The 63,906-nt window shown below is 49.1% G+C and overlaps 3 protein-coding genes, 1 long non-coding RNA gene and 1 pseudogene across 8 annotated transcripts in view; 1 reads left to right on the top strand and 4 right to left on the bottom strand.

Moving 5' to 3' along the window:
• Smg9 (SMG9 nonsense mediated mRNA decay factor) overlaps positions 1-4,308 on the bottom strand; it is an 18,973-nt gene extending 14,665 nt beyond the window's left edge. The window contains exons 1-3 of one of the 4 annotated variants that reach the window (XM_020172128.2): positions 4,020-4,308; positions 2,927-3,019; positions 1,370-1,525 (exon numbers count right to left, since the gene is read on the bottom strand). In XM_020172128.2, coding sequence (XP_020027717.1) covers positions 1,370-1,519 — 150 coding nt within the window. In that variant the 5' untranslated portion in view covers positions 1,520-1,525; positions 2,927-3,019; positions 4,020-4,308. Of the gene's footprint in view, positions 1-1,369; positions 1,526-2,926; positions 3,020-3,806; positions 3,830-3,921 lie in introns of those variants that run through there. The other 3 variants (XM_020172126.2, XM_020172123.2, XM_074057487.1) reach the window with 3 other exon arrangements.
• A 10,932-nt stretch (positions 4,309-15,240) lies between these two features.
• Positions 15,241-27,677, bottom strand: Kcnn4 (potassium calcium-activated channel subfamily N member 4). Its single transcript, XM_020172085.2, has 9 exons — positions 27,329-27,677; positions 24,045-24,140; positions 22,517-22,935; positions 21,096-21,231; positions 19,236-19,346; positions 18,779-18,897; positions 18,448-18,517; positions 16,277-16,444; positions 15,241-15,953 (listed from the first exon to the last, which is right to left on the bottom strand). The coding sequence occupies exons 1-8, from the start codon at positions 27,485-27,487 to the stop codon at positions 16,280-16,282; spliced, it is 1,275 nt and encodes a 424-aa protein (XP_020027674.1). The 5' UTR covers positions 27,488-27,677; the 3' UTR covers positions 15,241-15,953; positions 16,277-16,279.
• A 1,676-nt stretch (positions 27,678-29,353) lies between these two features.
• Positions 29,354-60,270, top strand: LOC141417970 (uncharacterized). Its single transcript, XR_012442580.1, has 3 exons — positions 29,354-30,239; positions 30,334-30,498; positions 60,156-60,270. It is a non-coding gene; the product is annotated as an uncharacterized lncRNA (long non-coding RNA).
• On the bottom strand, positions 31,870-32,308 carry LOC109691853 (V-type proton ATPase subunit G 1 pseudogene; annotated as a pseudogene).
• Positions 35,645-41,097, bottom strand: Lypd5 (LY6/PLAUR domain containing 5). Of its 2 annotated transcripts, none has more exons than XM_074057545.1 (5): positions 41,019-41,097; positions 38,989-39,117; positions 38,683-38,859; positions 38,384-38,530; positions 35,645-38,121 (listed from the first exon to the last, which is right to left on the bottom strand). In XM_074057545.1, exons 2-5 carry the CDS (start codon positions 39,050-39,052, stop codon positions 37,862-37,864), a joined length of 648 nt encoding a protein of 215 aa, XP_073913646.1. In that variant the 5' UTR covers positions 39,053-39,117; positions 41,019-41,097; the 3' UTR covers positions 35,645-37,861. The 2 variants fall into 2 exon arrangements, with proteins under 2 accessions (XP_073913646.1, XP_020027657.2); XM_020172068.2 differs by lacking the exon at positions 41,019-41,097 and adding an exon at positions 40,821-41,006.
• Positions 60,271-63,906: the final 3,636 nt, after the last annotated feature.

Here is a 63,906-nt window from a genome sequence, read left to right on the forward strand (position 1 = left end):
AGGCAGGAAGCTACCAGTGTTCAGCAACAGAGTCAGAGACAAACAGAATACTCAGGAGTTGTGTGTTGAGGGGCTAATGCTGACAGAAGCTGCGGGAATAAGGTGACATTCCCTGATAGGATGTGGGAAGAAATGTTTTCATTCATGCTGTGACCCAAGAGGAGGAGCAAGCAAGAGTCCGGCTTCTTCACATCTGTGTTTTCACGGCTCAGAATCTGGTCCCAACCGTTACTTTCTACCACCCCATCAAATATCTGAGGAGCAGAGCTGGGCATGGTGGTACATGCCTGGAATCCCAGGCAGGAGGATGGAGAGCTCAAGGCTAGCCTGAGCTACACAGGGAGACCCTGGTTGAAAAACAAAATACAGCTGGGTGCTGGTGGCCTGTAATCTTAGCTACTCAGGAGGCAGAGATCAGGAGGATCATGGTTTGAAACCAGCCCGGGCAAATAATTCGAGAGACTCTATTTCAAAAAATCCATCACAAAAAAGGGCTGGTGGAGTGGCTCAAGATGTAGGCCCTGAGTTCAAATCCCAGCACTACACACACACAAATAAAGAAAATACAAAATAAAGGGAGGAGGGTGTGGCTCAAGTGATAAGAATGCTTGCCTAGAGGTTCTATTCCCATCACTGCAAAAAACCCTCATCAAACAAACCCAGTCCAAGGCCTGGCCCATATCAGACAGAACAATGCCAATGCTGGGCTGGTGACTGGGCTGGCAGTGGATCTGAATCCTGGCCCCTAGGCTATTGACCCTGTGAAGTCTGGCAAGTCCCTTCGCCACCAAGGTTCGTTTTCCTCTCTAGTGAAAATCAGATCTAGCAAAGGTTCTGCTTCAGGGGGTGGCTGCAAGGGTTCGAGAAAACCCGAAGGATGTAAAGCACTTTGCATGGGGCCAGCATACTCTGTGCTACTCAGTGAATAGAAAGTTACCATAAACAGAAAGTTACTGTTACACAGCTCTTTAAAATTTGAGCCCATGGCAGCTCTTGGCTCAAAACTCTCCAATGCTATTTTTCTCAGAGCAAAACCCAAAGTTCTTGTTAAGCAGGTCTTACAGGATCTGACCTCATCTCCTGTCCCTTTCCCGTGTCCTCATCTACCTCAGGACCTTGCACTTGCTGTTCCTTTGTCTGGAATGCTCTTCCACTCAGAAGCTGGCATGGCTTATTCCCTTACCTCCTTCAGGTCTCTGTTCCAGAATCCCCTCTTCAGAGAGGCCTTCTTTGACGATGTCACCACCTAAAACAGCCCCTTTCTCATTCTCTACCTTTTTTCTCCATGAGGGCATCAGTTTTGTTCACAGCTACATCCCTGACACCTGGCTTAGTGACAGTGAATGCTGCCTTGGATCCAGACACTCACCCGCCTCTCTCTTTCCCATGGTGCAATGTAGTCTCTCTCCCGACCGCCAGGCCCAGAGAGATTCTGGGGGCCTCCAGAGCCAGGCTCCTTCCACCGCCGCCGTCGCTCTACCCCGTAGAGCCCGGGCTGACTGTGCCCGGACTCAGACATGGCCACCTAGAGAGAATGAGGGGACCTCAGGACAAGCACCTCTTTCTACTCCATCTGCCTCTCCCTGGACCGGAAGAAGGCTCTTCATTCCAAAAGGAAGCTCTGTGGCTGTGGCATCAACAGCCCACCACCTCCCGTTATCCGCTCTTCACTTCTTCCACGAGAGGAAAACCCTCAGTTCTGAGTGAGATGCGAGGCGATCCAGAACACACTTCTCAGCTTTATTTGCATGCCACATTTATTTATTTATGCCACATATTTATTACCACATGACTAAGCACTTTCTGGCAAATGGTATACCAGATGTATGGTTTGGCACTTTTGGAATCTTCCCTTTAGAAAATTGGCACATGCCTTTTGTCTCTTCCTCCTCCTGGCTGGAAGGAATGCAGGTGTGGAGGCTGGAGCTCAGGAAGCTATCTAGAGCTTTGAGGCAACTTACAGGAAGGCATGGTAAAACAAGACACAAGGCTTGGTAGTCCCCAAAATACCTAAAACATCTCTGGATGCAGTGAGAAACACATTGCTATCTCTCACCTGTAACTAGAGCTATTCGCAGCCACTGAAATACTCTAACAGAAACGTAACTTATGGGGCAGTCACAAATGCCCTTTCCAAAATGCACGAAGCCGTCTCCTTACAAATGGGCTGCTGGATCCTGGGCGCGACAAGTACTCTTTGGTCGCCCACTCCTGCCATGTGGGGGTGGGGCTCTAGCATGGGTGTAGCTATTTTTACCCGGTCCCCACAACAACCGTGACCGTCTGCCAGCCCCATACTCTCACTGTACTCCACGGAGAGGTCTCAGCAGTGCTGAACAATTTAAGATGTGACCCATAGCGCATGGCTCTCTGTACGGCCCTCTCCACCACTCACGTACTTGTCTGCGGGTCCTGAGAGTGCACCCCCAGGGTTTACACATCAGCCTAGGCAGTCTTTGGGCACTTCATTGTCTGCAGGACCCTGTGGGGCTGTCTGTTCTAATGGCTCGGGGTGGCAACCTGTGGCCTATGGTGTATCTTGTTTTTCCAAATGCAAGGTTTTATCAGAACATGGTCACATCCAACCCCCAAACTATGTCCTCCCTGATTCAAGGGCCAGCTGAGTAGCCGAGAAAGAGCTGGTGTGGACTGCAGAGCCTGAAATTGTTGCTCTCTGGCCCTTTACAGAAAGTCTGCTGACAGTACGGCCCTCCCCGCCCTCCCCACCCTACTTCGGTACTCAATGACATAACCAGGCTCTTGGGAGCCATCCAGAGCTGGAGAATCTGTTTACAGCCTTCAGGACAATTCTGCTACCAGACAGGGACTTATCTAGCCCCTCTCCTGCCCTGTGTGACCTCTCCCCCAGCCACAAAATGGGTTGATGAATGCCTTCTGAGGCAGAGGAGGACGAGAGCCTGCTTACCAGTGCTTATGGAAAAATGATTCATTCAACACTTCAATGACTGTTTACAGTCGCTGATGGAAATCTCTCCACAACTCGGGACTCCTTCCTCACCTGCAATTAAGTGTGTTTACCAATTATTCTGAAAACCTTCCCAGTCTTAAGTGGCTGTTTTTGTCTCCCAGTGGGGATTCTGCCCCTGCACTAAAGTGTGTTTACTACCTAAGTGTGTTTGCCTTCCTAGGCAAACAAGTGTCAGTTTGCAAGTTATTCTGGGACCATCCCCAGTATCTGAGTCTACATAACAGCCCTTATGGGGAGCACCCCAGAACTTCAAAGCCCACTTATATACAATCTGGGAACCTCCAATGCTGTTTCCAGGCTCCTTTAGGGATCGCTGACACCCAAACTTATTAGTGTCTAGTCACAGGGATCCTCCCGGAAATTAAATATAATTTACACATTCTTTAGGGGCTTCCTCGGTAATCAAGCATCTTTTCACACACCTCCTCTGGGGATCCTCTGGAATCTAACTTGCTGTTTGCAAGTTATTTAGGGAGACTCCCGGTTCCTAACTGTGTATTAACGCCCATCCGCTAGTGAGAATTTAATAACCTAGCTACACATTTTTTCTGAGGACTTAAGAACATATTTACAGGGTCCTATATGATGCCGTAATTAGGCATCAGTTTACAAGGCCTGCCAGGAGAAGCCCCGCAACCCAAATTCCCATTTACACATTCCTAGTATTTAGAACGCTCGCAGGAACTCCACGAGGGCATTTTCAGAAATTAAGCTTCTCTATGTGAGTAGAGAGACTTCCTCAGAACTTTACGGGAAATTTACAGGACTCCGACTCCCGCCAACCCAGCATTTAACGCACAGCGCCCCGCTCCCTTACTCGGTTCCGCCACCCTGCTGCCCGGATCCCAGCCACCGCTCAACAGTCGGGGGCGTAGCCCGAAGTACGCTCTGACCCCAGCAGGTGCGCGTGCTTCGCCGGCACGCCCACTTACCTAAGAGCTGCCGATTGGTCCCTCGAGCACGCTACGCCCCGCCTCCAAGCCCCGCCTCCGGAGGTGCGCGTGCCTCGCGCAGGCTCTCAGGTCCTTACCTAAGGTGACTGCTGATTGGTCCTGGGCGCGGCGAGCGCTCTCCTCTGACAGGAGTGGGGTGGGGGCGGGGAGGCTCCACCACTAGCCACCTGCCTGTAAATGGTGTCCAGGGAATCAGGAGAGTGAAAAAAAGAAAAAGCGGGCTCCGGCCACTCCGGAACGGGTCTCAGAGTTCCGGAAGCAGCAACTAAGAAACGCCTGCCCGAAAGAGGAAGATAAGGTATCGCGCGGCCAACAGAAATCAGGTCCTGTGGGCCCTCGCTCTGCGCATGCGCCGCGAGCAGGGCGCGCGAGACCCTAACGTGAGCATGCGTCGTTGGAGGGCATTGGCTTCAGCACGCATGCGGACTACGAACGGGAGGCGGGAGCGCGCCGCGGTTGCCAATGCGCGTGCGCGTCCTCTCGCTAGGCTGGGGGAGGTGGATAAGCGGAAAAGGAGGAGGAAGGGCGAGAGGCCGCGGAGATTTCGAGTTTGAATCCCGCCTCTTCAGTAATTTTGGCAGCCTAGGATAGGGTGAAGCAGCACGGAGGAATTTCAGTGTCCTGTGCTGAGTGATTGCTGAGCATACTGGAATGATTTCGATCTGGAGTTTGCCTTGGAAGGGATTTCAACATATGGAGGGAAACTGCCTGGGGACCAAATCACTTACAAACGGGCTCAGTTCAGAAGGACGGGAAGGGAGGAGTTAAGCAAAGGCGGCCAGGACTCCTAAAGAAAGGTCCTGGATTAGACTGAGGGTACCCTCCCCTCACCGTACAGCCAAGATGGGACAGTCGCCGAGATGGGCGGGCCTGATCCTGACTGAAGTCATGGTGACACACTGCCTAATGCGAGCAAAACTGAGTTAAATCCTCGGGGGCTGCATGGAGGAGGCATCCAGTCCCAGGGCCGAAAACCCACAAATCCACGAGCACAGTCCTGCCAGTTGCCACGTGCAGTACGAAGGGCGCATGCGCAGTCGAGGGGTGCGGCGTCCTAACGGGTGGGAAGATAAGTGAATAGGAAATTCCCACTTTTCATTCGAAATCCCACTTATGTGTGCTTTCGTTTACCTCCTTTTTTTTTTTTTTTTCCTTTTTGTTCTTTTCCTTTTTGCGGTGCTGGCGATGGAACCACGACCTTCTGCATGCTAGGCAAGGGCTCTACCACTGGGCTACATCCCCAGCCCTACTCAAATTTTCTTTTTTTTGTTTTTTGTGGCACTGGGGTTTGAACTCAGGGCTCACGCTTAGTAAACAGGCCCTCTACTACTTGAGCCACTCTGCCTTGTGATTTTTTTTTTTTTTTCGAGATAGGGTCTCAAGAACTTATTTATCAGGGGCTGGCTTTGAATCGAGATCCTCCTGATCTCTGCCTCCTGAGTAGCTAGGATTACAGGTGTGAGCCACCAGCGCCGGACTCTCAAATGTTTTTTAAACGTATATTTGAGCGCTTGCCTAGCAAGCATTAGGCTTAGGCCCTGAGTTCAATCCCCAGTCTCCCCCACACACACCTGGAAATTACATTTGAACAGGTAATACATACTGGCGTAATTTAAGCAATAAATGTGAATCTCCTTTTCTGGGCTCCATTTTTTCCCATTTATGAAGCCTCAGTTCCCAGCTTCCTTGTGTTATAGCAAGGCCTAGGAGCATGTGATCGTTGGTATAAATAGCTGCAGGCTTTGACCAGGTTCCTTAATGCTCTCTGTCTTGATGTCCTCATTTGTGAAATGAGGCTGATAGCAGCTTACACTATTGTTATGGTTGAATGGGCTGAAAGAGCCTGGTGCATAGTAGCACCAAATGTTATTTTGTGATCGACGATGATTGGTGATAGTGGTTGATTCTGAGCTGCCCTCTCCCAGGCCTTATCCCCCCCTCTGCCTCCCTCACTACCAGTGCCAGGCAGAACCATTTCTCCAAGCTGCTGCAGGCTAGATGAAAACACCAGTCACGCAGACTGACTTGAATTCTGTTGTTTATGGGTTCTTCTGAGAGATGGTGTTAGAACTCTTGAGACCAAGGAATCTTGAAATAAAAGAGTTTATCTAGCTGTTACAAATGCAAGCCAAAGAGGAAAACAAAGAACTAGGTTCTAGGACAAGTTTCTGCAACTTCTAGCAGTGAGGCTAGATAGCAGTTGGAAAGATGGCTCCTGAATTAGAGCCAAGAGAACTTTTGTAATGAAAAATTGGAGGAGAGCCTAAGTTGTTTATACTGAATTTGTATTGGATGGAGTTCCATTGACATAAGAGGCGGAGTAATTCAGAGGGGGGATGTTCGGGGATGGGAGGACAGTCCGTGAAAATTACTCTTCGCTCTGGAATTGCTGGAGTTATAAGGACTATGCATGATACCTATGGGGTCAGGTTAGAACTTGAGGTTTTCACATACATTCAAGAACGTATGGGAAGCCGGGCGCCTGTGGCTCACACCTGTCATCCTAACTACTCAGGAGGCAGAGATCAGGAGGATTGTGGATTGAAACCAGCCCTGGGCAAGTAGTTCATGAGACACTATCTCGAAAGTACCTAACACAAAAAAGGGCTGGTGGAGTAGGCTCAAGGTGTAGACCCTGAGTTCAAGACCCAGTGCTGAAAAAAAAATGTATGTGAAGTGATTTTTTTTTTAGTTCCTTAGCTGTTATCTGATTCACCTTCCCCATCTCCCCTCCATCCTCTGGTAATTAAATACGGGATATCTCAAAATTTTTCTCTTATCAGTGGATGTTTAATGAAATACACAGGACAGACCCTCCCTGTATTCTATGTGCCAGTGTCCCCTTCTCCATCTTCAGTTCAGGCCAATAACTTTTTCTAATCTGAATTCCTCAACCTCAGATCACCCTTCATTGCCAGTTTCACACTCGGGCAACCCTCAGAGGGGAGAACAAATTAAAAAGAGAAGAGGCTTGGCATTGACCTTGGGCCCACTATGTGCCAGGTTCCATTTCCCCTGCTTTGTACACATCACTGTAATTCCCCGCTTCCTCACTGAACAGCTGCAGACCAATGCATCTGAAAGGGAGAAGGCCATGCTGAAGGCTCCACTGCTCGTGGCTTCAGGGCCTGGATCCCCCCTGTCTCACTCCAGGGCGAGCCACATTTTCCCCTGGTACTAGGCAGCTTGTCTGGTGGTGAGTCAGTAGTGCAGTCAGACACCCGGAGAGCCGCTTATGTTAGCAACATGGTATGCTGGTGTGTAGACAGACCAGCTTTATTGACAACTCCCCTGTGGATATGCTCTTGGATCCTGTCTGAACTTCGGCTGTTATAAACCTGTGTTTGCATTAATTTCCTTCTACACCCGTTGCATGTATATGACAAGTCATTAACAGAATATCTCGTTTGAAGTAAGATTGCTGAGTCAAAGGGTGTGTGCAGTGGGAATTTTCAGAGCCATTGCCAAGCGGTCCATTCATCTTTATTCATCTCTCTGCTCATTTCATTCATTCATACGTTAAATAAATTATCAGGCCGGAATCCTATGGTGAGTGGGACAGGAGCAGGCACTGGAGTAGGACAGACGACATCATGTCAAAAATTCTTGGAAGAAAAGAAAATCAGTGGAGATGGAAGGTGGGGTGGGAATTGTGGAGTTATTCAGAATCACAGCTAGAGAGGGTCAAGTTCAAGAGGTCCATTGCACAACGGCCATGGGCAGGAAGGAGGAAATGCCCCTGGCTACAGGATTCCAGCTCCAAACCCCAAAACCGCAGATGGCCACACCTTGGAGCACAATTAAGATAATGGCCCTGTGTCCTCCTTATGGGACTTGAGTCTCACAAAAACAAAGAGGAGAAAAAAAATTTAAAAAAAAAAAAGAAAAGAAAAGCTGAGGGGGTGGAGAATGACAGAGGTCACGGAGAATGACAGGTGGTGACTCTGAGGAGGCAACATTTGAGCAGAGGCCTGTAGGAAGGTAAGGAAGGAACCTGCAGAAAGGCCTGAGAACCGTAATCAAAAGCCCCAGAGGTGGAAGTGGGCCTGAGAGAGGAAAAAACAAACTCAGTTTCACTTTCTCCCACTGCCTGTCACAACTGCTGTGGCTTCCCCACCTGCCAAGCACTAGTCAAATCTGTAGCGCACCCAGCTAGGTGGCCTCTGATTCTACTCAGTTCTGATGCTGCCTGCCTGCAAAGGCGCCAGGTCCCACAGGTTGAGGCTTGGTCCCCAAGACTGCAGCAGAGTGGGTCTCCCTGTGCTGCCCTGTAAATCCGCTTCCCACAACCTCCTCCTCAGCTGCCACTCACGAACTCAGAGAAACGTGTCCTGGTTTATTGTGGACGGACAGGCACGAGATGCCCTGCAGGGCTGTGTGCCATTATCCCACTCAGCGTGCCCCCAACCATGTCCTTTGGGGGCTTGGGGGCGTCACTACGTATGCAGGATTGATGACATTCTTGGCCATTGGCATTAACTCAGCCTTCAGCCCCTCTCCCTTCCCTGGAGGCTGAGGGTTGAAATAAAGTCCAACCTTGTAATGCCTTGGTCTTTTGGGTAACCAGCCTCCAACCTGAAGCCACCTGTGACTGCTGACCCACAGTCAGCTCGTCAGCACAGAAAAAAAACCACTGTGAAAAATTTAGGAGCTGTGTGTCAAGAAGCGGGACAAAGATCACATGTATGTATGTGTATGTAATGTATTTTTATGCATGTACGTATTTTATGTGTATGCATGTGTGTATTTTGTGTGTGTAACACACATGTAGATGTGTAATATAATGCGTATGGAGTATGTGTAATTGTAATAAATATATTTGTGAGATATATATGCAGTTTTTTGAGACGGAGCTCACTATGTTACCCAGTCTGGCCTCAAACTTCTGGGCCCAAGTGATCCTTCTATCCCAGCCTCCCGTATAACCGGGACTACAGATGTGCAGCACTGGGTCCACGGCCAAGCACAGATCCCACAAGGTCAGAACCTGACTCGTGAGAGAATGTCAAGGTAGGCAGGATGGCTGGAGCAGAGCACTGTGGGGGTGGTGTGATTATTTAGGGACAGAGATAGAGATAGGGCCAGGATACACAAGGCCTCATAGGTCACAGTGAGGTGAGTGTAACGGGAAGCCACTGGAGGGCTGCATACAAGTACCAGCGTGTTCTGATAGATGTTTCTTTAAAATATTTCCCTAGTGAGCAACAAAAGTGTGCAGTGGCCGCCCGTAGGGGTGAAGGTTACAGATAGATGTGAGTCAGGGCCGAGAGGAAGTCTTCAAGGATATGTTAAGTTTTGGCTGGCAATGGTAGCTCATGACTGTTATCCTGGCTACTTGGGAGATGGAAATAGGAGGATCTCAGTTTGAAATCAGCCTGAGCAAAAAGTGAGACTCTATCTGAAAAATAACTAAAGCAAAAAGGGTTGGGGGCATGGCTCAAGTGGTAGAGTGCTGGCCTAGCAAGGCCAAAGCCCTGAGTTCAAAACCCCAATATCACCAAAAAAAAAAAAAAGTTAAGTTTTTTGGAACCACGGGACTAGTTCCTATGCACAAAAAATGAAATGAAAGCCTGTACTCCTAGCTGCTGTGGAGGCAGAGATCAGGAGGATCCCGGTTCGATGCCAGCCTGGGCAAATAGTTCCAAGAGACCCTATCTTGAAAAAAAACCATCACAAAAAAGGGCTGGTGGATTGGCTCAAGGTGTAGGCCCTGAGTTCAAGCCCCAGTACTGCCAAAAAAAAAAAAAAAAGTGAAATGAAAACAGTGCTGATTGCCATGGGAACAGTGGGAGGCCAGCAGGAATAGAAGCGGAGGAGGAAACTTCTACGTGCCTGGGCAAGATGGTTCGAGATGGCTCAGGCAGATGTGGTGCTGATAGACAGGTGAGAAGGGTCTAGAACTGGAATGTGCTTGGGAGGTAGAGCCAAGGGATAAGTGGGTGTGAGAGGAAGCTGACTCAGGGGTGACTTAGGAGTTTATCCTGGAGATCGGTTGTTGGGGAACACTTGAAGGTTGCTCACACATTAAGTCTTAGGTGTTCTCTCCAAAAGAAAATAAGTACCTTCAATAATGCATATGTTAATTAACTTGAGTTAGCCATCCCACAATGTATATAGATATCAAAACATCATGATGTAACTATTAATAAGTTAAAAGCTTCCAGAGGCTTTGAGCCTGACCCACTAGGTAGAGAGTAATGCTTTTTACTGGGATGAGGAAAGTAGGGAAACGGACAACCTTTGAACTTGACTTTGAGGTGCATGTTGGAGATCGTGTAAACAGTCAGGGTCAGGGGAGATGCTGGGGTTTGAAGGCAACAGATTTTTTTGTCCGTACATTACAGAGTTTTATTTTGTTCTATTTATTTTGGGTAGTACTGGGGTTTGAACTCAGAGCCTTGCTCTTGCTAGGCAGGTGCTCTACCATGTAAGCCATGATCTCAGCCCTTTTTGCTTTGGTTATTTTTCAAATAGGGTCTTAAGTTTATGCCTGTGCCAACCTGGATATCGATCCTCCTATTTACCCACCTAGCAAGTATGCTGGGATAGCAGGCGCACACCACCATGCTCACCTTTTATTGGTTGAGATAGGCTCTTGCTAACTTTTTGCCTCCACTGGCCTCAGACCAGGATCTTCCTGATTTCTCTCTCCTGAGTATCTAGGATTACAGGCAGGAGCTGCCGCCCCCAGCTATGTTTTAGTTATTTTGAGATGAGGTCTCATCATAATGAAGCCCAGGCTGGCCTCAAATCAGTGATCCTCCAGCCTCAGCCTGCAGAGTGGTTCGTTATAGAATTTAAAAACATACATGAAGGTATTATGGCATAAAGAACTCCCACAGACCCATCGTCCAGTCCCACAGTCATCCACCTTTTACTTGTCTCATTTCTTTTATTTTCCTGCCCCATACATAAGCACCTTTTCCCTTCCTGGAGTTTTGTTTATTTGTTTTAAGCAAATGACAGTTATTGTGCCCTTTTACCAGTAATGATAGGGGCTGCTTGTGTGTAGATGTTATTTAAAGTCCTGGGATTTACTGATGTCATTGAGTTCAAGGGCTGGAGAGAAGAGGCAGAGCTGGGCCCCCAGGGGTCAAGGGCAGGGGGAGCATCCTGGAGAGGGCTGAGAAGCAGGGGCATCAGGGGAAGCTATGACTTGGAGCCAAGGGACAAAGGTCCCCAGAGACGGGGTGATCAGCTGGAGGTAGGACTCAGGGTCCACATAACAAAGATGAGGCTCCTAAATCCGCCAGTGTAACCATGTTACAGACACTTCTGAGTGTCTGAATACAGACACTGTAGGAGGAATTGTAAGTGCTAAGCTGTCTGTCTTACCCGGGGCAAGGGGTAAAGTAATGTATGTGTTTAGGACAGCTCTCCTGCTGATTTCCCTCCAAATCCCTTGCTCCCAAGCCACCGAAGACCTGAGGCCCTCATTGTGGATTCCTTGTGCATGTTTTGAACATCCTTTAAGTAGCATCTGCCAGCATGTCTGTGTCTTTGGCTTTCTGTCTGAGTCTTCCAAGTCCTTGTCAGCAGGAGTTCCTTCTATAAGAACTTTTTGCTGGCACTGGTGGCTCATGCCTATAATCCTAGCTACTCTGGCTGCAGAGACCAGGAGAATCTCGGTTCGTAGCCAGCCCCGCAAAAATAGTTCATGAGACCCCCATCTCAAAAACACTCAGCACCAAAAAGGGATAGCAGAGTGGCTCAAGTAGTAGAGCACCTGCCTGGCAAGCATGAAGCCCTGAGTTCAAACCCCAGAAACACACACACACACACACAATACTCAGCATTAATCTCAGGACCTCTTGAGCCACACCCCATATTTTTTGCCTTTAGTTTGTTTTTCAGATAGAGTATCACGATTTTGGTGGGGCTGGCCTCTGATTGAGATCCTCCAACCTCCAACTTCCAAGCAGCTGGGACCACAGGCATGTGCCACCATACCCAGTTTGCTTTTTGACATAGGGTCTGGCTAACTTTGGCCCATGCTAACTTCAAACCTCCCTCCTTCTCTGCCTCCCGAGTAGCTGAGATTACAAGCATGAACCACCACACCTGGCCCAAGAACTCACTTTTAAAGGGCCTCCACTTATTAGTCATTTTATAGTATTTAGAATAAGTTAGAATAAAGACTGTGAACTTCAAGTGAAGATGAGCAAGTAACCAGTGAGATGTTGATGAGATGTAAGAAGTTACAGCACAGTCTACATGTGAATGGGAGTAAGAGTAGGAAAACTGAAGAGGAGGCAGGGCACAAGTGGAGAGGGAGTTGGCCTTGAACTGAAGGCTCACTCAGGTTTTGCTCTTTGCCACCCCCCATCCTGGGTGTTATGTGTTGGCAGCTATGCCACACAGCATAAACGCTCCAAGCAGGTCTTTGTACTTGCCGCTCAGGTGTGGATGGCAAACAGTTTCTTTTATGACCATAATAAAGATTGGGGCAAATACTGGGGCTGTTTGTTTTCAGTGGCTGGAATGGGCAAGCAGTGGGCAGTTAAGCAAAGACTGTTGGGGAAGAAAGAGGAACCAGGGACCCAGCAGCCAGGGTGGGGAGGGGAGCCAGCAAGGGGGACAGGGTCCCCAGGTAAAGCTTATGGATCTGCTGACCCCTTGGGGGCCCCACTGTGCCAAGAGCAGAGGCACATGTCAGACAGCATGCAGCTGAGTTCCCTCCAGGTTCAAATTGGGAAAAAGGGATGGATGGAGGTGAGGACGGTGGTTACTAGGGAGAGGAGGGCGTTGTCTGAGAGAGCTTTTGGGGCACTGGAAACTGCTAGCTTGATTGGAATGATGACTGTTCAGGCAAATACATATGCAAAAATCACTGCCATTGCACTTAAAATTTGTATAGTTTGTGTAAAATATTTTTCAAAGGAAAAAAAAGAGGAGGAAGAGGAGGAGGGAAGCAGGGCATGGTAATGCATGCCTGTAGTCCCAGCACTCTGAGGGCTGGGACAGAGGGATCTGGAGTTCAAGTCCAACCTGAGCTATATAGCAAGGCCCTAGATCAACAAACAAACAAACCAGAGAGTGTGTGTGTCGGGGGCAGTTAGACCTTGATAGGATGGTGGTGGGAAGTCACAGAGGGGTCTTAAGCAGGGAAGGGCCTGGCCAAATCTGGGGTTAGAAAGGTCCTCAGGCCATAAGGAGGGCACATGGAGGTGAGAGGCCAGGACTGGCCCCTGGGTAATCTGGGCAAGTCCCTGTCCCTCTCTGAGCTGTCTGCCCCATGCAGTCCTTTTGTGGGGGTGAAGGCCAGACAGAAATAGGAGAGGGAAGTAGCCAAAAATGCCGGAGACTGAGTCCTGTGACTCATGTCTGCAGCCAGCTCCTGGCTCGGGGCCATCAGGAAGCATTGATATGGTGAGGCGGTGCAGATCTGCTGGAATGGGGGCATCAAGACCTAAGCCCCACCAAGAAAGAATGGTGGTGGATAGCCTGGGGCAGACCCAGTTTATTCTGGAACACGGGGTCTCTTCTGTGTCCTCCTGGTTTCTTAGTCAAAAACCCCTTCTAACTGAATTTCTGGCCGCCCTAGTATTTGGTGTATTCCTTTGGTGACATTCACTGAGGCCTTATGTCTTCCAGACCGTTGGCATAGAAGAGAAGATACAATAGTATCTTCTCTGGGAAGACTGGGACTGGGAGTGGTAGTGCACACCTGTAATCCCAGCACTCAGGCAGAGGCAGAAGGATAGTGAGTTTGGGTTACATAGCAAGGCACTGTCTCAAAACAAAAAGCCCCAGTGACGAACAAAAATGAAAATACAGTATGATGACCTTTAAGTGTCTGAAAGGAGGCCAGTTGGCCAAGTGATGTGTCTCTGAATCCAGGCCTGCCCGTGTTTCCTCTCTCTCTAGCCCAGGCTGGCCTAGAACTGATTCTCCTGCCTCAGCCTCCCAAGTGCTGGGATTATAGGTGTGTGCAGCTGGGCCCAGCTTCCCCCACCTCTTTGCTATGGCTTTGGGCAGGTTCTTGAATCTTCCTGTGACTCAGTTTCCTCATCTGTAAAACCAGACCACTGTGCCCACTTTGCCTCCTTTTGTGAGAACGTTTGTATAAAGGGCTCAGCATGGTGCTTAAGCCTACTAAATAGTATTGTGACAGGGACAGGTTACCAGATAGGGCCTCCTGGAGGAGGAAACATCCAAGCTGAGGCCTTTTTTGTGGCAGTGAGGGTTGAACTTAGGGCCTCATGTATGCCAAGTAAGTGCTCTACCATTTGAGCCACACACAGCCTTTTATGTTTTTATTTATTTTTTTTGAGACAAGTCTTATTAACTTTTCCTAGGCTAGCCTCAACCCCTGATCCTCCTGCCTCCACCTCCCGAGTAACTGGGATTGCAAGAGGGCATCACCACACCTGGATGAGGCCTCTTCCTGTAGGTTAAGGAAAATAGTCCCAGCAGAAGGGGATTAGCAGATTTGGCTTCACCACTAGAAGGGTGTCTTACAGGGAATGGTATCAAGGTATCTTTGGAGGGCTCCCTAGTTCCTTCCTGCAGCCCTGCCTTGACTTCTTAGGTGGGCTAGTATCCAGAGGAAGGGCAGTGGGTGGTAGTGGCCTGATTTAGCTCTCAGGGCTAAGGGCTGAAGCTGGCTGAGGGCTTTTAGGGAAATCCAAAGATAGCTGTGCAAAGGAGGATGACTCCTAGCCTGGGCTTCCCCTTCAAGTGGGGAAGCGAGTGTGAATCAGCCCCTCCAGCTGGAATGAAGCCCTGTGGGAAGTCAGGCCTGGGTTCGAGGCCCAAGGCCAGCTGGCTGACTCACCTAGGGCAGGGCAGGGAGGGTGGAGGGCTCCACAGGCCGCCTGTGACTCTGGGCTCTGCGGCCCGGATGCTAGCTTCCTGGCTGAGGCCATGGGCCAGGTGGGACTGCTCTTGACCCTCAGTTTCTGTGTCTGTGCAGTGGGAAGGGAGAGGCAGGGAGCACACAGCTGGGCACATAGCCGGGACTCTGTGATTTGCTGACCCTTCCTTTCCTCTCTGAGGCCAAGCCTGGGTGTGGAGGGCAATTTGCACTAGCTTCTTGACGGGCGAGCTGTCACCCAGGGCCTGGTGAGGCATGCATAGATGGGGAACCAGTGAGGAAGGACGGCCACGCATTGTGTGTGACAGTCAGAAGCGGTACTAAAAATGATCCTCTCTCCTAACTAAGTTCCTGACCTTCTGTGCCGTTCTTTGTTGCAGTCTTTGCAGCCCTTCTGGTGGGGAGGCAGCCCCTTTTACAGGTGAAGAGGTACAAATACTGGCCTTAAGTCACACAGCAAGGAGATGGCAGATCAGGATTTGGATCCCCATTTGTTTGAATCCAAAGTGCTTGCGTTTATCCTCAGACCTAGCAAGAGGGTGGTTGGGGACCCCTCAGCCTATAGAACTGAGAAGGGCCCTTCAAGGAGGCCTCTTTTACAAACGGGGAAACTGAGGTTCAGACAGGTGAGGGCCTTCCACTGGCAGCTTGGAGTGTGTAGAAAGAAGCAGTAACTTCTGGCTTTGTTGAGCATTTATTACAAAGTACAAGAGCAGAGACTGGTGTGAGCCACCCCCATCCCCCACGCCCCTCGCCACCGTCTCCGCAGCTCTGGGAAAATGCCGTCCTCCCGGCTGCCCACCAGGGGCCGCTGCCTCCCGCTCAGCCCGGTTCCTTCAGCTCGGCCGTCCCGCGGCGACTGAAGCGTCCGGGGCCCCAGGCCCCGCCCCCACCTCCCCCGCACCCAGGGGCCCGGCCGGCACCTTCACTTCCACCCGAAGCCAGGGGTCCTCTATAGCAGCACAGTGGGAAGGCTTCGGAGGAGGGTATGCGGAGTGGTGACCGTGTTTCCGTTTGGGGCCTCTGGAGGTCTCAGGCATCCCCTGTTAGTCAGTGTCCCCTCTGGGCTGCCCAGGGGATGTCCCCTTTGGTCCTCACACCTGGAGGTGTTTTATCCACGGGGCTGGGGCAGGAGTTGCCAAGGGACGGTCTTGACTGCCATCCTGGGGCCGGTGGGCTGATTCCTCCATGGGTCCTGGGAGACAAAGATGGGGTGACAAGTGGGCCAGAAGCAGAGGGACAGGCAGAGCCACTGCAGGGTGGGAGGAAGAGGGCAGTGTGCCCGGGAACAAGAGTCCAGACTGCAGGTGGGCAGTGGGACAGGCACAGGATGCATGGAGCTGGGGACAGGCAGGAGTGGACAGAGGCCAAGCAAAGAGGAATCGGGCATGGAGGGTCAGGGAAGAGCACCCTGAACTCAGTCCTTTCCTCTTGGCAGAGCCCAAGCCCGAGAGAAAGGGTGGCCTTGTTTTCAGGCCTTCCTCCAGTGGCTCTTCCTGCCCTGTCCCACCCCCTCACCGGCTACGTGGCCTCCGAGCTGGGTTCTGGGAGCTGCTGTGGCCCCAGGGCGGTGCTCAGCAACTCGGTCAGGGTGTCCAGCTTCCCTGCCAGAGCGTCCATCCGCTTCTCCAGGGCCCGGTGGGAGCTGCTCAGCCCCAGCTGCAGGTCACACAGGGTCATGTGCATCTGGGGGAAAGGAGGGGGTCAACGGAGGGCAGGCAGCACCCCCCAGCAGGCAGAACCCGCCCTCACTGGCCTGGAGGATTGTGCTTAACCTTGACTGTTACCTTTCTTGTTCCATTGGTTGTTTTTTTTTTCTGGCAGTGGGGCTTGAACTTAAGACTTATACCTTGAGCCACTCCACCGGCCCATTTTTTTGATGGTTTTTTTTATAGGCGGACCTATAATGCTAGTTATTCAGGAGGCAGAGATCAGGAGGATTGCAGTTCGAAGCCAGCCCGGGCAAATAGTTCTTGAGACCCTATCTCAAAAAACCCTCTACAAAACTAGGGCTGGTGGAGTGGCTCAAGGTGAAGGCCTGAATTCAAGCCCCAGTACTGAGAAAAAAGAAAGAAAGAAAGAAAGAAAAAAAAGCTATGGGGAGGCCGGGTGTGGCAGCACATATCTGTAATCCCAGCATGTAGGATTACTGTTGAAGCAGTAGGATTGTGAGTTTCTAGGCCTGCCTGGGCAACATAGGGAGACCCTGTCTCAAAAAAAAAAAAAAGAAAAAAAGAAAGAAACAAAGAAATGAAAATAAACTAGACAAAAAAGTCATGTAGGGTGGGAATACGGTGCTGTACATTACAGCTGAGAAAAGTGAGGCGTTGAGCGTTAGTGTTGTGCTCAGAGCAGCACCTAGAATAGAGCTGGGAATTTAATCGGTGCTCATTAAATGTTTGTAGGCTTGATACTTGACTTCAAAACCAGAGAGCCTGTGCTACAATTGCAAGTGGATTCACAGCATGAGCCTTGAGGGTTTACCAGTGTTTGATGGCAATTTATCTATCTATCTGTCTGTCTACCTATCTGTTTGCAGTACTGGGGACTGAACCAGAGCCTTGAGCTTGCTGCGTAAGTGCTCTGCCACTAAAACCACGTTCTTGGTCCTTTGTAGTTTTTCACAGTCTTGAATTTTTGCCTAGAGCTAACTTCAGACCTTGGTCCTCCCAACTCTGCCTCCCATGTAGCTGACATTACAGATGTGCACTACCACACCCAGCTTATTTTTGAGATAGGGTCTTGCTAACTTTAGCCTGGGCTGGCCTCCCACCTCCTGTCTCCTCTTCCCCAGTTGCCCTGTCTATGGGAATTCTTGAATTCTGTGTTTGAACTTCAATAATCTTTAGAAATAAAGATTATTTATTTCTCACGCCAGGGTGCCAGTGACTCACGCCTATAATCCTAGCTACTTAGCAGGCAGAGATTAGGAGGATCCTGGTTCAAAGCCAGCCTTGGCAAGTAGTTCTTGAGATCCTATCTTGAAAATACCCATCACAAAAAAGGGCTGATGGAGTGGCTCAAGGTGTAGGCCCTGAGTTCAAGCCCCAGTACTGAAAAAATAATAATAATAATAATTTTAAAAAGCCGTCAATTCTGGTCAGTCTGAGCTACCACCTCCTCACTGAGACCTGCCATGGAGTTTGCAGACCCTAGCACTGGTGCCAAAGGCCACTGTTTGAGTTGTCATGGACTAAAGAGAAAAAGTAAAGGCCACCATGTAAAGAGGTGAGCCAGACCAAGAGGCGTGATGTCACTGTCACCAGTGGAATTGAGTGGTTGCAAAGGAAGAAGGGCGGGGCCCCCCACCTTTGGCCCTGGGCACCCCCTTTCCAACAGCAGCACAGATTGCGTTTTCCTGAAACAATGGCCCCTGTCTTCGAGTCAGCGTCATTAAGCTGAATTTTATGGGTTTGCCATCTATGTTTAAACTTGGTTTGTAAATTTGCTTTGGTTTTATTTGTCTAAGAGTCATAGTTGGAAGGAATTTTATATCCGTCCACATATAAGTAATAAAGATAATTTAAAGCCAAACATTGGCGTTCTTTGTCTGCTTTCTTTTTAAGTTTAGATCCACCTCATTCCTTCCCTCCTTCGTTCTACTGTCACCCCTTCCCACGCACACAGGACACCAGGACCTGCAGCCCCAGCCCACCCTCTCCCAGCCCTCCTCCCAGGGACTCTGGCACCTTGGAGATGTCCACCATGGAGTTCACTTGCTCCCGGAGTTTTCGGTGTTTTAGCCGCACCTGGCGGAACCTGTTGGGGGAAGAGCAAGGGTCAGTCCTACACCCAGGTCCCTAGTTGGGGACATGGCTCAGGGATGAGGGGAATAGAGACCAACATGGACACAGCACAGAGCCCGGGGGGCGGGGGATGAGGCCCCGGCCCCAGGAATCCAGGGTCACAGACATAGAGTCACGGTCAGATCCACGTGGCTTTGGTCTAGCGAGACAGGCACAAGTATGCACACACACAGCCATGCAGAGGGGTGATGCGGACACACAGAGCAGCCCTCACGCATGGATGGCGGCCAGCAGCTTGCGCTGATGCCTGCGGGCGGCTCGGGAGTCCTTCCTTCGAGTGTGCTTGTAGTACATCCAGGCCTCCTGCAGCAGCCGTGCAGCTGACTCCTTCATCTGGCAGCGGGTGGCACAGTGTCAGTGGAAATGATCCCAAGGGCTCTGGGACAGGGGACTGGGGAGGGACAGGGGGCCTTGCTTTTTTTTTTTTTTCTTTGCAGTACTGGGGTTTGAACCCAGGGCTTCCTGCTTGCTAGGCAGGTGCTCTACCACTTGAGCCATGCCTCCAGTCCTTTTTGCTTTAGTAATTTTTCTAATACGGTCTCACACTTTTTGCCCAGGGCTGGCCTTGGACTGAGATCCTCCTACCTCTGCCTCTCGACTAGTTGAGGTTACAGGCATGCACTACCTGGCTCTTGAAGTGGAGGTGTGCTCTGGTGCTTGGGGAAATGTACCTCTTTGGCGTAGTGGATGTCCATCATGAAGTTGTGCACATGCTTCTCTGCCTTGTTAAACTCCAGTTTCCGGGCCACCACAGCCACCAGCAGGGCTGTACAGCAAACCCCCTGTGGGCACAGCAGGCACTGTGGCATGAGGTATGGGAATCTGGCGGCCAGCCAGGTCCTACCCCGAGTTCACAGACAAGCAACTGTCAGAGTGGGTGGTGGGAGCCAGGATCAGAAGGCACAAACGCTTGGGCCTGAATCCTGTATGCGATTACCAGAACAGCCTCTCATTAAGGAAATGATTTTTTTGGGGGGAGGCTGGCTGGGGTGCAGGGGCAGACCTCTGGCTTCCACGGGGTCCCCCTTCTCTATCCTTCTCCACATCCTGCTCTAGCTCGGTCTTTCCTTTATCTTATTCTTTGGTGCTGGGGATTGAACCCAGCACATGGTAGACCAGGGCTCTACCACTTGAGTCACACTCCCAGCCCTTTTGTTTGTCTTTTTGTTATTTTTATTTATCTGTTTATTGTGGTACTGGGTTTGAACTCAGGGCCTACACCTTGAGTCACTCCACCAGCCCTTTTTTTTTGTGATGGTTTTTTTTAAGATAGAGTCTCACAAGCTTTTGCCCAGGCTGGCTTCCAACCGTGATCCTCCTGGTCTCTGCTTCCTGAGTAGCTAGGGTTACAGGTGTAAGCCAGCAGCTTTTTAAATCTTTTTCGGTAGTATGGGGGTTTGAACTCAAGGCCTTGTGCTTGCTAGGCAGGCACTCTACCACTTCAGCCACTTCGCAAGCTTATTTTGTTTTTGTAACAGTGTCTCACTAACTTTGCCCGATTGATTCGGAACTCATGCTTCTCCTGCCTCCACCTTTCAAATTACTGGGATTATGGGTGTGCACCACCACACCCTGGTAGGAATCCGATCTTGTGGGGAGGTGAAGGCCAAACCATTGGGAACTGGGCTGGGTGGGCAGAACCAGATGGCTGTGTCTGCAGCAGGGAGAAGGTGGGTGTCTGGATTCAAAAGGAGGCTGAATCTGGGGAGGGGCCTTGAGTTGGGCTGGGGAGCCTCTTCCTCGAGGCACAGACCCAGATGTGGGGGGCGGTTATGGTCACAGTGTCCCCAGCCCCACTTATTGAGCACTTCCTAGGCTTCTTGTTAGAAGCTTTTTTGTGGCTCCATTCATTTAGGTTTCTGCAAACCCACGAGGAGGATACTAGGGTTGGCACCCCATTTTACAGATGAGCAAATTGAGGCCCAGAGAGAATTTGCAGCTTGCCTAAGCCTCCCAGCTGGGAAGAGGCAGATGCAGGATTTGAAGCACGGAGTCTGGCCCCCAAGGCATGCTCCTGGACCCTCAGGGAAGACTGGATTCCTGGGCTCTCGAAGAAAAGAAATGGGTCTGCAAAATCAGGGGCCAGGGTCCCTGAGTACCCTAGGCTCTGGAGAGACCAAGGACTGAAAGGCAGATTCCTTGATCTGAAAAGAAAACAGGAGCTGGTGAGTCATGCCTGTAATCCTGGCTATTCAGGAGGCAGAAACAGGAGGATCATGAGTTCAAGACCAGTCTGGGCGAAGTTACCAAGATCCTATCTCAAAAACAAAATACAAATACAAACAAACAAGCAAAAGGACTGGGGGGGCGTGGTCCAAATGGTAAAGCACTTGCCTAGCAAGTAGGAGGCCCTGAGTTCAATCCCCAGTGTGGAAAAAAAGAGGAAGGAAGGGAGGGGCTCTGGATGTCTTGGTCCTGAAGAGGGAATGAGGCTGTGTGGGGTGCAGACACCCAAGTTTCTCAGGCAGTATCCCTGCCTGTGTGAGGACAACAGTTCAGGATGGGGCAGGGCCCCTGGCAGCTGCACTTACCATGACTCCTGTGCAGAGACACACGATCTTGCCCCAGATGGTGCCTGGCACCACGTCCCCATAGCCGATGGTCAGGAACGTAATGGGGATAAGCCACAGCGTGTCTGAAAGGTGCCCGGTGGCGTTCACAGCCTGCCTATGGGCAAGGGTAGGTTAGTTCTGAAACCCGCCCTGGAGGTGTCCAAGATGCTTGGGGCCCCCCTCCTCCCCTCTCCTCCCCTCCCTTCCTCAGCCACAATTTTACTGAACAGAAAGCCAGAGAGTTCTGGGCTTTGGAGAACCTGCCTGGCCTCTTGTCTGCTGTGTGGCCTGGCCAAGATGCTCAGCCACTCAGCTATGGGATTCAAATCCAGGTCAGGCCAGTTCCAAGGAGCCTTCAAAGTGAAGGAGCACAAAAGAACCGAATTGCCAGGGACACTGATTTTTGAGACGGGAGTCTCCTAACATAGCTCCGGCTGACCTGGAACTCACTGTGCTGGACTCTGACAACTCATAATCCTCCTGTCTCAGCCTCCCAAGTGTTGGGATTACAGAAGTGTACCACCATGCCTGGCAAGATGGTGGGATCTGACACTCATTTTACAGAGGAGGAAACTGAGGCTCAGGCAGGAACCATCTAAAGCCAGATCTTGTCAGTTCTCCACCTTCCTTCCAGAATCCTTTGCTTGCCAGATACACTAAACCAGAGGGTCTCAAAGTGGCCAGCGAGGGCTCCTGTAAACAGATGGCTGGACACCCGCCCTCTAGAGTTCTAGACTCGGTAGGTGTGGGCGGGGCCTCCTAAGAATCTGCTTTGCTGGCTTTGGTACTACACTTTGAGAACCACTGGCTAAAATGACTCCCAACATTTTCTCTGTAAAAGAGAAATTGAGGCTCAGGGTTCCCAGGCAATAGCCTGGGAGGGAGAAAAATTCCCTGCAAGGGGGTTTTCTCCTGAGTAGCACCAAGTCACCTCCTTTCCTGGGTCACATCACAGCAAGCACCTCTGTGCTAATTTGGTGGCACTGGGTTTTTGAACTCGAGGCCTACTTCTTGCTAGGCAGGAGTTCCACCACTCGAGTCACGCGCCCGGCCTCTGTCCCCTTCCTCCAAGGAAGATGCAGCCCTTAGCCAGGTCCCAGAGCCTGGGCAAGATGCACTGAAACCTGAGGCCGGAGCAGTCCGGAAGCCAGCCGGGTGGGGCTTCCTAGGGTCTGTGTGCGTCTGTGGAGACCCAAGGCAGTGAGCAGTGAGCGAGCGGAGGACTGGCTGGGGCCGGCCAGTTGGTTCCTCCAACCGCCGCTGCAGAAGGGTGTGGGCTAAATCCCAGCCAAAAAGAGATGGAAAGTGTGAGCCTTTTCCGTTGTTGCGCACAACTTGCGCCACGGTACAGGGCGACCTCGGCGGTCTGTGGCTCCCTCCCGGTTGCCCAGGCTCCTCACCTCTCGGCCACCGACAGCACCCAGGCTGTGGTGAGCCAGAGGCCAAGCGTGAGGCCAAGCAGCAGGCGACCCGGGTGCGTGTTCATGTACAGCTTGGCCACGAACCAGTGGCGGAAGCGGACCTGGTTGAGAGCCCCGATGCTGCGATAGGACGCGTTGAGCAGGACCCCGCTCCGCAGCAGCACCGCGCGGGGCACCAGGTAGAGACGCAGCAGCATGGCCAGCGACAGCAGGGCTTCCCCCTCGCCCAGGAAGCCCGGCCAGGTCTGCGCCGCGGTCCTCACGCCTGGCGCGCACCGCGGGCTCCGCACCGGGGCGGGGTGCAGCCCGCACACCGCCAGCTCCAGCAAGATCTGCGCCGCCTGCCGCCGGGTCAGCGCCACGCGCCAGTCCCGGAGCCCGTTGTCGGTCATGAACAGCTGCCGGGAAGGGGGTGGGGGTCAGGTGCAGGTCACGATCGGCGCGCCCCGCCTGCGCCCCGAGATAAGATGGGGTGCCCGCCCGGCCCTGGAGCGAGAGAGATAGCGCTGGGCGTGGGGCTGGGGAGTCCGGGGGAAGGAATGGGGCGGACCCCAGGAAGACATCACTCCACCTTCTCCTCCTCCTCTCCTAGTTTCTACCCACTGCCAGAACTGCAGTCCGTGAACACTAATGAGCACCTACTGTGTGCCCGCATCTACTGTGTGCTCAGCCACGTTCCATAGTGAACAAGGCAGACAGAAAACCTCTGCCTCCCTGGGGCTTATATTCCCATCCTGGCTGCCTCTCCTACTCCCGATTCTGGGGACACCTAAGTGTCATAGTGAGGTCATTAGCAGTAACATAGCCAACATTTGCAGGGAACTTTGGATGGGCCAGGACTTCTTTCTGCATGATCTGTTGTAACTAACCAATGCTTACAACACAGTGAGATGGGCGTTATGACCACCTCGTTTCACAGATATGGAAACTGAGGCCCAGGCTACTCACTGCTCTGCTATTGAGAGTGTCTCATGTGCCAGGCTCTGCCTGGGGTGCTACCATTCATAACCATTCCATATAGCAAGTTATGGAGGAGAGGGGAGGGGACAGGACTGGGGGAGACCAGGCAGATGATGTGTCTGGGTGAGAACACAGGTGGGGCTGGGTAAGGAGAGTTTCTGGGTCCGAGGGAAGTACTGGCAGAGACAGGGAGGTCAGAAGTGGACAGGGATGTGTGGACACAAGGTTGGAGAGCAAGGATCTGGGAGGCTGAGCTTGGAGAGAGGCTGCCTGAGGACATGTGGGCACAGAGCTGCAAGGGAGGGAGAAGGGCGGGAACGCTCAGCATCCCTGAGTGTACAAGAGGGAGACTGAGGGCTGCCCCCAGGAGTTGCTATGTGCTTGTCTATCTGCCTGCCTGTCTGTGGCTTGTTCCATCCCTGTGGGCAAGGGTGTGACTGCATCTCAGGATAGAGGACCCTTATATTCAGAGCCGGAGGAGAGGGAGGTGGAACTCTGGGCCGACAGGGCGCCTAGGGCTTGCGGATCAAGGTCATGGCTGCCTTACCTGGACCTCTTTGGCGTGGAAGGCCACAATGAGACACAGGAGCAGCATGGTGGAAAGGCTGATCAGGCACTTAACCAGGAGCAGGTAGAAGACCCACTGCGGGAGAAAGACAGTGAGGACTCAGCTTTCCAGCTTCCAGTCCCCTCTCCCTTCTTCCAGAACCCCCATCCCTTCTCTATCTGCACATCCAAGCCATCAGGTTCCCAACTGGACAGCCCTGTCCCCAAGCTCTGTGTCCACCCTTCTTCTCATCTCTTCCTCCTGGACCTCTCTGAAGAGAGGTCTTGAAACTCACATTCCTTCCTAGTCTCTTGTCCTCTCCCCATGAAAAATGGCTCCTCAGTTACGTGTTTGAGGAGTGCCTGGTGAAAGAGGCCTGGCCTCTAGAGTGCACCCCCTCCTCTTCTCTTCCCACCCACTGATTCTGCTCTAGAAACAACTGGCATTTTCCCCCACCCATTCCAGAAGAGCCTAGAAACTACCATTCAATTCCCTAAGAACTGAGCAATGCCCTTCCCTGTCCCCATCCTGGGGACTGTATCTCTAAGACCCCAGCCCCAGCTCTGAGAGGGCCCCCAAGGTCTGCCCCACTGCGACTCCTCCTACCTCCCCCTCCTCCCATCTCTCTTGGCTTTAAGCCTGGGGCAGATCTGGCCGGATGCACAGGGCCTCCAGAAACTGCTAGACTTTTTTTTTTTTTTTCCTCTCTTTGTGTAGCAATACCTTGGAGGAATAGATTTTGAGGGCACTGGGATTGCTGACTTCCCTAAAGTGGAGGGCTTTGGTCCCTGTCTGGGGGATATTGTCAAGGAGAGGGGCACCTGTGTTCCCACCTAGAGCCCTGCACCTGTTTCTTCTAACGGCTTCCAGCTCCCCTGGCTGGGCCCCAGCCAGGGCCCTGCCTGTGAACTGGGGAAAGAGGGCCAGTTTCCTGTCCCAGGGGGGCCTCCCCCCGCCCCTCCCTGAACAATACTGCTGTTGTCCCCAGCCCTCCCCACCCCCTTCATCCTCCTTGGCTCCTTGGTTCCTCTCTCCCTTCAGTTGGTCTCAACCCCCATCCCATTAGACATCAGCCTCTAACTATTCTTCTTCCACTGGGACTGTCTACAGTTGGACCAGTACTCTGAGGGTAGTTTCTCTCTCTCTCTCTCTCTCTCTCTCTCTCTCTCTCTCTCTCTCTGTATTTTACAGAGTCTTACTATGTACCCCACAGGCTGCCTGGGGTACACAGTGAGATCCTCCTTCTTCTGCCTCCACCTCTCCATATGCTAGGATTGGGATTACAAGCATGTGCTACCATACCCAGCTGAGTGACTCTGTTTCTATTGGCCTTTCTACCTCTCTGTGTGTCTCACTAAGAGATTTCTCAGTTGCTCTAGAGTCCTTTCATCTGTCTTTGTGGCTGCACCCCTCCGTCCCTTACTGCATCTTTGTCTCTGTCTCTCCATCTTCTCTCTGTGTATCTCTACCTCCCTGTGTCTCTGTCTCTCTGAACTCCTCCCTATCCACCCCCCTGCAATCATATCTCTATCTTGTTCACCTGTCTTCCCCAGGATTTGGCATCTGCTCCTCCTGTGACCCCTCCCCCTGGAGAGTAGGTGCCAGTCTGGGTCCTTGCAAAATGAGCCTGTTAGATTGAGATGGGGGAGTGACTCAAGCGGCTGAGAGCTTGCCTAGCATGCACGAAGCCCTGGGTTCAATCCCTAGCCCTGCAAAAATTTAAAAAAGGAGCTGAGCAGGCCCCTGATGGCCATGTATTTGCACAAACCCCACCCCCAGTTTACAGATGGGGAAACTGAGGCTTGGAGAGCTGCAGAAGCTTCCTCAATGATGGAGATAGTGGTCAGGCAGGTGGTGCAAGGAAGAACTCAGAGTAAGAAGGGGAGGAAGGGCCTCCTTGTCTCTTCTCATCTGCCAGAGCCACCACGTCCCCCCCTCTGCTGCCGGGCGAGGAGCTGGAGCGTGGGAGCGCAGGGCAGGCCCGGCCATGTTTCCTGTTGGCATGGCCTTCAGGGGCCCCACCCCCTTTGTGCCGCTGCCCTCTCCTTAGCTGCCCAGCCAGAGGAAGCTGGCCTGCCTTGACCCTCTGTGTGGCTGCTGGTAACTTCAGAGCTGCCACCTCGCCTGTTCCCAGTACCAGGACTAAGCTTCAGACCCCCAGAATCTTTCCTTCCAACCTTCAGCTGGGCCCCAGGCCCCCAGCCCGATACCACGACCCTTAACCCAGACAGGTTTCCAGCCCTCCTTTCCTGTTGATTAAGTCTGCCCCCACAAGTCACCAATCCACCCCTTGTCCTCCATCTGTCCCTCACACTGCCCTGACAGGACTGGAATGTGCCAGTAACCTGCCAAGATTTATCCTGGTCCTAACTTGGGGTCTGACGATCCCCAAATCAGACATTTTCCCCAAACACTTTTTTTTTTTTCTTGGCAGCACTGGGGCTTGAACTCAGGGCCTACACTTTAAGCCCCTCCACCAGCCCTTTTATATGATGAGTTTTTTCGAGATAGGGTCTCTTGGAACTATTTGCCTGGACTGGTTTTGAACCATGATCCTCCTAATCTCTGCCTCCTAAGTATCTAGGATTAGGATTACAGGCATGAGCCATGGGCACTCAGCCTAAAGAATTTTTAAGCCTCCTTCTCCTTCAGACCTGGGAGTCAGGACCCCCAACTGCCTCCCCTGGGACCCAGGAGTCCAGGCTAGTTCAAATTTGCCTGTCCACTGTCTGCCGGCCAAAACAGCGTGTATTTTCTGTGGGGATTGAGCTTCTAAATGATGGTAATGGGGGGTAGCCGGGTGTTTCCATCCCTCCTCCCCCAGCCAGTTACTTCTGGGCTTTGCGCCTTGCAGCCTAGGAGCTGGGTAGATAAGGAGCAAGGAGCCACCGCCTGCTGGAAGACCTGAGTCTTTCTGCCTCCTTCACAACCCTGGCTACCAAGGCCTCTGACCTCCATGGGACTGGGACCTCCTGTGCTCTGGCTTGAACCTCTTGAAAGACCAGGACACTGTGACCTCTGCTCCCTTCCTCTGGCAGGGATGGCCCGTAGGGTCTACCCTCTCAGACTCAGAAGTCAGACACAGCCATCCTCCCTCTCTCAGACCTAGGGGTTCTGACCCGAGTCCTCTTTCCTCAGCTCAGACTCAAGAATCAAACTCCAGCCCTCCTCCTTCAGAACCAGAGATCCAGACTCAGCCTCCTCCCTCAGACCCCCTGGTCCAGGCTGCAGCCATCCTCCAGGGTCCCGCCTCACCTCCACTCCCCCGGGAGGGCTGCACTCACCTCGCACCCTCCAAACCACAGCATCTCCGCGTGCACCACCATCAGTCCGATGCCAAGCCCCGCCAGCAGCAGTGCCCAGCCGGCCAGCCACTTCTCCTGCTCCAGCAGGCGCTTTCTTCTCCTCAGGGCCCCCAGGCCAGTCACCAGCTCCCCGCCCATGGCCCCTGCGGTCTTGGGGCTCAGCCAGTTTCCTGCCCAGGGTCCCCCACCTCTCAGTACGCAAATGGCAGCCAGTTTGGCTTCCAGGCCGGTGGCCTGCTCCTGCTTACACTGGGGCTTTTGCTGGGAGGCACAGCGAGCCCTGTGCCCTCTAGGGAGTGGCAACGGCAGCAGGGCAGGGCAGGGAGGGGCGGGGAGGTCCCTGGGTAGGGGGAGGCTCCCCAACCCCCCTTCCCAGATGGGGGAGGGGCTGGGGTGTGTCTTGGGGCAGAGCAAGGAAGAGGCTTCCATCCACGTGGGTAAGGACACACAGTGACACACAATGTCTGTGACTACAACAGTCTGCACCTACACACCCCACACCCAGCCACCACAGGACACCCCATGGCCAGAGATGGACACTCACACACTCAGAGCACACAACACAACCTACACAGAATGACTCACGACTCCCGGCAAGCTCTGAAACCCACAGCCACACCCAGACACCACACACACATGGTGTGACACACGCCGGCACTTAGCAAGTCAGGCTGCATCCCGGGACACACGCCGCCACACACAGGCACAAGCATTACTTTTCAAATTGCCAGCGTATGCTCTGACACAGAGCCACAGCCAGACATCACACATACGGTGACACTTATTCCTGGCCACACAAACACAACACACCGTAGTACTGATACGGTGACACCCACAATGCACATATGCAAACAGGGTGCTCAGGGTGCTCCAAGTATGACACATCCACGAGTGACACCCGATACAAGCAAACACACAATATTTAGGGGCACAGCTATGGCAGCCTGTGATCACACAGTGGGTAGAAAAGTGACACACAGTATAAATCCAGGTGTGCCATGCGGTTCAAATTTGTGGTCAGAGAACGGCAGGGATGGATGAATTCAGAGCCTTTGGTATGCAAACAGTGTGTGCCCCAAATTAGACATTCTGGTCCACTCTGGCTTCACAAGGCACAGCCCAGGATGATGTCTCTGGTGGGGAGGGGCTGGGATTGGACCGACATGGACCCCAGCGCCCAAGTGCAGGACACTTATCACTCCTCCAAAAAGCCACACCTGAATATCACACACAATACTCACACACTGCACTCCAACATGCATGGCCACACAAGCACAGCACACGCAGGGTCATATACAAAGGCACGTTGACACGCTTCCCAAGACACACAGCTTTCATAAAAAGCACCGGTCACCTAAAGCAGCCATGACACCCCTGACAGAGCTCACACTCAGACTGTGCTCTTGGCGAAGAAGAGAGACAGTCAGGCCCTCCACTATGACATGGACACGTACCCTGACCAGAGACGCAGCGTGACACCACTGAGTGCTGCACAACGTCGCACACACAGGCCCACAAAGGCATGCAACGCACACCAACACACTGCGGTATACCGCATGTGACTCCCAGAGGGACACACGGTGAGGAAAGTGGATGACACACGGAAGCACAAAAGTGACACGTGGATCTGTCTGTGCACCGGGTATCCAGATGCACATCAAAACCCTCCCCCAGCGACACACAAGGACACACCAGTGTGGTAACACAAAGTACGTCTCACGGTGGCATCTGCTGATCTTGTGACACAGAGGGTAACCTCCTGGACCCCTCTCAGAGGACAGGCAGACATACCCTCGCCTCCTCCATGTGTTCTGTGTCATGCAGGACCACGGACCCGCCAACCACAGGGAAATGAGACACTTGCGGACAGACATGTCTGGCAACACACCGAGGCAGCCCACATGGACACACCCAAACACACCAAACCACACACACAGACACGCCTGGTGACAAAAACACAGCCCCTGGGGTGCCCTGCCCCACGGCACACGCACCATGCCCACTTGGTTGACACACAGAAGGAGAGGGATGGAGACACACCCGGGCCGGCACACCCAGACCGCACCCGTGTGTCCCCTGGAGAAAGTGTGGCCTCAGGGCGCTTTGCAGGCTGCAGCCCTGGTGTCTCTGCCCACTCCTAAGGCCTGGCCCCATCTCTCTACCTCTCTCCGCCCTCCTGGAGTCTCGGACTCCTTTCTCAGTGTCCCCTGCTCTTGAGGCCTCTGGGTTTGTCTTTCTGTTTCTCTCCCCATGGCTCCGTCTGTCTCTCCATCTCTGTCCAAGTACCTGGGTGTCTCTCGCCATTCCGCTGTCTTTCTCTGGCTCTCTGGATCCCTGTCTCTGACTCTCTTAGCCTCTCATGTCTCTGGGTTTCTCTGTCTCTGTCTTCATCCTTTCTCCTTCTGTTTTTCTGTTTTGTTCTCTCTCTGGGTTTTGTCTCCTGGCTTCTTATGTCCCTCTTGACCCTCTGTGTTTTTGAGTCTGTGTCTCTGTCTCTCTGTCTACTGTCTTTACAGCCTCATTCTCGCTGTCTCTGGGTTGTGGTCTGTCTCTGACTCTTGCTAAATTGGCATCTCCATCTCTACCCATGTCTCTGCTTCTGTCTCTCCTTGCCTTCAACTCTCTCTCTCTCTCACTCTCTCTCTCTCTGTCTCTCTCTGCCTCTCTGTTTCTCTCTGACTCAGTTTCTCTCTGTTGTTCACTGGTACAGCTTTGGACACTCTTATTCCAGTTCTACCCTAGTTCCATGGAAGCGCTGAGGGACAGAGATGCAGAGACTGTGACTGTCAGTCAGAGCCACAAAACAGCTCTGTGCCTCAGTTCCAGGCACAATGGAACAGAGAAGAACACAGAGGACGAGACAGACGATCAGAGAGACTTTGGGGATAAGGTACAGAGAGAAACAGAGGGAAGCAGGGATGGATTTTAAAAAATCAATAAGGGCTGGGGATGTGGCTTAGTGGTGGAGTGATTTCTCAGCACAGGTGAAGTCCTGGGTTCTATCCCCAGCACCACAAAAGGAAAACAAAACAGCAAGATAAAAAAGATGGAGCGAGAAGAGAGTCAGAGATGAAGGGAAAGAAAAGACTGGAATTAAAACCACAGAGAACTGTGATCTGCAAGTAAATCACGGCAGAGGAGAAAAGCAGGTAAGGCTGGGCATGGGAGACCCGCGCGGGCACTGGTGAAGGCCCTGGGCCACCTGTCTCCAAAGGTGCTGTTGTCAGGCAGTTGGCAACCTCTCTATAGCCGGCTTTCTCCAGCCCAGGGGGGACTGAGCTGGGGAGAGGGGTGACTCAGGGCCCCAGTGCTTCCTGTGACTCAGCCTTGGTCTCAGCTCTGCAGTGGGGAGTGGAGGGAGAGAGGGGTCTCTGCACCAGAAGAGGATGGGCCCAGGAGATGAGCCAGCACCCCTGGGTTTGAGGGAGGAGACTGGGACCTGGATCCCTGGGTCTGAAGGAGGAGGACTGGGCCTGGATCCCTGGGTCTGAGGGAGGAGGGCTGGAGCCTGGATCCCTGGGTCTGAGGGAGGAGGACTGGGCCTGGATCCCTGGGTCTGAAGGATGAGGACCGGAGCCTGTACCCCTGGGTCTGAGGCTGGGGGATGGCCTCCTGGCTCTGAGTGAGGAAGGGCTGGATCTCATAATTCTGGTCCCGGAAGACTGGGAGAACTGACTCTGAAGTCCCCAGGCTTTTTCCTTGGCCTTGTCCCAGCTGCCCCACCTTCATCTCTACCCCATCTCCGGGCCTGGAAGGGACCCAGGTGCCTTGGGGGCCAGCCGGAAGGGGCCAAGGACAAAGAGTTGTTTAATTGGGCAGGGTGGTGAAGGGAAGTGAAGAAGATGGTGTCTCATGCGGAAAGGTCACTCGTTGCCCGGGGCTTGTGCAGAGACTGGCAGCCTGGGGCCCAGGGAAGACATTCTGAAAGTCCCAGGCCTGCAGGGGGCCAGTCCTCCAACCAACCTCTGTCTCCTATGGGCTTGGCACTGGGAAGCTCTAGGGCATAAAGAGACTGCCACCTGGTGGTGACTTTGTAAAGTTCAGGACTCTACTTCAGCACGGGTTTGTCAACATATGTTCATGGAGTGCCCGATGTGGCTCTAAGAGTTGGGAATACAATAATGAACAAGACAGGAAAAATCCCTGCCCTAGACGTGCCCCCAGGCTAAGGGAGAGAGACTGCATGGACTCATCAGTCTACATCGCTCTCTTTTTTACTCTGATTGAAAGTCTGTCATTGCACTTATTTCCGGTTTCTTTCTCCTGGTCTTAATCTCCACGTTGTGTTTCTTTCTCCTTTGTGTCCCTCTCCTCTTTCTTTCTCTTTTATAGCTGTGTTTCCCGCTAAGGAATCATTATGCATATTATTGTGCTAATACACGCCCTTGCACACACACACAATTTGGGAGTTTAGAGGCTTTTTAAAAAAGTCTTTTTAAAATAGCATGCGTAAATAATCTAATGCCTTTCATAAGAACACAACTGGAGCCTTGCTAGCCCTCCATATTCCACCAGGGCATCTACATGTCCATTCCATTTATGGAGTAGTTTTCATGCCTTTTGGACACTTGTCTCACACAAAGGCCAGGAGGTTATATCCAGGACTTCATCCCTGTCCTGCTAGAAGTAGATGGAGAGGACCGTCGTCTTCTCCTGGGTCTCCTTCTCCACCACAGAGCTGCTGCCACCACTGGATCCCAGTGCCAGGGAAGCCTTGGCCTTGGTCTCTTCTCCCGCTGCAGGTGGCACTGCTTAACCTCAGCCTGGGCTGCTTTGACCTGTTTCAGCCCTTGGTTCTTTCTTTTGGTGTGTGTGGGGGGTCTACAGCACCTTCTTGGAGGCCCACTTCTCAATTTGCAGCAGCTACAGGATCCCCTGTGACTCAGAGGCCTGGGGCACGATTGTTCCCTGGGTCAGCTGACCCACGGCCAGCGTCTGAACTGTGCCTTTCACTAGCATCACAACATCACGTGACCCACCCAGTTTAAGTCTTTTTGTTTTGATGTATTTATTACTTTTTTCTTTTGCAGTACTGGGATTTGAACTCAGGGCCTGTACCTTGAGCCACTCCCCCAGGCCTTTTTGGTGATTTTTTTTTTGAGATAGGGTTTTGCCAACCATTTGCCTGGGGCTGGCTTTGAACTGCATTCTCCTGAGTAGCTAGGATTACAGGTGTGAACCACCAGCACCTGGCTGTTTTGTTTTTAGATAGGGTCTTGTGCTTTTGGCCCAACTCAGGCTTAGACAGAGATCCTCCCGAGCTGTGATCACAGGGGTGCTAGTTTAAGTCTTCATGTGACATAGACTTTCCTCGGTGTGGAATCTTCCAATCATGCAGCTTGGTTTAGAGAGAGACCTGAGTTTAGTCTAGCTGCTGTCCCTAGCAGGGTGTTCGATGTCATGGGGTTGCTTAGGAGTAGGCGAGATAGCAAATTATGGAGCCCTTGATACAGGAGCTGGTGATGGTAAGCACCCGTGGTATATTGTCACCCACGTTGGCTGTCCTTGATTCTTCTCCTTTCTTGCTGTCCTGGCATGCACTGCGCCTCCCCCCAAGTTCCTCTTATTTTTGCCAGTTGTGACTTTGAGAGTAGAATGTGACAGAAATGACCCTGGACCAATTCTAGACCTAATTGTCAAGAGCACAAGAAACTCTAAGATCCTTAGAACTCTAACCCTGCTGTGAGGAAGCCCAAGCCGGTCCCTTTGAGAGGGACATCAGAGTAGAAGCAGGGCACTCTGAGCAAAAGTTCCAGCCCAGCCATGTTACAATGAGCCACGTGAATGAGCCCAGAAGGGCCCAGTTAATGGTCAGGATTTTTTTTTTGTAGTACTGGGGTTTGAACTCAGGGCCTCATGCTTGCTAGGTAGGTGATTTACCACTTGAGCCCCTTCTCCAGCCCTGTTTTGCTTCTTTGTTTTGTTTTTTTGAAACAGAGTCTGGCTATGAGTCCTGGACTCAAATTCATACTCCTCCTGCCTCAGCCTCCTGAGTGCTGGGATTATAGGCATGATCCACCACATCTGGCACAACTGTGAGAATCTTGAGAAACTGTCTGTCTGTCTGTTCATCCATCCACCCGTCCATCCACCCACCCACTTTCTCTTTATATTTTCGGGTACCACATTTTGGGCTAGTTTTTACATAATAAAAACAAATAGATATCATATTCTACTGCCTACTTCTGTATGCTTGAAGTTTTCCACAATCAAAAGCATTCATCTATAACAATTGATAGTGGAAATTGTCTCTATTTGCCTCTGAGTCTTTCTCAGTTAATCTCTGCTTATATTTTCTCTTTCCTTCCTCCCTCCCTCCCTCCCTCCCTCCCTCTTTCTTTCTTTCTTTCTTTTTCTCCTCCTCCCCCTCCTTCTCCCCCTTCTCCTCCCCTTCTCCCTCCCCCTCCTCCTCCTCCTCCTTCTCTTTTTGGCAGCACTGAGGGTTGAACTCAGGGCCTTGCTCTTGCTAAGCGTGTGGTCTACCACTTGAACCACGCCTCCATTTCTTCTGCTTGTAATATTTTTTCAGATAGGTTCTCTCACTTCCTTGAACCGGGATCCTGCTACCTTTGTCTCCCAACTAGAAGGGATTACAGGTATGCATCCCTGCACCCTCTGCCTTGCAGTTTCACACTTTCTTGTCTCTCTCCATCTCTTTCTCTCTGTGAGTTGACTCCTTTGGCTGATTCTCAGACATGTCAGCCTCTTTTGTGCCTCAGATGTCATTTTGTGTTCCCTGGGCCTGATGCTTTTTGCTCCCGGGTTCTTATGCATCATTCCTTCATTCCATCCAGACAGATCTGTCTTCTGCTTAAATACAATCTCTTCCTTTTTGGGGCAGTGCTGGGGATGTAACCCAGGGTCTCACACATGCTAGGCAAGCGCTGTATCGCTGAGCTCCACCCCCAGCTCAAACATAATCTTTTCCACATCACCTGTTCAAGAATGGCCTCTCGTCCCCTCAATCATCCTGTATCCCATCTCACGGCCCTGTCTTTACATATCACTCAGGATTCTATGAAATGACCCTGTGTTCTCATTTGTCTGCGTGCTACCCTAAGTGTGCAGTGGTGCCCAGCCCATGGAGATGCTCAGTGGACAAGAGTTCCACGACGCTGACGGGCTGTTCATTGACTTTCCACTCTCCTGTTCTGCACTGTGCTGGAGGTGGGAAGGACGGCATTTCTCCAGATTCTCCTGACTTTTGCACCCACCGTGAGTTGAGTCTCTGTCCGTGGTTCTGAAACCACCGCTCTGGATCTGTCCTTGGTGCTGACCACGCGGGGCTTTCACCTCCTATAAACCAAGGAGTGTGGGAATCTTGGGCAGGGGCCATGTCACGTGTTGGATCCAGTCATTGGGTCACCTGTATCACTGAGGAAAAGTGGACATCTGCGTGCTCAAGAGAGCGATGCATGGGCCACTGTTAGCTCCGTGGGTATTTGATCTGTCTGTCTGTCATCTATCTATCCACACACAGGTATATACTCGTATGTATGTGTGCATTTGTATAGTTTTTCTTCAGTATTCACAAGGGACTGGTTCCAAATCTTCCCACCCCAAGGATCTCAAACCCCATGGATTCTCAAGTCCTTTCTGTCAAATGGAGTACGATTTCTGTAGAACCCAGATGCATCCTCCTGTGTTTCTTATTTTATTTGTTTTGGCTATTCTGGGGTTGAATCCAGAGATTTGTGCTTGCTAGGCAGGCACTCTACCATTTGGGTTACAGCCTTCCTGCATACTTTAAAACATCTCTAGATGACTTGTAATACCTATTTAGTCTCATGCAAATGCTTTGTAAATAGCTGTCATAATGTATTTTTAGGGAATAATGACAAGGAAAAAATCTGCATGTGTTAAGTTCTGATTATTATGTTCTTTTTCTCCCTCCCTCCCTCTCTCTCTCTCTTCCCTCCTTCCATCCCTCCCCCATCTCTTCCCTCCCTCCCTTCTTCCTTCTTATTTCTTTCCTCTGTTCCTCCCTCCCTCCCTCCCTCATTCCCTTCCTTCCTTCTTTCTCCCTCTCCCTGTCTCTTTTTTTCTTTTAGATAGGGTCTCACTATGTAGTCCAGGCTGGCCTTGAACTCATAATCTTCCTGCCTCAGCCTCCCAAGTGTTGGGATTACAGCTTGTGCTACCACACCTGGCTTTCAGTAGAGAATATTTTTGATCTGAGGTTAATTGAATCCACAAATGTGGAACCTGGAGATAGAAGAGTTTCACTATACACACACACATGAATCCAAACATAGAGAAGTGATCAGAAAAGTATCAGAAACCACACATAGCCACTTTTCCTTCATATGTTATTTATTTATTTGTTTATTTATTGCAGTACCTAGGCTTGAACTCAGGGCCTTCACCTTGAACCACTCCACCAGCCATTTTTTTGTGATGGATTTTTTTTTTTGAGATAGGGACTATTTCCCCAGGCTGGCTTCAAACCTTGATCTCCTGATCTCTGCCTCCTGAGTAGCTAGGATTACAGGCGTGAGCCAGGAGCACTCCACCTTCATATGATATCATTGAATCGTAGACTGTACTGGAAATCATTTGCTTTCTGTTGAGATGTGACTTATAAATAGTAAAATTCACATACCCTAACTGTGTGGATCTGCGCAGTTCTTTCTGTGCCTGGACACGTGTGACCTCCCCCAGAGTCAAGCCATCTTCACCAACACCAATGTATTCTCCTGAACCTTTCCCAAGTGATATGCCAGAGACAACCAATATTCTGACCTCCATCACACAAGATTTAAAGGCCACAGTGTGGAAATCCAACACCTGGCCTTGACTTTGGTGTTGATGCTAGCATGATCTGACTTTCATTCTTGTCCTTAATGGTCTAGGTGTCTGCTTGCTGTTCAGTGGGATTTTTTTTTGCCTTGGTATTACACCTGTACATGCTTTGTGCTTAAGTCAGTGCAACCCCTCCACTGCACTTCCTCACCCTTCCCCTATCCTGTGTTGCTTAATAGTTTTCAATGTTTCCTTGGGTCTTGTTCCTGCATAGGTGTGACACATTTCATTATTAGTCATTATCTTTTTCTCCTTCTTTCCCTCCTCCCTTGGTCTCCTCTACTGGTCTCACTTTTGAATGTATGTACTCTACATATTTGTGTGTATATATAATATTGCTTGTATTTGTATTGGGCCTATATTTCACATATGAGAGAAAACATGTGACCTTTGGCCTTCTGAGCCTGGCTAACCTCACTTAAGATGATGTTCTCCAGTTCCACCCATTTACCTGCAAATGACAAAATTTCATTTCTTTATGCTGAATAAAATTCCATTGTATATAATAGTACACTTAAAAAAATCTATTCATCAGTTGTTTCCAGAGCTTGGCTATTGTGAATAATGGTGCAATAAACACGGGTGTGCAGGTAGGACCTTTACTGAAAAAAAAACAAAACAGGGAAAGAGCTCAGTGTATTCTCAGGCCAAGTGATACAATGTCTGGGCCCCCAGGAACCCCATTCCTTCTTCTAGTCATTGACCCCCAAGGGTGACGTCTGTCCTGATTATCCATGCCTTCTCAGTCAGTCTGGGGCCAAGCCTCTTCTCTCAGACTGGAATCTTGTTATGTAAGTGTTTTGAGCTCAGCCTCTCCCTTGCTAGGCAGAAGATCTACAGCTTGAGCCACACCCGGTCCTTTTTTGCTTTAGATTAATTTTCAGATAAAGCCTCATACTTTTTGACTAGAGCTGGCCTTGAGCTGTGATCCTATCTCTGCCTCTCTAGTAGCTGAGATTACAGGTATGAGCCACCATGCCTGGCCCTACATCAGTTTTATCGTGTACAAAGACTTTTGTACCAGGTTTAAGTGGATTTGCGTAGCATGTTCTCTTGCTGAACATTATGTAGGTGAGATGCATCCATCTCTATAGCACGTAGCTATAGTAAGTATAGTACTTCATTATGTGAGCAGGTCGCAGTTTCTTTATCCATTTGACTGTTGAGAGTTTGTGGTTGTTATGGGTTGTTCTGCTAGGAACATTCCAGTCCATGTCTTTTGGGGGAGCCTAGGAGCTAGTATCTCTTGGGGAGAGATACACTCAGAGTGGAACTGCTGGATCTCAGAGTGGGTGCAGAGTCTGCTCTAGGGAGATACTGAAAAGTAGGTTTTCACAGTGGTTGTTATGGTTTGGATAGACAAAAGGCTTACGTATGGAAGGCTTGGTTCCCAGATGGTGTTATGGAGGGGTGATTGGATCCTGAGGTGCTAAGTCCTCAGTGAGTGAATCCATTGATAAGTTCATAGCTGAGTGGGCACAGTGGAGCTGTTCTCCCTCCCCTGGGGTGCTGGTGACTGTGCTGTTTCTTCCAGGCCTGCTGGTCAGCTATAGGCAGGGAGGCAGTAGGGAAGGAGGGTGAGGTGGAGGGTCAGGGACCAGAGGGACAGGAGGGCTGGTCTTGTTTTCACATCATTTTAAGCCTGTGATGGGGGCTGAAGCAGTGAGAAGGGGTGCCTGTGCCCTGCCCCCAGCATCCTGGAGGGGCTGTCTATGGAGAGAGCCTGAGGGGTCCTCCCATGACCAGGGCCAGCAGAGGAGCCACCAGGAATAGGGCCAGGGTGTGGGGCACCCGGAGAGAGGCCGGGGCTGCGCTGGTGATGAAGGACTGGGTCATGGGGTTCCTGTTGCAGAGATGACCCTGACAGCAGGAGCCCTGGAGGTTGACGGCTGTCCAGGGGCTGGTGGTGCCCATGGTGGTGCAAGAGGGCCGGTGGCAGGTCCTGATGTACACGGGGACTGAGAAATTGCCTGGGATGGACAGTGGGGAGAGGTCAGACCAAGGGAGGCAGCTGCACCTGAACCATCACCTTAGGAGCCAGAGCCAGGCCTCAGACGAACTTCAGGTCTCTCTCCTGAGGCCAGGGCCATGCCTCCACCTTTGGACTAAAATCGTGCCCCTCCCTCAGACCAGGGCCAGGCCTCCCAGCTAGGCTGCCTGGTGCCTCTGCGCTCAGACCCGCTGTGCTTCTGCATCCCTTACCCAGGTCCTTCCACCAATCCAGCCCCTTACCAATGTTCATCCGGCCGTTGCCCTGGAAACAGGCACTCTGATCCTGGTGACACTGGACCCGTCGGGCCTTTTCGGGGGTGCAGTCCTCCGGGTGGACCCCCAGGCAGGCGTAGCACTCGGTGCCGCTGAGCGTGGGTGGGTCAGGCGCTGAGGGAGAGCGGGCCACACTCAGGGAACTGCCCCGGGACGGGAGTGCCCACCTCGCCCGCGGAGGACGCTGGCCCCGGAGCGCCGGGGCACAAGGCGCCCAGCAGAGGCGGCGCCCACCCAGCCTCTGTGGGTTCCGCCTTCGGGCACACCTTGACTTAGGTTGGGGAGGGCGTCGTGCGTCCTGAGGTCCGAGTTGCAAAAGTCGGTCGCGCAACCCCGCACCACCGCGTAGTCGGGTGGCAGCGCGTCCTGCTTGGATTGCATGGGCCCTGTGGTCGGGCCTGTCCAGCAGCCCTTCTGCACCAAGGTCACCGGCGCGCGATACCCTGCGGGGAGGAGAGGAGGGGACCTTGAAATGCATCGGCTTCTTTCTCACCCAGCCTCTTTTCCCTCCTCACTTTCTCTCCTGCCAGCCCTCTCTCCCCAGGCTTCTTTCTCTCCCCTCTTCCTCTCACCAGTGTCCAGCGACAGGACGATCTCAGAGCATCCCTGGGGACAGGAGACGCTGGAGAACTTCATGGCACTGAGGTCGAAAGGCCCAAAGTAGATGTGCTCAAAGCTGTGGCACTGCAGGGCCTGGGACCCTAGCAGGGAACAGGGATGGGTCAGCGAGGCACTCTTGGGTGCCACCCTACCTGTGACAGTCACATGACCAGGTCCTCTGCTCAGGAAAGGTGGGACTTGTTGCCCCAAGAGAACAGGGTCTGCGATTACAACCAGTCATGATGGAGTCTATGTCACCACAAAGCCATCAGCTGCCAATCCAGTTTTTCCCTCCAGGTGGTTCCAGTAGCTCCACCCTCATCCAGGAAGCCTTCTGAGATTTAGATAAGGCAGGAGGAAGTGATTCATCGCTGCTCTGCCCATCCCTCCCCATGCTAAACTCAGGAGGGACAGTAGCACTGAACGGCCACCCATAGGAAACAGGGGTTTCAGTGCAGGTGGAGCCAGGTACAACCCGGTTGACAAGCACACAGCCAGCCCAGCAACGCACGCTGAACACTTCAACGCCAACATAGAGCAAAATAACAAAACTGACACAAGTTCATACAAATACAGAGAAGTTGAAAGTATCCATCAGCACTTTCCACTCTCACACAAAACAACAACTCACCGCACCCTCCAGACCAAGGTCAGCACATCATACATGCAAGCTCTATCAACACAAAAGTGTGTGTCTGGGAGTGACAACACGAAGAAGGACCCAGAAGCACAGGAAATCTCATACACACACACAAACACCCCCCTCCCCACCGCAAGAATCACATAAACAAATAAAGCAAGATACTGTAGTTATGCAAAGAGAGCTAGAGATGTATTTTAGAGAGTTATGAAAATGAGACCATAAAAATGCACTTTAAAGTCATATATGTGTACAAACTATGTAGAGATAAGAGACAGAAAGACAGTGAGAAAAACATTAAAATACCCAAACATTTGTAAATGTCATATTGTACCCCCACAATAATAAAATGAAAAAATACCCAAATGCATCTATGCAGAAATAAACGCACACTTACAGATCACAGAAAAGTATGACCATGAAGAAGGACACCTACACAGAATGATGCACTTCTCTCTTTCTCAAAGAAAGTGAAGGTCAGAGATAAGCTGACCCACACGAGCACTTCTGAAAGCACCCACACATGGAGACCCGGCACAGAGACCCACAGGGACGTGTTGGAAATCCAGATGGGTCCCGCACTGGGCAGCTACATCGCCTACGCTCAGTGGTGGCCTCACTTGGACCTCTCCAGTTCTCTCTGTGGCCACTTCCACTTTGAAATGAGCAGGTCCTTGTCCAGGACCATTGAGGGGAAAAGGTAAACTGAAGATGAATTCAAGGTTCCTGCCAGCCGGAAAAAGGACTGATAGGCCCAGAAATACCCTTGCACAGAGGGGAAGGAAGATACATGCTGGAGAAAATGACAGAGGAAAGGAAGAAAAAGGAAATGGACATAGAGTCCACAGCCCAGCCTCCTCCCTCAGACCCAGGGGTCCAGAGCCCAGCCTCCTCCCTCAGACCCAGGGGTCCAGGCCCCAGCCTCCTCCCTCAGACCCAGGGGTCCAGGCCCCAGCCTCCTCCCTCAGACCCAGGGGTCCAGGCCCCAGCCTCCTTCCTCAGACCCATGGGTCCAGGACTCAGCCTCCTCCCCAGGCCCAGAGGTCCAGACCCCAGCCTCCTCCCACAGACCCAGAAGTCCAGGCCTCAGCCTCCTTCCTCAGACCCTTCTCTAGGGTCCAGGCCCAAGACTTCTGTCTCCTCTGGACTCAGAAGGTTAGGTACCTGTCAGGCACAGCACAGCCCCAAAAAGACAGAACAGGGCGTCCCTGTGGCCCCCCATCACTAGCGTGCAGAGCTGTGCTGTGACACCTCAGCCAGTTCCCTGGGCTTTGACTTGCTGTCTGGCTGGTTCTCCCTGCTGATCCTCAGGCATACCAGCTCCCAGTCTGCCCAGGATTCCTGCACCCCGCCCTGGCTCACGTGGGCTGGTCTCCTCCTAGGTGATTGCCATGGGGCCAGGATGAGTCTTGGAGGGCGTGGGGCCTGGGCTCCTGGGTCCCAAGGAAGGGGTTAGGGACCTGTAACCCTTAATTTGGGTGGGATTGTGTTTTGCGGGTCACTTCCTCCTCCCCACACGCTGTTCTCGTCTGAGGTTGGCAGGTTGATTTCTTGTCTCCTCCCCCTCTCTAATTCACACCACCCACACATGCAGACACATACAGTTCCCAATCCTGGGGCCCTGTCTCCAGACATATCACCTGTCCTGCAGTCTTCTGTGATCCTCATCTCCCGACTCAGTCACCTTTCCTCAGCCTCAAGCACCTCTCTTGTTCCCAGTCCTGATGCAACTAAGGTGGGCTAATGTCTGTCTCCTCCAACAGACTGTGAACTTCTTGGGAGCCTCCAAGGATGTTTTTGATATTAGATGAACAAATGGATGGATGGATGAAATGAATGGATGGATGGAAGGCTGGATGAATGGATAAACAAACTAACAGAGGGTCATCAAGGGAAAGAGAGGATGAGGGGCTGGGAGCTATGGTTCACACCTGTAATCCCAGCTACTCATGAGGTAGAGAGCAGGAGAATCTCAGTTTGCGGCTAGCCTTGGCAAAAAGGTAATGAGTCCCTATTTTAATCAATGACACAGGCATGGTGCTACACTCTGTAATCTCAGCTACATGGGAGGTGTAGGTAGGAGGATCACCATTTGAGGTCAGCCCCATGAAAAAATTTGAGACCCTATTTCAAAAATAAGGCAAAAAAGGGACTGAGGGTGTTGGCTCACGTGATAGAGCACCTGCTTAGCAAGGGAAAAGCCCTTAGTTCAAACCCTAGTACCATCAAAAAATAGTAAGAGGAAGAGATGAGGGAGATGGAGATGAAAAAAAAGTAGGAGAATGGGGATGAGAAAGAGAGAGAGAGAGGGAGAGAGAGAGAGAGAGAGAGAGAGAGAGAGAGAGAGAGAGAGAGAGAGAGAGAGATGCTTACACATGAGATACAGACCCAACCTGGGGTGGGCAGATGTAAATGCAGACACACAGAGGAACCCAGAAGGGAAGAGGGACACTCTGATGGATGGGCCATGCCCACAGAACGTGTCTAATAAGTGCTTATTAAATAAAATGAAGTAGTGCCCGGTGTGGCAGCACATATACTTAAAAGCGATGAAGGTTTGATCCAGCGAAGGCAGGGCTGGAGGAGGTCTCTGGCTGAAGCTGTGAGAGGAGGAGGAATGGTGAGCAGCTGAGTGGCCCCAGCAGCTGAGCCCTTCTTTCCTCCCAGGGACGATGGAGACAGAGCCAGAGGCGATCTGGCTCTGCTCTGACCAAGTCATCACAGAAGCTTGTGATGAATTTGGACTTTCCCTCGCTGTGCAAATCCTTGACTCTTCACCAGCAGTTTGTGTCCAGGGTTATTTCATAGCTTGCTTATGTGTAGGTGGACAATCATGAGTGAAGTTATTATTGCTGTTACTTTTTGTGGTGCTATGTATGGAACCTAGAGTCTTGTGCATGCTAAGCACATGCTATATGACAGAGCTACCCTCCCCGTCCACGTGAGACTGAGAAATAACTTTTAAAAGTAAAGAAAAGAATTGGGGCACCAGTAGCTCATGCCTGTAATCCTAGCCACTTGGGCGGCTGAGATCAAGAGGATCATAGTTCAAAGCCAGCCTGGGCAAATAGTTCACGAGACCCCATCTCCAAAATAGCCAGAGTGAAATGGACTGAAGGAGTGGCTCAAGCAGTAGACCACCTGCTTTGCAAGTTCAAAACCCTGAGTTCAACCCCAGAGTCACCAAAAAATAAATCCTTTTGGATCAAAAACAGATGAAATAAAATGTATCGGGGAGACAGAGGCATAGCAGACACCAGAGGGACCCCCGATCCCTGAGGACACAGACAGGTCTCTGTGCAGAGACCTCAGGCTAGACCTCTTGATGGGTCTCATTCGCTGCTCGTGGATGCCACTGCTGGGGCCAGACCTGTCCTCTTGTGGACACTGGTCATGTGCTGAGACGAAGGATCACGACCCACAGATGGGCGGGGCCAGAGCAACATAATCTCTCTCTCTTTTGAGGAACTGGGGCTTGAACTCAGGACTTTGCACGTGCAAGGCAGACACTTTACCACTTAAGCTACACTCCAGTCCTTTTTGCCTTAGTTATTTTTGAGATAGGGTCTCGATTTTTACCTTGCCAACCTGGACTGAGGTCCTCCTGTTTATACTTCCTGATGAACTGGGATTATAGGCCTGAACGACCACATGCAATTATTGACTGAGATTCAGTCACTAGAGCTTTTTTGCTGGGCAAGCTCCCTATCTCCACCTTTTTACTAGCTAGGATTACAGGCATGAGCCACTGCACCTGGCTTAGAGAGATTTCTTCTTGACTCTAGACCTCTGACCTCCATTTTCTTAGAGCACTGCTGTGGTTTCAATGTGTTTCCCAAAAGCTCATGTGTTGGAAGCTTAACTCCTAAATTCATATGTGGATGGTCTTGAGACAAGGCCTTTGGGAGGTGACAAGTGTGGGATGAGGTCATCATGACGGGGCACCCAAGATGGCATCAGTGGCTCTGTTTTTTTGGCGTTTCTGGAATTCGAACTCAGGGCCTTGCGGTTGCTAGGTAGGTACTCTACCACTTGAACCACACCCCCAGCTGTGATGAGTGGTTTTATAAAAAGAGAGAGACCTCAGCCAGCACACTTGCTTTATCTCACCACACGATGCTTCCACCATCTTAAGATACAGTAAGAAGCAGGGCATGGTGGTGCACACCTGCAATCCCAGTACTGGGAGGCTGAGGCAGGAGGTTCATGTGTACAAGGCCAGCCTGGGCTACATGGTGAGACTCACCTCAAAAGCCAAAACAAACCAAAATGAAAAAGATTCACCAAGAAGGCCCTCACCATATGCCGGGGCAATGCTTTTGGACTCCCTCGTCTCCAGAACTAAATAAACCTCACTTAAAATTTTTATTACTATTTTTTATGTTGCAGGCACAGCCAATTGGAATGCTGCTTTCTGCACACCTAGTTAGCATAGAGATTAAGCAACACTCTGGAGAAAATGGATGAAAACCTTAGCCCATGTCACATCTCTGGGATCCCTCTCTTGGGACCCCTCCCAGCTCTGGGAGCTCTACTCTTTGCTGTTTTTCTATCTCAATAAACTCTTCCATTTTACTAAAAAAATTATTATTATTAATTTTTGAGACAAGGTCTTACTTTGTAGGCCAGGCTGGCCTCAAACTGATGATCCTCCTGCCTCAGCCTCCCCTGAAACCTCTTTTCTTTATAAATTTCCCAGGCTGTGGTTCAGTTATAGCAACTAAAAACAGACCAAGATAAGCACTCACTTTAGAAAGCTTGCAAATGCAATTTCTTTCTCTGCCCGTTTGAAATGAAGGTAAGTCTTCAGTCGGCATCTAGCTAGTTTTTTTAAATCTAGGAATGTCTTTCTCAGGGATCTGGGAGCCAAGTCTTTGAAATATAATCACGGAGAGAGATAGTACTCTTATCTGCCAGTCTCTGAGGGAGGGAGGAACCTAACTTTGATAAGCAACAATGGGCCGGGTGCTCCCACCTGTAATCCTAGCTACTCAGGAAGCAGAGATCAGGAGGACTGTGGTTCAAAGTCAGCCTGGGCAAATAGTTTGAGAGACCCTCCCGCCTTCCAGAACTTTCTCACTGGCTCATCCAACACATCAAAGCCTCTCAAGTTTGGTTCCAATGGAGTTGAGTTTAGTCTGTGTCCGCTATGGCAATAATCTTGAATAAAGTCTCCTTTTCCTGCTTGGCTTTGTCTCTTGCGAATTTTCTATGACAGAAGACACCCATCCACTGTGGACACATAGACAGGGCATCTGTGCCCTCAACTTGCCAAATCTCTGCCCCTCCCTCCAGTCAGGTCTCACTTCCCAGAACCTGTTTCTCATCCAAATTACTCTTCCAGCTTCTCTGGTCCTGTGCCAGGCTCTCTGCAGGCTGGGGCGGGGGTGGCTGTGTGGCGGAGGTCAGGGCCTCTGCAGAGTGGAGGCTGGCCAAGAAGGAGGCTGGGTTTTCTACAGCCTCTGTGGAACGTGGCCATATTGGAAGACTTCATGGCAATTCAGGTTTAGGGATTGAAGCTTACTGAGTGGGCAGACCAGCCTGAGGGGGTGTGTGTGTGAGAGAGAGGGAGGAGGGGGAGGGGGAGGAGGGGGAGGGGGAGAGAGAGCAGGAGGGGGAGGTCGGGAGGGGGAGGAGTGGGGGAGAAGGGGGTAAAGGGTAAAGGGAGAATTTATTTTCAGACTTGGACTCTGATAACCTGCAGGGACTTTGGGGTCTTTGAGGGGTCGAGTGGAGGTTCCCACTGCAAGCGGTCATGCCTGCGGGAGTGAATGACCACACAGTGCAACCTTTGGGTTCACAAGGGGGCTCATATGCAGCCCTCTGCAGATGCAGGTGACATCAGAACCCCTAGCAGTTCTGCAATGTGTCCAAGCAGGTGGTTGCACTCAGTCTGACCCAACCATGAAGGACCTACTGACCACTGTTCATGTCAAAAGACAAAAATGTCCAGATTTAGTTTAAAGAAACTCATTGGCTGTATTTGCAATTCTTGAATTCAGTAACATTACGTTTTAGAAAATAGAATGCGTGTTCCCATGAGCGGAGTGCAGGAGGTTGGTCTAAATGCTGAAGGCAGAAACAGAAGACAGAAACAGGCTGGGGAAGCAGCTCACTGGTAGAGTTCTTGCCTAGCATGGGCAAGGCCCTGGGTTTGAATCCCAGCACAAAAAAAAAAAATTGGATTGGTCACTGAAAATAACTTTCCTTTTGTTCTCTTTTAAATCTCCTCCCTCTGCCATTTCCTCCCTCCCTCCCTTCCTGCCCGTGTCTGTGTGTCCATATGTGGATCTATTGAATACTTGTAATTTCAAATGCCCTACAATGCTGGTGGCGTGGCTCAAGTGGTAGAGCACCTGCCTCTGCCTAGCAAGGGTGAAGTCCTGAGTTCAAGCCCCAGTGCTGCAAAATGCCCTAGAACGTTCTTAAGGACACTGTGGCACTCCCCCAGCTTCCTGGTTCTGTCTGTCTCTAGGCACATTTGGAAATTTCTGGCCTCTCAGATGAAATTTTCCTAGATTTGATTTTTGTAAGCTGCTCACTAAATGTGAGTACCATCTGTCTCCAGCAATGTCACTGATGGGACAAAATCCCCCACAGTGTTTACATATAGAAATAGAGATAGCCTAGAAATCTAGCTTTTTTTGTGTGTGTGTGGCTTTTTGGCAGTACTAGGGTTTTGAACTCAGAGCCTCACTTGTTAGAAAGGCACTCTACCACATGAGCTACACCCTCAGCCCTTTTTGCCTTAGTCGATTTTGTGACAGGATCTCACTTTATGTCTGGTCCATGTCCTCCTGTTTATGCTTCCTGTGTAGCTGGGATGACAGGCATGAACCATCATGGCCAGCTTTTTTTTTTTTTTTCTACTTCCCCCATGGCCAGCTTTTATTGGTTGAGATGGGGTCTTTGAACTATCTGCCTGAGCTGGCCTTGAACCATTGTCCTCCCAATCCCTACCTTCTGAGTAGCAGGGATTATAGGTATGAGTCACCATGCCCAGCAAAATCTAGCAATTTTTAACTGACTTGAGGAATATTTAGCATTTCTGCCTTACTTGAAGGGACTCCTCTAATTAAAGATGTCACAATCATAATGACTTTCAAATATCAATTCTTAAATATCATGTAATCACTTGATTTCAATCTTTATGTTCTGCCTAACTGTTCTCCCATGCGTTATCAGAATTGTGACTCTTTTTCCCTGGAACTTAACTTGTTGCCTTGTCAAAAACCAAATCATGCATGTTGGCTGTCAATGTTTTCTTTTGTTATTTTCACAGACTCTGCCTGCTGCATCAATATTTCTAAGCAGATCTTAATTTTTAAAAGTAGTTCAGTAGCATGAAGTATATTCATTTTATTGGGCAACCAATATCCAGAGCTTTCTATTTACAAAACTGAAACCCTATGCTCATTAAAAAATAAAAAAACTAAAAGAAAAAGAAAGAAAAATACTCATTCAGGTGCCAGTGGCTCACTTCTGTAACCCCAGCTACTTGGGAAGCTGAGACCAGGAGGATTGCAGTTGAAGGTCAGCCTGGGAAAATAGTTCTCCAGACCATCTCTCCAAAAGAACCGGACCAAAAGGGACTGGACGTGTGGCTCAAACGGTAGAGCGCCTGCTTTACAAGGCAGAGGTCCACAGTTCAAACCCCAGTCCCACCACAAAACAGAAAAAAAGAAAAACAAAACAAAGCCAAACTCCCTTCCTGTCATCCACCTGCCCCCAAGCCCCTGGTGTCTTAGTCTGTTTTCCATTGCAGTAACTGAGCACCACAGACTGGGTAATTTATAAAGAATAGAGGCTTATTTAGCTCACAGTTCTGGAAAGTCCAAGAGCATGGCAGGATTTAGCTGCACCTTAAGATGGCAAGGTCAGGGCTGGTGAAGCGGCTCAAGCGATAGAGCGCCTGCCTAGCAAGTGCAAGGCTAAATTCAAACCCCAGTGCTGCAAAAACCAAACAAACAACAAAAAAGGGCATTGAAGGATGGCGAGGTCATCACATGGTACGTCTACTAGCTCTGGTCTTTCTCTCCTTGCACAATCACTAATACCATCACAGGGGCCCCACCCTGATGACCTCATCCCATCCTAATTACTCCCCAAATGTACGTAACAACCAACCCCTTACGAATCTGGAGGTTAAGTTCCAACACAGGAGCTTCTAGGGGCACATAGTGCCTGGCAAGTGCCATCCTATTTTGTTCCTACGGATGTGACTGCCCTTATAAACCTCACCTAAGTGAATCCTACTGTTTGTCCTTTTGTGACTGGTTCCATTCATTCACCACAATGTTCTTTTTTTTTTATTATTATTCATATGTGCATACAAGGCTTGGGTCAATTCTCCCCCCTGCATCACAATGTTCTTAAGGCTTATCCATGCTGTGATGTAGTTTCTTCCTCCTCTCTCCCCTTCTTATTTTCTATTCATTTATTTGTTTGTTTATTTATTTATTGCAGTACTAGGATTTGGACTCAGGTCCTACATCTTAAGCCACTCCACCAGTCTTTTTTTTTTTTTGTGATGGGATTTTTCGAGATGGGATCTCGAGAACTATTTGCCCTGGCAGGCTTTGAACCACGATCCTCCTGATCTCTGCCTCCTGAGTAGCTGGGATTACAGGTGTGAGCCACTGCCCCCTGGCTCTCTCTTCCCTTCTTAGAACAGTCTCAACTCCAACTCCCAATCCTCCTGCCTCAGCCTCCCAAGTGCTGGAATTATAGGCATGAACCACCATCCCCAGTTCATTCTTCAGTGGATATTTTCCACTTTCAGAGTTTGAAATAAAGATTAATTATGGGGCCAGACACGGTGGCTCATTCCTGTAATCTAGCTACTCAGGAGGCAGAGATTGGGCGGGTCAAGGTTCAAGGCCAGTGGGAGCAAAAGATTCTGAAGACCCTGTAGTTGGGAGTGATAGTTTGCACCTGTCAATCCAGCCATGAGGCCGCCCTGGGCTACAAAGTCTCAAAAAGCAAAAATAAAACAAAAGATTCTTAATCGTTTCCCCTCTTGCAGTCATCTTCCTTTATTGTCTTTAGGTGGTAGTAGGAGTTGAACTCAGGGCTTTGAGTGGATCCCTGAGCCCTCCGCCAGCCTTCCTTGGGTGACACAAGGTGAAGGTAGAGGTGGTGCTGAGTCACCCGTGGCTAAGTGCCACGTTCACCTAATACAGCAGTGGGGCAGGTTTCTCCTTCTGCCACCTTCTTTTCCTCTCAAACTTTACTAACCTGAGTATGGAGGCTGACGCCTGCAATCCTAGCGACTCAGGAGGCAGAGATCGGGAGGATCACAGTTCTAGGCCAGTCCGGGCAAAAAGTTCACGAGACCCTATCTCAACCAGTAAAAAGCTGGGTGTGATGGCACATGCCTGCCATCCCAGCTACTCGGGGCGCATAAATAGGAGGTTCTTGGTCCAGACGTGGGCCCAGGCATAAATGTCAGGCCCTATTTGAAAAATACCTACAGCAAAAAAGACTGGGAGATTTGGCTGAAGTGGTAGAGCACCTGCCTGGCAAGGGCAAAAAGAATTATTCAAACACCCAATAATTTTTATATTAGCTTTCCATTTTCAGACAGTAATTATTTTTCCATTTATTTATTTAATAAATTTATTTAGGCGGTTCTGGGGCTTGAACTCACACTTGCTAGGCAGGCACTCCACCCCTTGAGCCACGCCTCAGTCTTTTTTTTTTTTTTTTAACACTCCTCAGTCTTAATAGTTTATTTTTATACTGATGAAATTTCCAAAGCAATGATAAACAAGTGTTCTAATAACGCAACAAACTATTGCATAATCCTCTTTAATTTCTACCCACTCATGTTCCTTGTGAATTATTAATGGCAGTTAGGTCCTTGTTAACTCATAGTGATTCACAGCAGGTGAAAAGACGTGCAGGTTTAAATTTGCAGTTCTACCAACCCAATCTGGCACTGTGACTAATTGGCTGAAAATATGAACCAAAATATGAAATACCAAATACAGCTAATGGTACACACTAATTAGGATTAAAAAAAATTCTCTGTGTTTAAGGAAAAAACTCAAAACAGTTGCCTGTTGAGAAGCACAGGCTGTGAGTGCTTGGCGGGCAAGACCCTGGGTTCAGTCCCCAGCACGGCAAAAAATTAGATGATAAGCTGGACGCCAGTGGCTCACACCTGTAATCCCAGCTACTGAGGGAGAAGAGATCAGAAGGATCGTGGTTCAAAGCCAGCCCAGGCAAATAGTTCGTGAGCCCCTATCTTGAAAATACCCAACACAAAAAAAGGGCTGGTGGAGTGACGCAAGGTGTAGGTCCTGAGTTCAAATCCCAGTACTGCAAAAAAAAAAATTAGATGGTAAGAGATCAACAAGGCCTTTCCATTTTCAAACTGATGTTCCCTTGGTGAGTGGAAGTACAAGGGCAGCCATCAATGTTTGTTGGAATCAGACACTTTACTGTCACCTGCTGGGCAATGACTGCAATGAATTATAAACAAAGCTTTGCAATTAGCAAAGGAATACAATACACAAATGTTTTCCAAAATTCCTTTTCAAAAGAATAAAGATGTCTGTGATGAAAACCACACATGTACATGGTGACAGTCCTAGTGGCACAGATGACTGAGCGTCAGGGGGATCTTGGCCACATTGTGGCCACCCCACTGTCTGCACACACTCATGATCCACACCAGGGTGTGGGGGAGCAGGGGACTGCCTATGAATGCCGGGAAGACGTCATAAGACCCTCTTGATCCTGGGTCCCTCCATTTCTATCCACAGACTCCCGCCCACTCCTGGGTCCCCTGTTTTTCAACATCTCTGCCTTCTCCAAGGATTTCTACTGCCTGCCCCTTTCTACCCTTCTAACGCCCTCCCTCTTGTATCCTGTTTTCCTCTCCGCTCTGTGTGCTGCACCTTCCTTCTGGAACATCCTCTTCCCCCAACTTCTCCCACTTCTAGAGCCATTTCCCCACTTCTGGTCCTCTGCAGCCTTCTCCTCCCACCTCCTTCTCTTTCCCTCTCTCCAGCTCCCAGTCTGGGAAGCCACTGTGATGAACTGTTCCAGATGATAAGGAATTTTTATCCCAAATACATATTCAAGGATGGAGGGAAATAAGTTGGCTGGTTGACCTCACTGTGAGACAGACTTATGCCAAAGTTGAGTGAATAATCAAGCTTCGAGTCTTATCACAAGGGTAGCTTTGTGTCACACAACATTTCGTTTTCTTGCGGAGCTGGGGATGGAACCCACGAAGTGATCCATCACTGAGCTCCACCCCAGCCCAGGGGTCTGCTTTGGAGGGCATCTCCTGCAAGTGACCCACTTGGTTTGCATTCCCTACAGGGAGAACTCCAAGAAGAAAGTCCTGAGCTACTATTTTATCAGGGAAGCAGGGACAAGTGTAATGTCTCAGCTTTCTTGCTGAACTGGATACCTCTTGCCACCACGTGTGACTAGTAGCTTTGTTGTGCATTTCAGGACCATCTACCCGAGGAACAGATGGCAGATGGATTTAGTCACAGTCTAAACCTGTCCATGAAGGTTTGTCCTAGAGAACATGAGCTCTGTTGCACTTCCCAGATGTCCCCGAATGGGAGCCGTGGCTTCTGTGAAGTCTCATGCGTCAGCATCTTAGAGAAGCTCTGGGGTGGAGGAAGAAGGCGAAGTCAGGTGCCCTGGCCACTCGTGCCCATCTGGAGTTGGTCTGAGTTCACAGGAAGGGCCGGGTGCTTCTGCTCAGTGACTCAAGGGAAACAAGTTTGCAAAGGCCTCAGGTACAGGTGAGGCTGAGAGGATTCCTAGTGACACATATGTCTGATTCTTCCCTAATTGAATTCTCACACAATCACCAGAGACCAGCAATGACTAGAATTTAAATTGTAAACTGATACTGTGTCATTACAGCTAGTTGTTTATATATAGTTGAAGTTTCTGTTTCTGTCAGGTGCAGTACTACACGCCTATAATCCCAGATACTGGGGAGGTGGAGATTGGGAGGATGACAGTTTTTGTGGCCAGCCCGGGCAAAAAGTCAGTGAGACTCCATCTCAATCAATAAGCTGAACATGGTTGGGTACACTGCTGTAGTGGGAGGATCAAGGACCAGGTAGGCCCTGGACAAAAGCACATGACTGTTTCAAAAATAACCAAAGCAAAAAGGGCTGGGGACATGGCTCAAGTGGTAGGGGGCCTGCCTAGCAAGTGCAAGGGCCTGAGTTCAAATCCCAGCACTGCTAAAAAAAATGAGGGAGGTTATTTGTAAGAAGTTTTCAAGGTATGAATTGAAGTCATATCATGCCAGAGAGGTTTATTTTTTTTAATTCTACTGGTTTCAAGGTAGGTTTGGACATTGGAAGTTACTGGAGGAAGAAGCCAGGGCATTCCTCTCTGTCTCCCTCTTCCCCATCTCTGGAGGAGGCATGTCTGCTGGCAGACGATCTTCCTTCCCTCCGGCTCCCTCTGGAGTCCAGAGTCTGGGCTCCAACCATGGCTTCAGCACTTGCTCATGACCTTGGGTTCTGGGCTCTGGTAACATGGAGTCCCTCCATTGTCCCTCAGATCCTTGGAGTGGCTGCTTATCTCCAAGTTGTCACAGCATTCCTGGATTCTTGGGTTTTCAGTCATCTGAGTGAGCAATGTGTTAAATTCTCTCTGAGTGAAACATCTGAATGATTTCCCATTCCTCCTTGGACCGTGGTTGACAAAATACTAGTGTGTCTTACAATCAGTGGTATCTGAGATTTGATAAGGCATCACATATACACTGACTGCTAAAATAGACTTTCTGACTTGTTCATTTATTTTAATATGGATAATGATGTTTAAAAGCCTCTGTGTTATTTAAGCCCACTAGCTATATCTAAAAGAGCAAAGTAGCAGATTTATTTTTAAGATATAAATATTTAAAATATTAAAATGATTACTTTTTTTTTTTTGCAGTACTGGGGCTTGAACTCAGGACCTTCACCTCGAGCCACTCCACCAGCCCTATTTTTGTGAAGGGTTTTTTTGAGATAGGGTCTTGTGAACTATTTGCCTGGGCTGGCTTCAAATCACGATCCTCCTGATCTCTGCCTCCTGAGTAGCTAGGATTACAGGCAGGAGCCACTGGTGCCCGGCTAAAATTACTACTCCTTAAAAACATTAAAATTATTACTTTCATGGGCTGGAGGTGTGGCTCAAGTGGTAGAGAGCCTGCCTAGCAAGCATCAGGCCCTGAATTCAAACCCCAGTACCACCAAAAAATTATTACTTTTGTAATTATTTACATATGATTTAAAACTTAAATGCTATCTTAAATATGTGTGTAAGGGTATATGAAGCTCTTTAGCAGAGACATGAGTGAGAATTTAAAAAAAAATCATGGCTGGGTACAGGTGGCTCATGCCTGTAATCCTAGCTACTCAGGAGTCAGAGATCAGGAGGAAGAGAGGTCGAAGCCAGCCTGAGCAAATTGTTTGTGAGACCCTATCTTGAAAATTCCTTCACAAAAAAAGCACTGGTGGAGTGTCTTGAGGTGTAGGCCTTGAGTTCAAGCCCCAGTGCCACAAAAAACAAATAAACAAAATCACAGGTACAGTAGAAGAAATAATCTCCCATGTGATAAAGTTTCAATTTTATTTTATATTTTTTCAAATTTTATTATATTATTATTGTTCTGGGGATACACTGTGACATTTATAAAAGTTCTTACATATATCAGTTGAATTCACCCCCTCCACCACTCTCCTTTATCTCCCTTCCCCTCACTCCTGGAATAGTTTCAACAGGTCTCATTTTCCCCCTTACATGAGTACATGTGTACTCATGCATTCACCCTCCTCCACCCTTTCCTTATAGCCTCCCCTCCCACTGGGGCCCAACTCCCAGACGGGACAATTTTAAACACCAGCTAGGCCTACAGAGCACGGAAACAAGGTCAGTGTGGTTCAGAGACTAGCGGAATCAAGATCTGTGAGCACGTTAGAAAAGCAAATTCTGGCTAAATGAATTAGGAACTTTGGTGCTGAGCCCCCCTCTTTTGAGAGGGGCCTTGCTATGCTGCAATGTTGCAAAGACTGGTCTTAAAACCCTGGGCTCAAGTGTTCTTTCTGCCTCAGCTCCCCGGTGCGGGGATTACAGGACTGAAACCAGCTCCTCGTCTTTTTTCTTTGTTTGTTTGAGAAAGGGGTTCATTAAGTAGCCCAGGCTGGTCTTGAACTTGCAATCCTTCTGTGTCAGCCTCCTGAGTGTGAGGACTATAGGCATGCATCATCATACCTGGCTCCAAATCTTTTTTTTTTTTTTTTTAAATAACTAGGCCTTCCAGGTGATTCTGATGCATGCTTAAGTCTGAATGAAAGCTTCACAAATGCTGGAATTTTCCTACTTCACTCTGTCCTAATGCGACCATCCTGGGCAGGAGTGGAGATGCAGGATGAGGACATGGGGAAAGAGAAAACTCCCTTGTACTTGCCTTAGGGAAGGAGCAAAGAGGACCACAGTTTAACTTATGATTCAAATTTTGACCGACATTTTAATTGTGCTCTCTGGAGATTCTTATCCATGAACAGTGAAAGAACTACCTAATAAAGTGGATTTAAATGGATTGAGAGAAATAAAATGGAGTTTCCTGAGTCTCCCTTTTTCAACATAACTATTATATCTGACTTAAGCAAGTACAAAGCAGCATGTTAATTATCTCCTTCAAGTGCAGTTGGGACTGAGTTAAGAAGCATGGCTGTTCAAAGCCACCACTGCCTTGAATTTTCTGGGCAAAACTGAGATAACGTGACCAGGCACCAGTGACTCACACCTGTAATCCTAGCTACTGGGGAGGCAGAATTCAGGAGGATTGTAATTCAAGGCTAACCCCAGGCGAGACCCTATCTTGAAAGTACCCAACAGAAAACAGGGCTGAAGGAGTGGCTCAAATAGAAGAGCACCTGCCTAGCCAGGGTGAGGTCCTGAGTTTAAACCCCCCTACTGTCAAAAAAATACTAAGACAACAAAGGAACATTAGATATACTCACAGTCTAATTCGGTTTTACTTTAGTGTCTGACTTCAGTATGACTTTCTGTTATAAAACTCAATAACTAGATCACATGAGCAGTGTCTTACATCATTGACTTGATTTTACCATCAACTAACAACTTTTGCTTTCTTATTTCGTTCCTCCAGGGCTTTAACGATACAACATACTCCTGTTTCCTTCTTCTTAGTCTCTGGGAGGTTCCTACTTCTCTGATGCCTAATTTTCTAAAAGTTTTGTGTCAGGAATGATTATCAAATACTTATTTTGTATATGGGGAAATGATCATATTATACCTTTTTGAAGAGTAATATATAGCTGTTTGGTTTTTTTGTGGTACTGGAGTTTGAACTCAGGGCTTACACCTTGACTCACTCCGCCAGTCCTTTTTTTGTGATGGATTGTTTTCAGGACAGGGTCTCTCGAACCATTTGCCCAGGCTGGCTTCGAACCATGATTCTCCTGCTCTCTGCCTCTTGAGTTGGTAGGATTATAGGCGTGAGCCACCTCAGGGCCTTGAGCTTGCTAGGCAGGTTCTCTACCACTTGTGCCATACCACCAGCCCTATATTTCCTAATGTTAAACCAGCCTTGATTTATTAAAATAACTCCATCTTTTCCCCTTGTGGTGCTGGGGATTGAATCCAGAGCCTTCCGCAAATACCACTGAGCTACATCCCCAGCCCAAATAACTCCAATTTGGATGTATTATTTCATTTTTTACTAAGACTTTTTTAAAGAGAAGTTTTAGGGTCACAGCAAGATTGAGCAGGAGTACTGAGAATTCCCATATACCTCCTGCCCTACACATGCCCAGCTTCTCCTGCTATCAGTTTCCTGTACCAGCGTGGTATATCTGTTATAATCAATGGATTTACACCAACATATAATTACCACCTAAAGTCCATAGTTTTAGGGTTTACTTTTGGTGTGTCCTATGGGTTTGTATAAATGTATACTGACATGGATCCACTATGACACCATCATATAGAGTAGTTTCACTGCTCTCAAAACCCTCTGCTCTGCCCATTCATACCTCTGTCTAACCCCTGGCAACCATTACTCTGTTTACTATTTCCATAGCTTTGTCTTTTCCAGAGTGTCACAAGGCATTCAGCCTTTTTAGATCGGTTTCTTTCAATTAATAATATGCATTTGCAATCCTTCCATGTTTTCTCATGGCTTGCTAGTGCACTGATTTTTCGTCACTAGAAGTCCAATGCGCTATCCATTGCGCCACAGAGCCACCTTAGTGCACTGATTTTTAATGTTGAATGACACTCCATTGAACTGTACACTCATGGTTCAAAGGGGTTTCACCATGGCCTTTCACCATCAATCTACTGTACTTTAACAGATTAACCCCCCACTCCTCTCTCCTTACCCCTCCCTTCTACCCTCCGTTATTTAATGGCTTTTGGTGCATTTCATTTGGCCTTCTTCTTACACAGATGCAATGTATTTTGATATTATTCATTGTCATTCTCTTTTCTCTTTCGTTAAAAAGGGATCACTTATAGAATTAACTAACACAATTTAAAAAAATCTGTTAATCGTACATCTGATTTAAAAATGTTTGCATTCGATCACCACAAAGTAGATTTACAAGCAATCATCAACTGCAGAAAACAGAAGAAATTTCTGTGTGATCCTAACAATGGTACCCTTTCATTTACCATAAGAAAATGAAATATTTTTACGAATGTTAAAACTATCAGGTTTACAATGGTGCAAAACACCAACAATTTAAGCAAAACTTTTTAATTTTTAAGAAAAAAAGTATGGTTTTCATTTTCTATTGTTGGCCCAAATTTTCTTAGAACCAAAACCTCCTGAGTCCCTTTCAGTGTCATCCAACACCTGAACTTTTATTTCTGGATAAAAACTCCATTCGCAAATGAGCTGAGCAATTTGATCACCCTTTTTCACTTCAAATTTCTCTTTGCCAAAATTAAGCAGTACAACACCAACATTTCCTGTACAATCTTCATCTATGACACCAGCTCCTACATCTATGAAGTGGTTTGTAGCCAAGCCAGAACGTGGAGTTATTCTTCCACAGTACCCAGAAGGAAGATCTGAAGGTCCGTTTTCACAAAGGCTTTCTCCATAGGTGGTACTGTGCAATCACAGGCACTGGTGCAGTGGGCACTGCCATGCTTCCTTCCCTGCACTCTGGTCCCCAGGGCCCCCAAGCCATGGAACAGCATCTTGGTGTCGCACCTAAGGCCAAGCTCCAGTGCTATTATTCTCTTTTCCTCTCTTCCATCTTCCCCTACTCCCTTCAAACAGTCCCACTATTACAAATATGTTCTCTCTACATATGATCATGTGTATTTATGCATATGTTTACCCTTTAGGTCTAGCTTCTACCTATGAGAGAAAACATGCGACTCTGTCCTTCTGAATCTGGCTTATTTTGCTTAACACAATGTTCTCCAGTTCCACACATTTACCTACAAATGACCTAATTTCATTCTTCTTTATGGCTGAATAATACTGCACTGTGTAAATACACCACATTTTTTTTACTCCACTCATCAGTTGTGGGGCATCTGGGGCGTTCCTATAGCTTGGCTATTGTGAACAGTGCTGCAGTAAACAAGAGTGGGCAAGTGTCTCTATTGCAACCCAACTTACATTCCTTCAGATATATGCCCAGGAGTGGTACTGCTGGATTATATGGTAGAAAAATACTTTTAATTCTACTTTCACTTATTCATTCCTTGATGCTCTTCATTTTTTAATGCTGATCAGAGTTTCTGACCTAGATAATTTTCCTTCTTTCTAAAGAACATTTTTTTTGTTAACAAATTATCTCAATTTTTCTTGTCTCAGAAAATTTTTACTTCTCTAGTTTCAGATAATAATTTTACTAGGTATAGAATTCTAAGTTGGTTGTTTTTTCTCTTAACTGTTTAAATATTCAACTCCAATCTTTTTTGCTTCCATGGTTTTTGAGAAATTAGATATAACGCTTGTCTTTGCACTTATACGGGTTAGGCTTTTCTCCCAGGATTTTTTTCTTTCCTATAGTTTGAATAAACTATGCCTCTGTGTAACTTTTTCTTTTGGCATATTTTGTGTTTGGTGTATTCTGTGCTTCCTAAACCCAGGGTTCTTTTTGTGACATTAATTTGGAGAAAATTCTCAGCCATTACTGTTTCAAATATTTCTTCTGCTCTTTTTTTCCCTTCTTCTTCTGGTTTCCATTACACCTTTTGTAGTATCTACAGGTTTCTGTATATTCTGCTGTTTGGATATTCTTTTTCATTTCTTTTTAAAATTCAGTCTCTTTTCTCTTTGATTTTCAGTATCGGAAGTTTCTATGAGTTTCTCTCCAGCTCAGAAATTCCTTCCTCAGTTATAGCCAGTCTACTAATAAGCTCATCAAAGACATTTTATCTGTTACAGTGTTTTTGGCTATTAGACTTTTTTGGCTCTTTATCTATAGAATCTTAGCATATTAATCACTGTTATTCTAAATTCTTGATCAGATAATTCTAACATTTTGCCATACCTGAGTCTAGTTCTGAGGTTTGCTATGTTTCTTCAAACTTTTTTTTTTTTCATTTTAGTATAATGTGTAAGCTTTTCTTGATACCTGGGTAAAGGAAGAACTATAAACAGACCTTTAGATATGGGATGGTGAGGGGGAAGGGAAAGTGTTCTGAACTCCTCTGACTTGGGCACAATCCTTTAGTGAGCCTGTACCTCTTGATTCTGAACCTCACAAGTGCTTCTCCATCTGCCCACCTCACTGAGGTGGGAATTATTGGCTACAGTGGGCTGGAATTGTGTATTTCCCTTCTTTTATGTGGAAGAACAGAGCTGGCTGGCATTGGGCCTCTTCCTTTTCCCAGGACAACTAGGATCTGATAAAACCCCAGCAGGTTAGGCTCTAGTTAAACAGTTTCTGCTGAGGGAAGAACTTAACAGAACGTTCTGGTGTTTTTCAAGATGGTTCCTTTTCCCCTCCCTCTGCCAGAGTCTGAGGGGATTTTCTTCTCACACTTTGTTACAGTGATTGTCTTAACCTATTTTCTTTTCTGGTGCCATAACAGAAGTACTACAGAACTAGTAAATTATAAAAAATAGAAGTTAGAAGTTTGGCAATTTCTAGAGATATTTTTGGTTATATATATTGGGGGGGGGTATGCATGCTATTGCCAGTTAGTGTATAGTTGCGTAGTTCCCTATGAAAAAGCCAAGAGTTTCTGTATTATTATATTCAGATACTCAAAAGAAGGAATGAAACGGGGACTAGGGGACCAGTAGAGCAACAACAACAACAACCAAATTATAAAATGGTTAAGCTGATAGCCAATCACATCAATTACACTAAATGTATGTGGTCAGCCAGGCACAGTGGTACATGACTATAATCCCAGCACTAAGGAGTTTGAGGCCAGCCCAGGCTCCATATGGAGATCCAAAACCAGGCCGTGTACTGGTGGCTCACTCTGTAATCCTAGCTACTCAGGAGGCAGAGATCAGGAGGATCACTGTTTGAAGCTAGCCTCGGTAAACAGTTCATGAGACCCTATCTAGAAAAACCCATCACACACACACACACACACACAAAAGGCTGGTGGAGTGGTTCAAGGTGTAGGCTCTGAGTTCAAGCCCCAGTACCACAAAATAAACAAAACAAAAAGGTATGGTTAGCTTCACAAATAGTAAGTCAGAGACTGTCAGAATGAATTTCTAAAATAGGCCCAAATGAATATTTATAAGAAACAAACTAGACAAGGTTAAAAGTAAAAGGATGGGAATAGATCTGTAAGGCGAATAATAACCAAAAGAAAGCTGGAGTGGCTATTTTAATATCAAGGAAATACACTTCAGAATAAAGAGATATCAGAGATAAAGAAGGGTACTACATAATGATATAGAACAATACTGATCATGCATATATCTCACAAAAGAACTTCAAACTTAGCCTTGCCTTCAGAACCCATTTTTTGAAGCGCTGGGATTTGAACTCAAGGCCTCTTGCTGCAAGGCCTCTCAAGTCACGCTCCCAGCCCTAACTGGGTTTTTATTTTTTTGCAACAGGATCGCCCCATGTAACCAAGGCTGTCCAGGAACTAGTGATCCCCCTGCTTCTGCCTCCCCAGGGCTGGGATTGCAGCTGCGCACTGCCGTGTCTGGCTGCAATTCTTCCTAAATAACCGGAAGGAGAAAAGGTTAAGGGAAAGGTGTTAGGGAAACGCCGCACATCGCACACAAAGGAGGCTCACGAGAGGTATCTCATGTCCAAAAGTTTAATAAGCAGGCTGGCTGGCCGAGAAAAAATGGCGGAGCAGCTTCTCTTGGTGGGTCTGGCCTTAAGTAGCATTTGGGAGAAAGCAAGGGCTAGGGACAGGCAAAGGGAGGAGGCAGGAGATAAGGGACAGTGGGACTTTGTTCTGCAAGGGATGAGACCAGCTGCGGCTCAGGCTGCAGAATGGTGGCAAGGGGCAGTTCTTATCAAAAGGTATCTTCTGTTTCTCCAGCAGTCACAAGTCCATCTCGGCCCTGTCACACACGCACAGTGTCACACGGCCAGAGCAACACGCCTGTATTTTACAAGCACTCACGAGGACACAGCACATGACCTACCACGAAAAGCAACCCCACCGGTCGCACAGTCGGCGTGACACATCCTTGGCTCTACCACACGCGTGATGCCCACTCACAACGCCTACGCCATGTCTGACACCGCCGTGGAAACGCACTCGGGTCCACGCCACACGCTTTACGGCACGCGGTGAGGAACACACCTGAGCCTGTCCTGCCCACCCGTTTCCCTCAAAGTCTTTTTCATACTTAGTCGCACCATCACCTTCCTCAGCGGTTCCTGTTGACTTTGTGGTTCTCCTTTCCCCCTCAACACACCCATGCCGCCACCTTGGCTCCTGGCCACGAGATGTGCTCATCCGCTGAGCCTGAGAACCAGCGGGACTGCTGCGGAGGGCCGCAGAGACTCACGGGCATTCGGACGCGGTGGCTTGTGGGAAATGTAGTTCACAGCCGGAAAGCGGCGACGACGGAAACCGACGCCTTCTGAAAGTTGTAGGCTGTGCTTGGAGCGTGCAGGCATCGCCACGTTCGCATCCAAAGAATGAGTAGCCAGCTGCAGACTTCCACCCAGAATCTCACCTTTAGGGACGAAGTCGTCTGCGTGGGGGTCTTTGGCTCTCAAGTGACCATCGCGGGTCATTAGGTGGGTGGTCTCTGTGATGACTCTCGAGGTGGCGCTGCGTGTGACTTTGTGACAGTTGTGAGGTGCAGCCAGTTTACTACTCGCAGATTTTCTGAATCTTTGAGACTTGTGTTAACACGACCATTGCTAAAAATTAAACTTTTGATGCGCGGATGACACGCGCAGGAATTTCAGGTGCTCAGGGTTTTTGAGCCCACTCTGAGGATGAAAGCACAGGCGGACTCCCAACAGCAGAGGTAGAAAAGATTTTATTTGTAGAGAATTTAGTTGTAGAAAAGAGAAGAGAAAGACTGCCTATTGGGGAATGCAGGGGGATCCGGAAACCGGTGAGACCCTGGGTCAGGGTGGAGAGTGGGGTTTTATAGCCTTTTTGCATTGCCTGATGGCGGAGATGCCTTTCAGATGCAAACCTGCGTTTCCTAGGGAGAAGTGTCTCCTTGATCTCCCGTGGTCTGTCCTTCACTTTTAATAAAGTAATAACAGATTAATATGCAAGGCTCATCATTACCTTATTATTTAACTACTACTGAGATGACGTCTCTTGTGTCTGCATGGTAGAAATAACATATAATGGTGTGCTCTGTATATCCCTTCCCAACTCCACCTCAGGTATACCACGTTGATAGCTGGAAATCTGCCATGACGAGACTGTTTACACAAGTCAGGGCTTGATTAATTGTTTTGTTGATTGTCTAAGGGGTTAGGTTTGCTTCCCAAGTCCTCTTCCTCTTGCAGTGAGCCTCCAGGGCCCTCTGTTTTGTTGTTTATGTGTGCGTGTGTGGTTTGTTTGGTTTTTTTTGGCGGTACTGAAAGTTGAATCACATGTCAGGGAAGCATTCTACCATTTGAGCCATACCCCCAAGCCCTTTAGTTTGTATTTTTGTTTTTGAGACAGGCCTCACTAATGTTTCCAGGGTTGACTTAGAACTGGCAATCTTGCCTCCTCCCTCTCTCCCTCCCCTTTCCCTCTTTCTTCCCTTCCTCCCTTCTCTCTTTGCAGTGTCTCACTGTGTCTCACAGGCTGTTCTCAAACTCACAATCCTTACTGCTTCAGTCTCCTGAGTAGCTAGGATTAGAGGCCTGAACTACTGCAGTTAACTTCAATTACTTTTTCTTGAATACTAACCATTTTAAAGACCTTGCTTGTGTTTTATTTCCTCACTGAAAAGCAATAGGATGTATGAGTGAGTAAATAATAAAACAAAAGAGCCTGATTGTGGTATCAGAAAATGTGAAATAAGTAGGATCAATAAAAAAAAAAAACCCAATGTAAATTTCTTTCTTTCTTTTTTTTTGCTGTACTGGGGCTTGAACTCAGGGCCTCATGCTCCACCACTTGAGCCATGCCACCAGACCCTTTTTTGTGTTGGATTTTTTCAAGATAAGTTCCTGCAAACTATTTGCCCTGGCTGGCCTGGAACCACACTCCTCCTGATCTCTATCTCTTAAGTGGCTAGGATTACAGGGTTGAGCCACTGGTGCACAGCTGCATTGTGAATATTTTTTGTAAGTGGTTGGATGTATAGTTTTGAGGACAGTATTTGCCTAGCAGGTTGTGAAGCCCTGAGTTCAATTCCCAGCTCTGCAAACCACATTTTTTTGTGGTACTGGGAACTGAACTCAGGACCTGATGCTTGCTAGGCAAGCACTCTATGACGTGAGCCACGATTCAGCCCTTTTGCTTTAGTTTAGTTGGGAATGGTGTCTTGTGTTTTTGCCTAGGCCAGTCTCAACTTCAATCCCCCCAATCTCCTACTCCCAAGTAGATGGACTTACAGGTGTGTCCAGCCCCCAAACCACGTCTTTTGTAAGATATTTTTATCCTGCAGTTACAAAAGTAATGTATGTTGATTGCATAAAATAAGATACAAAAAGCATAATTACAGGAAATACTCCCACTAATCCAGGGAGCCAAGGATCAACACCGTCCACGCTGCTACACAGCCTCCCAGACCATATTTAATGTACATAGTACAGACTTTTCCCCACCATTCAGACATTTTCTACTTTAAGTAACACATCATTGTTTGGATAGTAACACTGTACCGACTAATTCCTCAATATTGACCATTGTGGTTGTTGCTTCTTTCCCCATAATCAATCCTACAGGATAGAAGATGAAGCTTAAGTTGAAATAAGGAACTAAAAGAATGGGAAAAAGGATGTGTTGAGTCACCATTTCCTAAAAACATGGACCAAATTCATTATTTTGACAAGACTATCTTGTGGAATGATTTGCCTTGGAGCCATTCGTGGCCTAACCTATCTGCTCCCAACATTAGCAGCAGGTGCAAATCCTCAGTCTCAGGAGACTTAGCAGTTTAGGAGTCCAATTTGGCATGGATTTGGCCTTCCTTGGTCTTTTATTCCCCCCTTGGTTAGGAAATGGCAGGAGACTGAGAGGATGTATGAGAGAATGTATCAGTTAGATTTTCAATGTGTTGCAAACCATCCCAAAACATAGTGGGGTAAGATAACTTCATTAATTTCCCATGACTTTGTAGATTGGCTGGATTTTTGTAGGGCATTGGCTAGGACTGGACGATTGGCTAGGGTAGTTGTTAGGATGATTGATATGGAGAGATGTCTTAGCTGGTATGATCCACCTAGGCTCTCCATGGTCTTTCATCTTCCAGTAGGCTGGCTTCTGGTCACAGCCTTCCAAAGAGCAGCAAGAGAGAGGACCCAAGCCGAGCAAAACAAGCACCAAATCTTGTAGCTCCATGTCTGCACCTGGGGCACAGGGTCATGATGTAAGCTCCAATGGGCTTGTGGACACCACGCAATTGACATGGCCTCTCTTGTCAGCTGATTCTGCTCATGCCTGCAGATTTACTGGGCAGATGTTCCGCATTCCTGGCATCTCCAACTTCCTTGGATTGTCATTACAGCTTAGACTTCACTCTCACAGCTTCATGCACCTCCCACTCAGGGACTACCTGCAAGGAATCTGACTCTGCCTTATACCACCTGGCCTTCCAGCCTTTCCTCTGAAATCTGGGTGGAAGCCTCCATGCTCTATTACTCTTGCATTTTGTATG

This window comes from Castor canadensis, chromosome 16 (genome assembly GCF_047511655.1).
Source record: "Castor canadensis chromosome 16, mCasCan1.hap1v2, whole genome shotgun sequence".
Lineage (NCBI taxonomy): Eukaryota > Metazoa > Chordata > Mammalia > Rodentia > Castoridae > Castor > Castor canadensis.

Coding starts and splice junctions, on each gene's coding strand:
- Kcnn4 (XM_020172085.2), bottom strand. CDS start 27,487: ATGGGCGGGGAGCTGGTGACTGGCCTGGGGGCCCTGAGGAGAAGAAAG. Junction 18,898..19,235: donor ACATCCACTACGCCAAAGAG/GTACATTTCCCC, acceptor ACCCGCTGCCAG/ATGAAGGAGTCAGCTGCACG. Junction 16,445..18,447: donor CCATGGTGGACATCTCCAAG/GTGCCAGAGTCC, acceptor CCTTTCCCCCAG/ATGCACATGACCCTGTGTGA.
- Lypd5 (XM_020172068.2), bottom strand. CDS start 40,878: ATGGGGGGCCACAGGGACGCCCTGTTCTGTCTTTTTGGGGCTGTGCTG. Junction 39,118..40,820: donor GGCTGTGCTGTGCCTGACAG/GTACCTAACCTT, acceptor GTTCCCTGCTAG/GGTCCCAGGCCCTGCAGTGC. Junction 38,531..38,682: donor CCTCCCCAACCTAAGTCAAG/GTGTGCCCGAAG, acceptor GCTCTCCCTCAG/CGCCTGACCCACCCACGCTC.